Source organism: Heptranchias perlo, chromosome 28, assembly GCF_035084215.1.
Source record: "Heptranchias perlo isolate sHepPer1 chromosome 28, sHepPer1.hap1, whole genome shotgun sequence".
NCBI lineage: Eukaryota > Metazoa > Chordata > Chondrichthyes > Hexanchiformes > Hexanchidae > Heptranchias > Heptranchias perlo.
Window position 1 is genome coordinate 2655379 of NC_090352.1, and position 70759 is coordinate 2726137.

General features: G+C 52.9%; 1 protein-coding gene across 1 annotated transcript; it reads left to right on the plus strand.

Annotated features, from left to right (window-relative positions):
- Positions 1 to 18623: 18623 nt before the first annotated feature.
- prkrip1 (PRKR interacting protein 1) lies at positions 18624 to 30631 on the plus strand. Its single transcript, XM_068007914.1, has 6 exons — positions 18624 to 18773; positions 22118 to 22196; positions 23110 to 23210; positions 26353 to 26438; positions 27018 to 27085; positions 30261 to 30631. Exons 1-6 carry the CDS (start codon positions 18660 to 18662, stop codon positions 30362 to 30364), a joined length of 552 nt encoding a protein of 183 aa, XP_067864015.1. The 5' UTR covers positions 18624 to 18659; the 3' UTR covers positions 30365 to 30631.
- The last annotated feature ends 40128 nt before the right edge of the window (positions 30632 to 70759 follow it).

Here is a 70759-nt window from a genome sequence, read left to right on the forward strand (position 1 = left end):
GTCAAAAATGCCAAAAGGTGACACCAGGGTTGTGCATTGTCAGGTTTACCCTGATCGAGTATCTGGGATTGGAGAAGGAATCATCAGCAGAGGCACAGAGTTTGTGGTGGGAGTCGAGGTCTCGGTTCTGGCAATGTTGCTAACACTCTCTCATCCTCCATCAGATGTTCGGCAGCCAGTCCCCAACAGGACAGCAGGAGAGTTATAAAACATGGGCACCTGATCTACACCACTGATTATCATTTACACTTCCACTGGATATCCTGTGAAACACCAACCCTCAAGGTTAAAGAGACAGTTTCTCAATCTTTCCTCATAAGTCAGTCCTTGGACACCACGGATAAGCCCAGTGAATCTTCTCCGCATCACCTCCATGGTTTAAACATTTCCCTTAGAGATAGCGACCAAATCTGATCAGAGTCCTGTAGAGTTTTAAGAGGACGTTATCTGCTGAGCAATATAATTCAGTGTTCTGTTTGCATCGTTTGTTGCTGGTCCACATGATGATTTGGGTGAGAAGAAAGTTAAAGCAGATGCTGCAAATCTGAAATAAAAACAGAAAACACCGGAAATCCTCAGCAGGTCAGGCAGCATCTGTGGAGAGAGAAAGAGAGTTAATGTTTCAGGTCGATGATCTTTCTTCAAAACAGGTTTGTTAAGTGTTAAGGGCCGACTATGTGATTGCCACTTTCAAATTCACCGGTAGCTGTTCCTGCACCATCCACAGTACCTGTACGACACCCAGTTTCTCATCCAAAAGCAAAATACTGCAGATGCTGGAAATCTGAAATAAAAACAGAAAATGCTGGAGAAGCTCAGCAAGTGAGGCAGCACCTGTGGAGAGAGAAGCAGAGTTAACGTTTCAGGTCAATGACCCTTCATCAGAACTGGAAGATGTTAAAATTTTTAAGCAAGTTCAGAGCCAGGGAAAGGTGGGGAGGGAGGAAAGAATAAAAGGCAAGGTCTGTGATAGGGTGGGGGGCAGGAGTGATTAAATGACAAAAGGGATGACGGTGCGAGGCGAGGAGGGTGGGAATGGGACAAGTAAAGAATCAAAAGATGGGTCTAGAGGAGCTGTAAATGGCAACAGCAGAACCATTACCAGCACCTGCTGACTGAAAGGTCTTTGACCTGAAACGTTAACTCTGTTTCTTTCTCCACAGTTCTGCCTCACTTGCTGAGCTTCTCCAGCATTTTCTGTTTTTAATTACCCAGTTTCTTACAATGTGCAATACCTTGTACTTATCTATGTTGAATTTCATCTGTCACTGTTCAGTATATTTACAAATAACTATTTTGTGAACACAAGACTGCTTTCGCTGGCTCAGTCGCTGCACCCCTCCCCCTCCCCTGCACCCCTCCCCCTCCCCTGCACCCCTCCCCCTCCCCTGCACCCCTCCCCCTGCCTCTGCAGTTTATCATCTGCAAATTTATAAAATTGTGCTTGATGTAAATTTAGAAATTGTCGGGGCTCAGACACTAACCCCTCCCATAACCTGACATCACTCCATTGGCCACCAATCACTGCTTCAGCCAATTCCTTATTCACATCCTGGTTTCAATTTGAATGACATCCACTTTCAACTTCAGTAGTAGCTGATTGGAGGGCGAGTCTCCCCAGGGTCAGTGTCCCCACCCCCCGGGGGACGGGAGGCCGAGTCTTCCCCAGGGTCAGTGTCCCCCACCCCCCGGGGGACGGGAGGCCGAGTCTCCCCAGGGTCAGTGTCCCCACCCCCGGGGACGGGAGGCCGAGTCTCCCCCAGGGTCAGTGTCCCCACCCCCCAGTTGACGGGAGGCCGAGTCTCCCCCAGGGTCAGTGTCCCCACCCCCCGGGGGATGGGAGGCCGAGTCTCCCCCAGGGTCAGTGTCCCCACCCCCGGGGACGGGAGGCCGAGTCTCCCCCAGGGTCAGTGTCCCCACCCCCGGGAGATGGGAGGCAGAGTCTCCCCCAGGGTCAGTGTCCCCACCCCCGGGGGATGGGAGGCAGAGTCTCCCCCAGGGTCAGTGTCCCCACCCCCTGGGAATGGGAGGCAGCGTCTCCCCCAGGGTCAGTGTCCCCTCCCCCAGAGTCAGTGTCCCCACCCCTCGGGGGATGGGAGGCAGAGTCTCCCCCAGGGTCAGTGTCCCCACCCCCCGGGGGATGGGAGACAGACTCTCCCCCAGGGTCAGTGTCCCCACCCCCCGGGGGATGGAAAGCAGAGTCTCCCCCGGGGTCAGTGTCCTCACCCCCCGGGGGATGGGAGGCAGAGTCTCCCCCAGGGTCAGTGTCCCCACCCCCCGGGGGATGGAAAGCAGATTCTCCCCCAGGGTCAGTGTCCTCACCCCCCGGGGGATGGGAGGCAGCGTCTCCCCCAGGGTCAGTGTCCCCACCCCCCAGGGGGATGGGAGGCAGAGTCTCCCCCAGGGTCAGTGTCCCCACCCCCGGGGGACAGGAGGCAGAGTCTCCCCCAGGGTCAGTGTCCCCACCCCCGGGGGACGGGAGGCAGAGTCTCCCCCAGGGTCAGTGTCCCCACCCCCGGGGATTGGGAGGCAGAGTCTCCCCCAGGGTCAGTGTCCCCACCCCCGGGGGACAGAAGGCAGAGTCTCCCCCAGGGTCAGTGTCCCCACCCCCGGGGGACGGGAGGCAGAGTCTCCCCCAGGGTCAGTGTCCCCACCCCCCAGGGGACGGGAGGCAGAGTCTCCCCAGGGTCAGTGTCCCCACCCCCCAGGGGACGGGAGGCAGAGTCTCCCCCAGGGTCAGTGTCCCCACCACCCCGGGGGACGGAAGGCAGAGTCTCCCCCAGGGTCAGTGTCCCCACCCCCCAGGGGACGGGAGGCAGAGTCTCCCCTGGGTCAGTGACCCAACCCCCCCGGGGGACGGGTGGCAGAGTCTACCCCAGGGTCAGTGTCCCCACCCCCCCGGGGGACGGGAGGCAGAGTCTCCCCCAGGGTCAGTGTCCCCACCCCCAAGTTGACGGGAGGCCGAGTCTCCCCCAGGGTCAGTGTCCCCACCCCCCGGGGGATGGGAGGCCGAGTCTCCCCCAGGGTCAGTGTCCCCACCCCCCGGGGGATGGGAGGCCGAGTCTCCCCCAGGGTCAGTGTCCCCACCCCCGGGAGATGGGAGGCAGAGTCTCCCCCAGGGTCAGTGTCCCCACCCCCGGGGGACAGGAGGCAGAGTCTCCCCCAGGGTCAGTGTCCCCACCCCTGGGGATTGGGAGGCAGAGTCTCCCCCAGGGTCAGTGTCCCCACCCCCGGGGGACGGGAGGCAGAGTCTCCCCCAGGGTCAGCGTCCCCTCCCCCGGGGGACGGGAGGCAGAGTCTCCCCCAGGGTCAGTGTCCCCACCCCCCAGGGGACGGGAGGCAGAGTCTCCCCAGGGTCAGTGTCCCCACCCCCCCGGGGGACGGGAGGCAGAGTCTCCCCCAGGGTCAGTGTCCCCACCCCCGGGGACGGGAGGCCGAGTCTCCCCCAGGGTCAGTGTCCCCACCCCCGGGAGATGGGAGGCAGAGTCTCCCCCAGCGTCAGTGTCCCCACCCCTCGGGGGATGGGAGGCAGAGTCTACCCCAGGGTCAGTGTCCCCACCCCCCGGGGGATGGGAGACAGACTCTCCCCCAGGGTCAGTGTCCTCACCCCCCGGGGGATGGGAGGCAGAGTCTCCCCCAGGGTCAGTGTCCCCACCCCCCGGGGGATGGAAAGCAGATTCTCCCCCAGGGTCAGTGTCCTCACCCCCCGGGGGATGGGAGGCAGCGCCTCCCCCAGGGTCAGTGTCCCCACCCCCGGGGGACGGGAGGCAGCGTCTCCCCCAGGGCCAGTGACCCCACCCCCGGGGGATGGGAGGCAGAGTCTCCCCCAGGGTCAGTGTCCCCACCCCCGGGGATTGGGAGGCAGAGTCTCCCCCAGGGTCAGTGTCCCCACCCACCGGGGGATGGAAAGCAGATTCTCCCCCAGGGTCAGTGTCCCCTCCCCCGGGGGACAGGAGGCAGAGTCTCCCCCAGGGTCAGTGTCCCCACCCCCCAGGGGATGGGAGGCAGAGTCTCCCCAGGGTCAGTGTCCCCACCCCCCCCCCGGGGAAAGGGAGGCAGAGTCTCCCCCAGGGTCAGTGTCCCCACCCCCGGGGACGGGAGGCCGAGTCTCCCCCAGGGTCAGTGTCCCCACCCCCTGGGGAAGGGAGGCAGCGTCTCCCCCAGGGTCAGTGTCCCCTCCCCCAGCGTCAGTGTCCCCACCCCTCGGGGGATGGGAGGGAGAGTCTCCCCCAGGGTCAGTGTCCCCACCCCCCGGGGGATGGGAGACAGACTCTCCCCCAGGGTCAGTGTCCTCACCCCCCGGGGGATGGGAGGCAGAGTCTCCCCCAGGGTCAGTGTCCCCACACCCCGGGGGATGGAAAGCAGATTCTCCCCCAGGGTCAGTGCCCCACCCCCGGGGGACGGGAGGCAGCGTCTCCCCCAGGGTCAGTGTCCCCACCCCCGGGGGATGGGAGGCAGAGTCTCCCCCAGGGTCAGTGTCCCCACCCCAGGGGATTGGGAGGCAGAGTCTCCCCCAGGGTCAGTGTCCCCACCCCCAAGTTGACGGGAGGCCGAGTCTCCCCCAGGGTCAGTGTCCCCACCCCCCGGGGGATGGGAGGCCGAATCTCCCCCAGGGTCAGTGTCCCCACCCCCCGGGGGATGGGAGGCCGAGTCTCCCCCAGGGTCAGTGTCCCCACCCCCGGGAGATGGGAGGCAGAGTCTCCCCCAGGGTCAGTGTCCCCACCCCAGGGGGACAGGAGGCAGAGTCTCCCCCAGGGTCAGTGTCCCCACCCCCGGGGATTGGGAGGCAGAGTCTCCCCCAGGGTCAGTGTCCCCACCCCCGGGGGACGGGAGGCAGAGTCTCCCCCAGGGTCAGTGTCCCCTACCCCGGGGGACGGGAGGCAGAGTCTCCCCCAGGGTCAGTGTCCCCACCCCCCAGGGGACAGGAGGCAGAGTCTCCCCAGGGTCAGTGTCCCCACCCCCCCGGGGGACGGGAGGCAGAGTCTCCCCCAGGGTCAGTGTCCCCACCCCCGGGGATTGGGAGGCAGAGTCTCCCCCAGGGTCAGTGTCCCCACCCCCGGGGGACGGGAGGCAGAGTCTCCCCCAGGGTCAGTGTCCCCTACCCCGGGGGACGGGAGGCAGAGTCTCCCCCAGGGTCAGTGTCCCCACCCCCGGGGACGGGAGGCCGAGTCTCCCCCAGGGTCAGTGTCCCCACCCCCGGGAGATGGGAGGCAGAGTCTCCCCCAGGGTCAGTGTCCCCACCCCCGGGGGATGGGAGGCAGAGTCTCCCCCAGGGTCAGTGTCGCCACCCCCTGGGGATGGGAGGCAGCGTCTCCCCCAGGGTCAATGTCCACTCCCCCAGCGTCAGTGTCCCCACCCCTCGGGGGATGGGAGGCAGAGTCTCCCCCAGGGTCAGTGTCCCCACCCCCCGGGGGATGGGAGACAGACTCTCCCCCAGGGTCAGTGTCCTCACCCCCCGGGGGATGGGAGGCAGAGTCTCCACCAGGGTCAGTGTCCCCACCCCCCGGGGGATGGAAAGCAGATTCTCCCCCAGGGTCAGTGTCCTCACCCCCTGGGGGATGGGAGGCAGAGTCTCCCCCAGGGTCAGTGTGCCCACCCCCGGGGGACAGGAGGCAGAGTCTCCCCCAGGGTCAGTGTCCCCACCCCCGGGGATTGGGAGGCAGAGTCTCCCCCAGGGTCAGTGTCCCCTCCCCCGGGGGATGGGAGGCAGAGTCTCCCCAGGGTCAGTGTCCCCACCCCCCAGGGGACGGGAGGCAGAGTCTCCCCCAGGGTCAGTGTCCCCACCCCCCCGGGGGACGGAAGGCAGAGTCTCCCCCAGGGTCAGTGTCCCCACCCCCCAGGGGACGGGAGGCAGAGTCTCCCCTGGGTCAGTGACCCAAGCCCCCCGGGGGACGGGTGGCAGAGTCTACCCCAGGGTCAGTGTCCCCACCCCCCCGGGGGACGGGAGGCAGAGTCTCCCCCAGGGTCAGTGTCCCCACCCCCAAGTTGACGGGAGGCCGAGTCTCCCCCAGGGTCAGTGTCCCCACCCCCCGGGGGATGGGAGGCCGAGTCTCCCCCAGGGTCAGTGTCCCCACCCCCCGGGGGATGGGAGGCCGAGTCTCCCCCAGGGTCAGTGTCCCCACCCCCGGGAGATGGGAGGCAGAGTCTCCCCCAGGGTCAGTGACCCCACCCCCGGGGGACAGGAGGCAGAGTCTCCCCCAGGGTCAGTGTCCCCTCCCCCGGGGGACGGGAGGCAGAGTCTCCCCCAGGGTCAGTGTCTCCACCCCCCAGGGGACGGGAGGCAGAGTCTCCCCAGTGTCAGTGTCCCCACCCCCCCGGGGGACGGGAGGCAGAGTCTCCCCCAGGGTCAGTGTCCCCACCCCCGGGGACGGGAGGCCGAGTCTCCCCCAGGGTCAGTGTCCCCACCCCTCGGGGGATGGGAGGCAGAGTCTCCCCCAGGGTCAGTGTCCCCACCCCCCGGGGGATGGGAGACAGACTCTCCCCCAGGGTCAGTGTCCTCACCCCCCGGGGGATGGGAGGCAGAGTCTCCCCCAGGGTCAGTGTCCCCACCCCCCGGGGGATGGAAAGCAGATTCTCCCCCAGGGTCAGTGTCCTCACCCCCCGGGGGATGGGAGGCAGCGCCTCCCCCAGGGTCAGTGTCCCCACCCCCCAGGGGACGGGAGGCAGAGTCTCCCCTGGGTCAGTGACCCAACCCCCCCGGGGGACGGGTGGCAGAGTCTACCCCAGGGTCAGTGTCCCCACCCCCCCGGGGGACGGGAGGCAGAGTCTCCCCCAGGGTCAGTGTCCCCACCCCCAAGTTGACGGGAGGCCGAGTCTCCCCCAGGGTCAGTGTCCCCACCCCCCGGGGGATGGGAGGCCGAGTCTCCCCCAGGGTCAGTGTCCCCACCCCCCGGGGGATGGGAGGCCGAGTCTCCCCCAGGGTCAGTGTCCCCACCCCCGGGAGATGGGAGGCAGAGTCTCCCCCAGGGTCAGTGTCCCCACCCCCGGGGGACAGGAGGCAGAGTCTCCCCCAGGGTCAGTGTCCCCTCCCCCGGGGGACGGGAGGCAGAGTCTCCCCCAGGGTCAGTGTCCCCACCCCCCAGGGGACGGAAGGCAGAGTCTCCCCAGGGTCAGTGTCCCCACCCCCGGGGACGGGAGGCCGAGTCTCCCCCAGGGTCAGTGTCCCCACCCCCGGGAGATGGGAGGCAGAGTCTCCCCCAGCGTCAGTGTCCCCACCCCTCGGGGGATGGGAGGCAGAGTCTCCCCCAGGGTCAGTGTCCCCACCCCCCGGGGGATAGGAGACAGACTCTCCCCCAGGGTCAGTGTCCTCACCCCCCGGGGGATGGGAGGCAGAATCTCCCCCAGGGTCAGTGTCCCCACCCCCCGGGGGATGGAAAGCAGATTCTCCCCCAGGGTCAGTGTCCTCACCCCCCGGGGGATGGGAGGCAGAATCTCCCCCAGGGTCAGTGTCCCCACCCCCCGGGGGATGGAAAGCAGAATCTCCCCCAGGGTCAGTGTCCCCACCCCCCGGGGGATGGAAAGCAGATTCTCCCCCAGGGTCAGTGTCCCCACCCCCCCGGGGGACGGGAGGCAGAGTCTCCCCCAGGGTCAGTGTCCCCACCCCCAAGTTGACGGGAGGCCGAGTCTCCCCCAGGGTCAGTGTCCCCACCCCCCGGGGGATGGGAGGCCGAGTCTCCCCCAGGGTCAGTGTCCCCACCCCCCCGGGGGACGGGAGGCAGAGTCTCCCCCAGGGTCAGTGTCCCCACCCCCCGGGGGATGGAAAGCAGATTCTCCCCCAGGGTCAGTGTCCCCACCCCCCGGGGGATGGGAGGCCGAATCTCCCCCAGGGTCAGTGTCCCCACCCCCTGGGGGATGGGAGGCCGAGTCTCCCCCAGGGTCAGTGTCCCCACCCCCGGGAGATGGGAGGCAGAGTCTCCCCCAGGGTCAGTGTCCCCACCCCCGGGGGACAGGAGGCAGAGTCTCCCCCAGGGTCAGTGTCCCCACCCCCGGGGATTGGGAGGCAGAGTCTCCCCCAGGGTCAGTGTCCCCACCCCCGGGGGACGGGAGGCAGAGTCTCCCCCAGGGTCAGTGTCCCCTCCCCCGGGGGACGGGAGGCAGAGTCTCCCCCAGGGTCAGTGTCCCCACCCCCCAGGGGACGGGAGGCAGAGTCTCCCCAGGGTCAGTGTCCCCACCCCCCCGGGGAAAGGGAGGCAGAGTCTCCCCCAGTGTCAGTGTCCCCACCCCCGGGGACGGGAGGCCGAGTCTCCCCCAGGGTCAGTGTCCCCACCCCCTGGGGATGGGAGGCAGCGTCTCCCCCAGGGTCAGTGTCCCCTCCCCCAGCGTCAGTGTCCCCACCCCTCGGGGGATGGGAGGCAGAGTCTCCCCCAGGGTCAGTGTCCCCACCCCCCGGGGGATGGGAGACAGACTCTCCCCCAGGGTCAGTGTCCTCACCCCCCGGGGGATGGGAGGCAGAGTCTCCCCCAGGGTCAGTGTCCCCACCCCCGGGGATTGGGAGGCAGAGTCTCCCCCAGGGTCAGTGTCCCCACCCCCAAGTTGACGGGAGGCCGAGTCTCCCCCAGGGTCTGTGTCCCCACCCCCCGGGGGATGGGAGGCCGAATCTCCCCCAGGGTCAGTGTCCCCACCCCCCAGGGGATGGGAGGCCGAGTCTCCCCCAGGGTCAGTGTCCCCACCCCCGGGAGATGGGAGGCAGAGTCTCCCCCAGGGTCAGTGTCCCCACCCCCGGGGGACAGGAGGCAGAGTCTCCCCCAGGGTCAGTGTCCCCACCCCCGGGGATTGGGTGGCAGAGTCTCCCCCAGGGTCAGTGTCCCCACCCCCGGGGGACGGGAGGCAGAGTCTCCCCCAGGGTCAGTGTCCCCTCCCCCGGGGGACGGGAGGCAGAGTCTCCCCCAGGGTCAGTGTCCCCACCCTCCAGGGGACAGGAGGCAGAGTCTCCCCAGGGTCAGTGTCCCCACCCCCCCCAGGGAAAGGGAGGCAGAGTCTCCCCCAGGGTCAGTGTCCCCACCCCCGGGGACGGGAGGCCGAGTCTCCCCCAGGGTCAGTGTCCCCACCCCCGGGAGATGGGAGGCAGAGTCTCCCCCAGGGTCAGTGTCCCCACCCCCGGGGGATGGGAGGCAGAGTCTCCCCCAGGGTCAGTGTCCCCACCCCCTGGGGATGGGAGGCAGCGTCTCCCCCAGGGTCAATGTCCCCTCCCCCAGCGTCAGTGTCCCCACCCCTCGGGGGATGGGAGGCAGAGTCTCCCCCAGGGTCAGTGTCCCCACCCCCCGGGGGATGGGAGACAGACTCTCCCCCAGGGTCAGTGTCCTCACCCCCCGGGGGATGGGAGGCAGAGTCTCCCCCAGGGTCAGTGTCCCCACCCCCCGGGGGATGGAAAGCAGATTCTCCCCCAGGGTCAGTGTCCTCACCCCCCGGGGGATGGGAGGCAGAGTCTCCCCCAGGGTCAGTGTGCCCACCCCCGGGGGACAGGAGGCAGAGTCTCCCCCAGGGTCAGTGTCCCCACCCCCGGGGATTGGGAGGCAGAGTCTCCCCCAGGGTCAGTGTCCCCTCCCCCGGGGGATGGGAGGCAGAGTCTCCCCAGGGTCAGTGTCCCCACCCCCCAGGGGACGGGAGGCAGAGTCTCCCCCAGGGTCAGTGTCCCCACCCCCCAGGGGACGGGAGGCAGAGTCTCCCCTGGGTCAGTGACCCAACCCCCCCGGGGGACGGGTGGCAGAGTCTACCCCAGGGTCAGTGTCCCCACCCCCCCGGGGGACGGGAGGCAGAGTCTCCCCTGCGTCAGTGTCCCCACCCCCAAGTTGACGGGAGGCCGAGTCTCCCCCAGGGTCAGTGTCCCCACCCCCCGGGGGATGGGAGGCCGAGTCTCCCCCAGGGTCAGTGTCCCCACCCCCCGGGGGATGGGAGGCCGAGTCTCCCCCAGGGTCAGTGTCCCCACCCCCGGGAGATGGGAGGCAGAGTCTCCCCCAGGGTCAGTGTCCCCACCCCCGGGGGACAGGAGGCAGAGTCTCCCCCAGGGTCAGTGTCCCCACCCCTGGGGATTGGGAGGCAGAGTCTCCCCCAGGGTCAGTGTCCCCACCCCCGGGGGACGGGAGGCAGAGTCTCCCCCAGGGTCAGTGTCCCCTCCCCCGGGGGACGGGAGGCAGAGTCTCCCCCAGGGTCAGTGTCCCCACCCCCCAGGGGACAGGAGGCAGAGTCTCCCCAGGGTCAGTGTCCCCACCCCCCCGGGGGACGGGAGGCAGAGTCTCCCCCAGGGTCAGTGTCCCCACCCCCGGGGACGGGAGGCCGAGTCTCCCCCAGGGTCAGTGTCCCCACCCCCGGGAGATGGGAGGCAGAGTCTCCCCCAGCGTCAGTGTCCCCACCCCTCGGGGGATGGGAGGCAGAGTCTCCCCCAGGGTCAGTGTCCCCACCCCCCGGGGGATGGGAGACAGACTCTCCCCCAGGGTCAGTGTCCTCACCCCCCGGGGGATGGGAGGCAGAGTCTCCCCCAGGGTCAGTGTCCCCACCCCCCGGGGGATGGAAAGCAGATTCTCCCCCAGGGTCAGTGTCCTCACCCCCCAGGGGATGGGAGGCAGCGCCTCCCCCAGGGTCAGTGTCCCCACCCCCGGGGGACGGGAGGCAGCATCTCCCCCAGGGTCAGTGTCCCCACCCCCGGGGGATGGGAGGCAGAGTCTCCCCCAGGGTCAGTGTCCCCACCCCCGGGGATTGGGAGGCAGAGTCTCCCCCAGGGTCAGTGTCCCCTCCCCCGGGGGACGGGAGGCAGAGTCTCCCCCAGGGTCAGTGTCCCCACCCCCCAGGGGACGGGAGGCAGAGTCTCCCCAGGGTCAGTGTCCCCACCCCCCCGGGGGACGGGAGGCAGAGTCTCCCCAGGGTCAGTGTCCCCACCCCCGGGGACGGGAGGCCGAGTCTCCCCCAGGGTCAGTGTCCCCACCCCCGGGAGATGGGAGGCAGAGTCTCCCCCAGCGTCAGTGTCCCCACCCCTCGGGGGATGGGAGGCAGAGTCTCCCCCAGGGTCAGTGTCCCCACCCCCCGGGGGATGGGAGACAGACTCTCCCCCAGGGTCAGTGTCCTCACCCCCCGGGGGATGGGAGGCAGAGTCTCCCCCAGGGTCAGTGTCCCCACCCCCCGGGGGATGGAAAGCAGATTCTCCCCCAGGGTCAGTATCCTCACCCCCCGGGGGATGGGAGGCAGCGCCTCCCCCAGGGTCAGTGTCCCCACCCCCCAGGGGACGGGAGGCAGAGTCTCCCCTGGGTCAGTGACCCAACCCCCCCGGGGGACGGGTGGCAGAGTCTACCCCAGGGTCAGTGTCCCCACCCCCCCGGGGGACGGGAGGCAGAGTCTCCCCCAGGGTCAGTGTCCCCACCCCCAAGTTGACGGGAGGCCGAGTCTCCCCCAGGGTCAGTGTCCCCACCCCCTGGGGGATTGGAGGCCGAGTCTCCCCCAGGGTCAGTGTCCCCACCCCCGGGAGATGGGAGGCAGAGTCTCCCCCAGGGTCAGTGTCCCCACCCCCGGGGGACAGGAGGCAGAGTCTCCCCCAGGGTCAGTGTCCCCACCCCCGGGAGATGGGAGGCAGAGTCTCCCCCAGGGTCAGTGTCCCCACCCCCGGGGGACAGGAGGCAGAGTCTCCCCCAGGGTCAGTGTCCCCTCCCCCGGGGGACGGGAGGCAGAGTCTCCCCCAGGGTCAGTGTCCCCACCCCCCAGGGGACGGAAGGCAGAGTCTCCCCAGGGTCAGTGTCCCCACCCCCGGGGACGGGAGGCCGAGTCTCCCCCAGGGTCAGTGTCCCCACCCCCGGGAGATGGGAGGCAGAGTCTCCCCCAGCGTCAGTGTCCCCACCCCTCGGGGGATGGGAGGCAGAGTCTCCCCCAGGGTCAGTGTCCCCACCCCCCGGGGGATGGGAGACAGACTCTCCCCCAGGGTCAGTGTCCTCACCCCCCGGGGGATGGGAGGCAGAGTCTCCCCCAGGGTCAGTGTCCCCACCCCCCGGGGGATGGAAAGCAGATTCTCCCCCAGGGTCAGTGTCCTCACCCCCCGGGGGATGGGAGGCAGCGCCTCCCCCAGGGTCAGTGTCCCCACCCCCCAGGGGACGGGAGGCAGAGTCTCCCCTGGGTCAGTGACCCAACCCCCCCGGGGGACGGGTGGCAGAGTCTACCCCAGGGTCAGTGTCCCCACCCCCCCGGAGGACGGGAGGCAGAGTCTCCCCCAGGGTCAGTGACCCCACCCCCCGGGGGATGGAAAGCAGATTCTCCCCCAGGGTCAGTGTCCCCACCCCCAAGTTGACGGGAGGCCGAGTCTCCCCCAGGGTCAGTGTCCCCACCCCCCGGGGGATGGGAGGCCGAATCTCCCCCAGGGTCAGTGTCCCCACCCCCTGGGGGATGGGAGGCCGAGTCTCGCCCAGGGTCAGTGTCCCCACCCCCGGGAGATGGGAGGCAGAGTCTCCCCCAGGGTCAGTGTCCCCACCCCCGGGGGACAGGAGGCAGAGTCTCCCCCAGGGTCAGTGTCCCCACCCCCGGGGATTGGGAGGCAGAGTCTCCCCCAGGGTCAGTGTCCCCACCCCCGGGGGACGGGAGGCAGAGTCTCCCCCAGGGTCAGTGTCCCCTCCCCCGGGGGACGGGAGGCAGAGTCTCCCCCAGGGTCAGTGTCTCCACCCCCAGGGGACGGGAGGCAGAGTCTCCCCAGGGTCAGTGTCCCCACCCCCCCGGGGAAAGGGAGGCAGAGTCTCCCCCAGGGTCAGTGTCCCCACCCCCGGGGACGGGAGGCCGAGTCTCCCCCAGGGTCAGTGTCCCCACCCCCTGGGGATGGGAGGCAGCGTCTCCCCCAGGGTCAGTGTCCCCTCCCCCAGCGTCAGTGTCCCCACCCCTCGGGGGATGGGAGGCAGAGTCTCCCCCAGGGTCAGTGTCCCCACCCCCCGGGGGATGGGAGACAGACTCTCCCCCAGGGTCAGTGTCCTCACCCCCCGGGGGATGGGAGGCAGAGTCTCCCCCAGGGTCAGTGTCCCCACCCCCCGGGGGATGGAAAGCAGATTCTCCCCCAGGGTCAGTGCCCCACCCCCGGGGGACGGGAGGCAGCGTCTCCCCCAGGGTCAGTGTCCCCACCCCCGGGGGATGGGAGGCAGAGTCTCCCCCAGGGTCAGTGTCCCCACCCCCGGGGATTGGGAGGCAGAGTCTCCCCCAGGGTCAGTGTCCCCACCCCCAAGTTGACGGGAGGCCGAGTCTCCCCCAGGGTCAGTGTCCCCACCCCCCGGGGGATGGGAGGCCGAATCTCCCCCAGGGTCAGTGTCCCCACCCCCCGGGGGATGGGAGGCCGAGTCTCCCCCAGGGTCAGTGTCCCCACCCCCGGGAGATGGGAGGCAGAGTCTCCCCCAGGGTCAGTGTCCCCACCCCCGGGGGACAGGAGGCAGAGTCTCCCCCAGGGTCAGTGTCCCCACCCCCGGGGATTGGGTGGCAGAGTCTCCCCCAGGGTCAGTGTCCCCACCCCCGGGGGACGGGAGGCAGAGTCTCCCCCAGGGTCAGTGTCCCCTCCCCCGGGGGACGGGAGGCAGAGTCTCCCCCAGGGTCAGTGTCCCCACCCCCCAGGGGACAGGAGGCAGAGTCTCCCCAGGGTCAGTGTCCCCACCCCCCCCAGGGAAAGGGAGGCAGAGTCTCCCCCAGGGTCAGTGTCCCCACCCCCGGGGACGGGAGGCCGAGTCTCCCCCAGGGTCAGTGTCCCCACCCCCGGGAGATGGGAGGCAGAGTCTCCCCCAGGGTCAGTGTCCCCACCCCCGGGGGATGGGAGGCAGAGTCTCCCCCAGGGTCAGTGTCCCCACCCCCTGGGGATGGGAGGCAGCGTCTCCCCCAGGGTCAATGTCCCCTCCCCCAGCGTCAGTGTCCCCACCCCTCGGGGGATGGGAGGCAGAGTCTCCCCCAGGGTCAGTGTCCCCACCCCCCGGGGGATGGGAGACAGACTCTCCCCCAGGGTCAGTGTCCTCACCCCCCGGGGGATGGGAGGCAGAGTCTCCCCCAGGGTCAGTGTCCCCACCCCCCGGGGGATGGAAAGCAGATTCTCCCCCAGGGTCAGTGTCCTCACCCCCCGGGGGATGGGAGGCAGAGTCTCCCCCAGGGTCAGTGTGCCCACCCCCGGGGGACAGGAGGCAGAGTCTCCCCCAGGGTCAGTGTCCCCACCCCCGGGGATTGGGAGGCAGAGTCTCCCCCAGGGTCAGTGTCCCCTCCCCCGGGGGATGGGAGGCAGAGTCTCCCCAGGGTCAGTGTCCCCACCCCCCAGGGGACGGGAGGCAGAGTCTCCCCCAGGGTCAGTGTCCCCACCCCCCAGGGGACGGGAGGCAGAGTCTCCCCTGGGTCAGTGTCCCCACCCCCCCGGGGGACGGGAGGCAGAGTCTCCCCCAGGGTCAGTGTCCCCACCCCCAAGTTGACGGGAGGCCGAGTCTCCCCCAGGGTCAGTGTCCCCACCCCCCGGGGGATGGGAGGCCGAGTCTCCCCCAGGGTCAGTGTCCCCACCCCCCGGGGGATGGGAGGCCGAGTCTCCCCCAGGGTCAGTGTCCCCACCCCCGGGAGATGGGAGGCAGAGTCTCCCCCAGGGTCAGTGTCCCCACCCCCGGGGGACAGGAGGCAGAGTCTCCCCCAGGGTCAGTGTCCCCACCCCTGGGGATTGGGAGGCAGAGTCTCCCCCAGGGTCAGTGTCCCCACCCCCGGGGGACGGGAGGCAGAGTCTCCCCCAGGGTCAGTGTCCCCTCCCCCGGGGGACGGGAGGCAGAGTCTCCCCCAGGGTCAGTGTCCCCACCCCCCAGGGGACAGGAGGCAGAGTCTCCCCAGGGTCAGTGTCCCCACCCCCCCGGGGGACGGGAGGCAGAGTCTCCCCCAGGGTCAGTGTCCCCACCCCCGGGGACGGGAGGCCGAGTCTCCCCCAGGGTCAGTGTCCCCACCCCCGGGAGATGGGAGGCAGAGTCTCCCCCAGCGTCAGTGTCCCCACCCCTCGGGGGATGGGAGGCAGAGTCTCCCCCAGGGTCAGTGTCCCCACCCCCCGGGGGATGGGAGACAGACTCTCCCCCAGGGTCAGTGTCCTCACCCCCCGGGGGATGGGAGGCAGAGTCTCCCCCAGGGTCAGTGTCCCCACCCCCCGGGGGATGGAAAGCAGATTCTCCCCCAGGGTCAGTGTCCTCACCCCCCAGGGGATGGGAGGCAGCGCCTCCCCCAGGGTCAGTGTCCCCACCCCCGGGGGACGGGAGGCAGCGTCTCCCCCAGGGTCAGTGTCCCCACCCCCGGGGGATGGGAGGCAGAGTCTCCCCCAGGGTCAGTGTCCCCACCCCCGGGGATTGGGAGGCAGAGTCTCCCCCAGGGTCAGTGTCCCCACCCCCCGGGGGATGGAAAGCAGATTCTCCCCCAGGGTCAGTGTCCCCACCCCCAAGTTGACGGGAGGCCGAGTCTCCCCCAGGGTCAGTGTCCCCACCCCCCGGGGGATGGGAGGCCGAATCTCCCCCAGGGTCAGTGTCCCCACACCCCGGGGGATGGGAGGCCGAGTCTCCCCCAGGGTCAGTGTCCCCACCCCCGGGAGATGGGAGGCAGAGTCTCCCCCAGGGTCAGTGTCCCCACCCCCGGGGGACAGGAGGCAGAGTCTCCCCCAGGGTCAGTGTCCCCACCCCCGGGGATTGGGAGGCAGAGTCTCCCCCAGGGTCAGTGTCCCCACCCCCGGGGGACTGGAGGCAGAGTCTCCCCCAGGGTCAGTGTCCCCACCCCCCAGGGGACGGGAGGCAGAGTCTCCCCAGGGTCAGTGTCCCCACCCCCCCGGGGAAAGGGAGGCAGAGTCTCCCCCAGGGTCAGTGTCCCCACCCCCGGGGACGGGAGGCCGAGTCTCCCCCAGGGTCAGTGTCCCCACCCCCTGGGGATGGGAGGCAGCGTCTCCCCCAGGGTCAGTGTCCCCTCCCCCAGCGTCAGTGTCCCCACCCCTCGGGGGATGGGAGGCAGAGTCTCCCCCAGGGTCAGTGTCCCCACCCCCCGGGGGATGGGAGACAGACTCTCCCCCAGGGTCAGTGTCCTCACCCCCCGGGGGATGGGAGGCAGAGTCTCCCCCAGGGTCAGTGTCCCCACCCCCCGGGGGATGGAAAGCAGATTCTCCCCCAGGGTCAGTGCCCCACCCCCGGGGGACGGGAGGCAGCGTCTCCCCCAGGGTCAGTGTCCCCACCCCCGGGGGATGGGAGGCAGAGTCTCCCCCAGGGTCAGTGTCCCCACCCCCGGGGATTGGGAGGCAGAGTCTCCCCCAGGGTCAGTGTCCCCACCCCCAAGTTGACGGGAGGCCGAGTCTCCCCCAGGGTCAGTGTCCCCACCCCCCGGGGGATGGGAGGCCGAATCTCCCCCAGGGTCAGTGTCCCCACCCCCCGGGGGATGGGAGGCCGAGTCTCCCCCAGGGTCAGTGTCCCCACCCCCGGGAGATGGGAGGCAGAGTCTCCCCCAGGGTCAGTGTCCCCTCCCCCGGGGGACGGGAGGCAGAGTCTCCCCCAGGGTCAGTGTCCCCACCCCCCAGGGGACGGGAGGCAGAGTCTCCCCAGGGTCAGTGTCCCCACCCCCCCCAGGGAAAGGGAGGCAGAGTCTCCCCCAGGGTCAGTGTCCCCACCCCCGGGGACGGGAGGCCGAGTCTCCCCCAGGGTCAGTGGCCCCACCCCCGGGAGATGGGAGGCAGAGTCTCCCCCAGGGTCAGTGTCCCCACCCCCGGGGGATGGGAGGCAGAGTCTCCCCCAGGGTCAGTGTCCCCACCCCTGGGGATGGGAGGCAGCGTCTCCCCCAGGGTCAGTGTCCCCTCCCCCAGCGTCAGTGTCCCCACCCCTCGGGGGATGGGAGGCAGAGTCTCCCCCAGGGTCAGTGTCCCCACCCCCCGGGGGATGGGAGACAGACTCTCCCCCAGGGTCAGTGTCCTCACCCCCCGGGGGATGGGAGGCAGAGTCTCCCCCAGGGTCAGTGTCCTCACCTCCCGGGGGATGGGAGGCAGAGTCTCCCCCAGGGTCAGTGTGCCCACCCCCGGGGGACAGGAGGCAGAGTCTCCCCCAGGGTCAGTGTCCCCACCCCCGGGGATTGGGAGGCAGAGTCTCCCCCAGGGTCAGTGTCCCCACCCCCGGGGGATGGGAGGCAGCGTCTCCCCCAGGGTCAGTGTCCCCTCCCCCAGCGTCAGTGTCCCCACCCCTCGGGGGATGGGAGGCAGAGTCTCCCCCAGGGTCAGTGTCCCCACCCCCCGGGGGATGGGAGACAGACTCTCCCCCAGGGTCAGTGTCCTCACCCCCCGGGGGATGGGAGGCAGAGTCTCCCCCAGGGTCAGTGTCCTCACCCCCCGGGGGATGGGAGGCAGAGTCTCCCCCAGGGTCAGTGTCCCCACCCCCGGGGATTGGGAGGCAGAGTCTCCCCCAGGGTCAGTGTCCCCACCCCCGGGGGACGGGAGGCAGAGTCTCCCCCAGGGTCAGTGTCCCCACCCCCCAGGGGGATGGGAGGCAGCGTCTCCCCCAGGGTCAGTGTCCCCACCCCCCAGGGTCAGTGTCCCCACCCCCGGGGGACGGGAGGCAGAGTCTCCCCCAGGGTCAGTGTCCCCACCCCCCAGGGGGATGGGAGGCAGCGTCTCCCCCAGGGTCAGTGTCCCCACCCCCCAGGGTCAGTGTCCCCACCCCCGGGGGACGGGAGGCAGAGTCTCCCCCAGGGTCAGTGTCCCCACCCCCGGGGGACGGGAGGCAGAGTCTCCCCCAGGGTCAGTGTCCCCACCCCCGGGGGATGGGAGGCAGCGTCTCCCCCAGGGTCAGTGTCCCCTCCCCCAGCGTCAGTGTCCCCACCCCTCGGGGGATGGGAGGCAGAGTCTCCCCCAGGGTCAGTGTCCCCACCCCCCGGGGGATGGGAGACAGACTCTCCCCCAGGGTCAGTGTCCTCACCCCCCGGGGGATGGGAGGCAGAGTCTCCCCCAGGGTCAGTGTCCTCACCCCCCGGGGGATGGGAGGCAGAGTCTCCCCCAGGGTCAGTGTCCCCACCCCCGGGGATTGGGAGGCAGAGTCTCCCCCAGGGTCAGTGTCCCCACCCCCGGGGGACGGGAGGCAGAGTCTCCCCCAGGGTCAGTGTCCCCACCCCCCAGGGGGATGGGAGGCAGCGTCTCCCCCAGGGTCAGTGTCCCCACCCCCCAGGGTCAGTGTCCCCACCCCCGGGGGACGGGAGGCAGAGTCTCCCCCAGGGTCAGTGTCCCCACCCCCCAGGGGGATGGGAGGCAGCGTCTCCCCCAGGGTCAGTGTCCCCACCCCCCAGGGTCAGTGTCCCCACCCCCGGGGGACGGGAGGCAGAGTCTCCCCCAGGGTCAGTGTCCCCACCCCCGGGGGACGGGAGGCAGAGTCTCCCCCAGGGTCAGTGTCCCCACCCCCCAGGGTCAGTGTCCCCACCCCCGGGGGACGGGAGGCAGAGTCTCCCCCAGGGTCAGTGTCCCCACCCCCGGGGGACGGGAGGCAGAGTCTCCCCCAGGGTCAGTGTCCCCACCCCCGGGGGACGGGAGGCAGAGTCTCCCCCAGGGTCAGTGTCCCCACCCCCCGGGGGTTTTCTCTGTTGCCAAACAGGAATCCTCGGCCAGCGCATGCGCCCTCCGGTGTGCGTCGCACGCTGACGTCAGTGAACAGGCGCGGGGCGGCGGGCTGGTGACGTCATCTCGCTGCGACGGCGGATCCAAGATGGAGGAGGAGGTGAAGGGAGCGCGGCCGAGGAAAGCCGCCCAGCCGCTGGTCATCCCGCGGAGCGCGGCCGAGGAACAGCGTCTGAAGCTGGAGCGGTTAATGAGAAACCCCGTGAGTCAAAACAGCCGGGCCCCGGGAACAGGAGGCAGGAGACTGAATACCGGGGCAGCGGTCCGGTGCTGCAGCTGGCCTCAGTGCCCCAGGCTGGCCCTGGGGGGGTGGGAGTGGGAGGTGGGAGTGGGAGGTGTTCCCAGTCTCGGTTCCTATCCAGTGGACCCTGGTATAATCGTGCACAGGTGGTGAGGCCGGGATTGGGATTAGCTGTGATACACCCCATGGTCGAATAACTCGGTCAGGGGCAGGTATCCCTTTCACCCCAATTAGAGAGGGGGCAAAACTTGACCTCCTCTTGGGAAATAAGGAAGGGCAGGTGACAGAAGTGTTAGTGAGGGATCACTTTGGGACCAGTGATCATAATTCCATTAGTTTTAAGATAGCTATGGAGAAGGATAGGTCTGGCCCAAAAGTTAAAATTCTAAATTGGGGAAAGGCCAATTTTGATGGTATTAGACAGGAACTTTCAGAAGTTGATTGGGAGAGTCTGTTGGCAGGCAAAGGGACGTCTGGTATGTGGGAGGCCTTCAAAAATGTGTTAACCAGGGTTCAGGGTAAGCACATTCCTTATAAAGTGAAGGGCAAGGCTGGTAGAAGTAGGGAGCCTTGGATGACTCGGGAGATTGAGGCACTAGTCAAAAAGAAGAAGGAGGCATATGACATGCATAGACAGCTGGGATCAAGTGGATCCCTTGAAGAGTATAGAGATTGCCGGAGTAGAGTTAAGAGAGAAATCAGGAGGGCAAAAAGGGGATATGAGATTGCTTTGGCAGATAAGGCAAAGGTGAATCCAAAGAGCTTCTACAAATACATAAAGGGCAAAAGGGTAACTAGGGAGAGAGTAGGGCCTCTTAAGGATCAACAAGGTCATCTATGTGCGGAACCACAAGAAATGGGTGAGATCCTGAATGAATATTTCACATCGGTATTTACGGTTGAGAAAGGCATGGATGTTAGGGAACTTGGGGAAATAAATAGTGATGTCTTGAGGAGTGTACATATTACAGAGAGGGAGGTGCTGGAAGTCTTAACGCGCATCAAGGTAGATAAATCTCCGGGACCTGATGAAATGTATCCCAGGACGTTATGGGAGGTTAGGGAGGAAATTGCGGGTCCCCAAGCAGAGATATTTGAATCATCCACCGCTACAGGTGAGGTGCCTGAAGATTGGAGGGTAGCAAATGTTGTGCCTTTGTTTAAGAAGGGCGGCAGGGAAAAGCCTGGGAACTACAGACCAGTGAGCCTGACATCTGTAGTGGGTAAGTTGTTAGAGGGTATTCTGAGAGACAGGATCTACGCGCATTTGGAGAGGCAGGGACTAATTAGGAACAGTCAGCATGGTTTTGTGAGAGGAAAATCATGTCTCACAAATTTGATTGAGTTTTTTGAAGGGGTAACCAAGAAGATAGATGAGGGCTGTGCAGTAGACGTGGTCTACATGGACTTCAGCAAAGCATTTGACAAGGTACTGCATGGTAGGTTGTTACATAAGGTTAAATCTCATGGGATCCAAGGTGAGGTAGCCAATTGGATACAAAATTGGCTTGACGACAGAAGACAGAGGGTGGTTGTAGAGGGTTGTTTTTCAAACTGGATGCCTGTGTCCAGCGGTGTGCCTCAGGGATCGGTGCTGGGTCCGCTGTTATTTGTTATTTATATTAATGATTTGGATGAGAATTTAGGAGGCATGGTTAGTAAGTTTGCAGATGACACCAAGATTGGTGGCATTGTGGACAGTGAAGAAGGTTATCTAGGATTGCAACGGGATCTTGATCAATTGGGCCAGTGGGCCGATGAATGGCAGATGGAGTTTAATTTAGATAAATGTGAGGTGATGCATTTTGGTAGATCGAATCGGGCCAGGACCTACTCCGTTAATGGTAGGGCGTTGGGGAGAGTTATAGAACAAAGAGATCTAGGAGTACAGATTCATAGCTCCTTGAAAGTGGAGTCACAGGTGGATAGGGTGGTGAAGAAGGCATTCAGCATGCTTGGTTTCATTGGTCAGAACATTGAATGCAGGAGTTGGGATGTCTTGTTGAAGTTGTACAGGGCATTGGTGAGGCCACACTTGGAGTACTGTGTACAGTTCTGGTCACCCTATTATAGAAAGGATATTATTAAACTAGAAAGAGTGCAGAAAAGATTTACTAGGATGCTACCGGGACTTGATGGTTTGACTTACAGGGAGAGGTTAGACAGACTGGGACTTTTTTCCCTGGAGAGTAGGAGGTTAAGGGGTGATCTTATAGAAGTCTATAAAATAATGAGAGGCATAGATAAGGTCGATAGTCAAAATCTTTTCCCAAAGGTAGGGGAGTCTATAACGAGGGGGCATAGATTTAAGGTGAGAGGGGAGAGATACAAAAGGGTCCAGAGGGGCAATTTTTTCACTCAAAGGGTGGTGAGTGTCTGGAACGAGCTGCCAGAGGCAGTAGTAGAGGCGGGTACAATTTTGTCTTTTAAAAAGCATTTGGACAGTTACATGGGTAAGATGGGTATAGAGGGATATGGGCCAAGTGCAGGCAATTGGGACTAGCTTAGTGGTATAAACTGGGCGACATGGACATGTTGGGCCGAAGGGCCTGTTTCCATGTTGTAACTTCTATGATTCTCAGTATTGTTGCCTTAAATAAAATCACTATCTTACAATGTAACTTTTAAAGCCAGTCATCAATTGCAGACTAATCCACTGATGAGGTATTGATGGAGATCTGCCGTATCTGCGTGAAATTTGTAATTCAGGGTGAGATGTGGTAAAGGTGTGTATCCGGTTTTTCATCATTTTCAGACTCTTGTAACCCATTACTAACGAATAACTAAGCAGCAGGAGCCAGGAATGCTGATCAAATTAATAAACCCAGTGCCCATCACAGTAATATCACATCCATTTTGTGCTGACATTTGGCAGTTTAAAAACTAAGTGCTGTTACCTTCTACTCACTCCACTTTTCCCCAATATGTTGCTGAATTGATCACTGAACATTCTGATTCTAACTGTTATTTATGCCTATTTGTGCTTCACGTGGGTTTTCTGTGTGTTCGGTATGGTTCTCCAAGATGTGATTATGTAGAAAGGATTTCACATTAGCATTTGTTGTTCTGTATTTGTAAATTTTCAGTGGTTGTTTACTTCTGGATCATCCAGAATAACTTTATTTAAAAACTATCAAGCTTTAGTATAATTCTTTTGAAACCCCTTCCTTTTTAATATGCCAGTTGTAGATGGGATACTTTTTAGATTGGATAGACACACACCTATGTTTTATAGTATTGAGGCACTCTGGTCAATTTGGAATGTTCTGAATTTATTAAAGATTTCCCCCAATTTCTCCCTGTAGGAGAAACAAGTTCCAATCTCTGAGAAACCCAAGGAATGGGCTCCACGGCCTCCACCAGAATTTGTTCGCGATGTTATGGGTAAGTGTTATTTTTATGTTGGAAAACCTGCTACTAGAAGGGCAGATATGTATGTGATCTGAGGTGCCTCCCCCCATTTTCCTTCCCTTCCCCCCCCCCCCCCTTCCCCCCCATCGGTTATTGGTTACTGATGGTTATAAATTTGCCATCGTTCTTCTGATCCCAGCAGTGGAGACAATACTTTTTTTTCTGTGGTTGCTTCCAGTGAAAGAGAAATGAAATGTAAATGGAAAATTGGAGATTGGACTGACTAAAATCCTTGAGCTTCTTCCCTCATCCTATTTGAATACATAGCCGAACTTTTGTCCTCTGAACGCAGAACCCCTGTTGTGACAAGGAGGAGAGGAATCTTCTATTTTTTTTTGAATGGGGTGCAAAACCTAGGCAAGCATCTAACTGGCTTTATAGATGTGTTTCTAATAGCTAGGAATTCAGGAGGTTGCCACTGCCCTTCACCCATCTGCAATTAGATATTAGTAATGAGATTGAAATATTTCAGATTTATTCCATAACCTGTTTTCAGTAAATTCCTAAGCTGAGAGGCTGTGCATTTTATTTCCTGGAGGGGTCCAGCTGCAGCAAAATAGCTGAAACCATTTGGGACAGTATGAGCAGTTGCTATTTCAGTCCTTCCACCTGACAATCTGCCGTGCAGTCTGCTGAATGCATTGAGTGTAGCCAGGCCCTACTTCATCATTTTTTCTCTGGACGTTGCTACAAGTGACAGTGTGGTGCTGTTTGATATCTGGTTGACAGTCCATTACATCAGTCTTAAGTAGGAGTTCTTCAGCAAATCAGAAACTCAGCCCTCATAAGGCCCCCTTTTTCACACGCTGAATGCTAATCATTCTCCTCTTCACTGCACCTTTCCTTTCCCCCCACAATGAGTGTCATAATTGTGCTATGATAACAGGATCGAGTGCCGGTGCGGGCAGTGGAGAGTTCCACGTCTACAGACACTTACGCCGAAGGGAGTACATGAGGGAGGAATTCATGGAAAAGCATGCAGCGCAGGTGTGTATAGCTGCATGAATCACATGTTCCTTCTCAACACTTCAAGTAAAAGGATTGCAGGGAGCTCAAAATCCAAGCATGAGTGAAGCTCACAGTTGGTGCTCATGTGATCACAACTACCTGCACTTGATGCAATGTAACGGTTAACATGAACTGTGTGCTGCATTCTCTGCCAATAATGTATTTTCCGGCTTGGGTGATTCTGGATTGACTCTCAAACCCATCTGAAACTGCCCCCAGTGGAATCAGTGAGCCTCTTTGGGCCACAGAGTCACCTCCTGCCCCCCGATAGTGATGTCAGGATATTGTCAGGGAGACAGAGACACTTGGCCAATCTCCACTGGGTCAGGCATTTGTTTTTTTTTAATGTTCAGTGGATGAGTACTTGGGATTAATAAACTTCCCCTCCCCTTTCTAAAGGTGAATTTATCCTCCGAAGAATGAGTCGGTGCTGGTTTTGAGAAATGGACTTTGAAGAGGCATGATATTCTGTGAATTAGCAGGGTTTCTCACGCTGGGCTTGACAATACTGGCCCCCCCCCCCCCGGGCCCCCGCTGACCCCGTTATCTTCAGATGCTGAGGCTGGCACTGGGTTAATGGATGGGGTTTGGGGGTTGGTTCTCGCTCCAGTGGTGAAAGCCTCAGCAACGGTGAAGAACCGAAATGTAATTTTTAAACGGTGGAAACTGAGTTAGAGTATGAAAACGAGGCCTGACCCAAAATATCAGCTCATAAACTTTTGTCTTAATGCTGCTGACTATTAGCTTTAGCCTGAATGTTGTGGTCTGACTGTGTATTTGAAGTCGATGGGAAAACCTTGATGGGTATCCCAGTGGTATCCAGTGCATGATACCACGGAAAATGTATTTGTTGTTTCTGGTGTACGCTATTCTGTTCACGGCACGAATAGAGCTGCAAGTTTCTATTGGTTGGAAATGTGAGTCTGCATATGGAAGTTCCTTTCTACTGTGAACATGGGGACTGTTGGAGGGAGCCCGAATTGCAACAGCCGTACATGTGGGTTACAGAAGATTTTTAATAAGGTCCTGCACAAAGATGATTCTAAAATGAAGGCACATGCATAGGAAATTAATTGGGATAAAAGAGACATTTTTGGATTAGCGAGGAGTAATTAGTGTTGACCTTTGGATTGGTTTTGGGGCCTTAACTTACTCTATATACAAATGGGAATAGAGAGAGATGTACCTGTTTGAAAACAATACTAAGCTAGGAGGCATAGTGAATTATGAAGAGGACGATTGTAAAAGGGCATACATTAAGTGAATCAGCAGAACATTGGTAGAGGGAGTTTAACGGAACAGTGTGAGGTGGACATTTCGGATACAAGAAATTTGCAGGGCTATGGGGAAAGAGCGGGGGAATGGGGCTAACTGGATTGCTGCTGTGCTGTAACGGTTCTAAGAATGGGAATTCAGTCTAAAGGGGAAGTGAGACTGGAGCGGTTTAGAGGTTCCGACACGTAAGTAATTAAAAGCTGGCTTACGGGTGCAAAAAGTGATTTAAAAAGCTGATAGGATATGGGGCTGCATCAAAAGTGGTATGAAATGTAAAAGTAAGAGCATTATTGCAGGTGCACAGAGCTGGTCAGAGCTCATTTTGGGTATTGTGTTCGGTTTTGGGCACCTCATCTCAGGAAAGATATACTGGCCTTGGAGGGAGTCCAAAAACTATTCACAAGGATGACACTTGGGATGAAGGGAGTGAGCTGTGATAGTCCGGGTAACTTGATCTTGTATTCCTGGAGATGGGGAGGTTAATTGTGGTGTTTAAAATGACGAAGGGAATTAACAAACTCGATGGGGTGTAACTTTCTTACTGTAGAGGAGACAAAATCTTAAAATTAGAACTCAGCCAGTTAAAAGCAAACATAGGAATAGATTTCCACCCCAAGCTGTGTTAGGATGTGGACTGCACTGAGCCCAGTCATCGATACAAAATCAATTGAGGTGTTTAAAAGGGAGATTAGGGAAGTAAGGACAAGGAGTAGGGTAGGAAATTGCGATTCTAAACCGCTCCAGTCTCACTTCCCCTTTAGACTGAATTCCCATTCTTAGAATCATTACAGCACAGCAGCAATCCAGTTAGCCCCATTCCCCCGCTCTTTCCCCATAGCCCTGCAAATTTCTTGTATCCGAAATGTCCACCTCACACTGTTCCATTAAACTCCCTCTACCAATGTTCTGCTGATTCACTTAATGTATGCCCTTTTACAATCGTCCTCTTCATAATTCACTATGCCTCCTAGCTTAGTATTGTTTTCAAACAGGTACATCTCTCTCTATTCCCATTTGTATATAGAGTAAGTTAAGGCCCCAAAACCAATCCAAAGATCAACACTAATTACTCCTCGCTAATCCACCATGGCTAACAGAATGTGGAGTGTGATCAGTGGGCTGAGTGACCAACTCCTGTTCCTATTTAATACATTGAAGGCAATCCTGCTACTTAATGTGAAGAAATAACAGAAGAAAAGCTGAGTTACTTCCCTTTTCATGTGTGCAGCTTGTATAATGTGTATTCTGTTCAAATTTTAGAGAAAGTAGTCCCCACTGCTTGTAACACATTAGTGTTAACGTGATCTGTTGGACGGTGAAACCTAATAGGTATTTTCATACTGGGGCTGATTAACAAACTCAGTCGTAAGCAGCAAAGTAATCGCTCCGTAATAGAACCTGCTGAACAGCTGCTGGAAGAACTGGGTTTGCCTGAAATCAGCAGAGGTTTTAAATCGGTAAATTCAGGGGATTTAGTAATTAAGGTAATCACACCGTAGCGAGTTGGGAAGAGCTTATTGAACAGCCGATTCTGCTGGAAATAGTCGGCATGTTTAATGTGTTGTAAGTTTGTAATTGACTCCTACAGTGATGGAAAATATTTAGCGATGGTTGCCTGTCAGAAGTGTGGGCAGGATAAGTGGGCACTGTATTAACTCAGCAAGGATTGTAATTGTGACAGTCTGATGCTGTAATCTGATCTTTACAATAAAATGAAAAAGCCATTTAAAACATCGGTCTGTCTGCATTGACATTAAACGTCTCTGGAATATCTGGTGGGAGTGTGATATGTACAAGGCTGTGCTGTGAGGCTGCGTAATTCATCTGAGAATCCGTTACTTTACAGCAACGTCTGGGGGATGAATTCCAGAAGAAACTAGACATGAACCGGAGGGTGGCTGAAGAGAGGACGGAGAAACGCAGGAAGAAACGGTAAAAGCAGCGATACTGCTCCTGGGTCCAGAAGACCCTGCAAGTGATTGGACGTTACAGTTTGTAACAAATTCCCATTTTATCCCCACTGCACTCGCTGAAATCAGTGCAAAGTTATAATGAAGAGCAATATGGGGTGAGAATTGTCGTCCTGTCGTGGGTTTGTTATGGGTTTGGGGAAGGGGGGAATTTCTATTTGTAATTACAATGGATTAGCGAGTAGCCTTGTCACAGAGCAAAGTGGCTCCAGGGGTCAATTCCCTCTCTGTGGAGTTAGCTGATCTTAGCCAGGGTGGTCCTGTAGCTGCTACAATTTGTCTTGATGAGCCAACATTGCATCCTCATTATAAGTTTGGGAACACTAGGCACTGCAGACTGTACAGTTATTTATTTTAGGTGTCTGAATGGTGCCTGCTTGTCCAAGCAGGGATTCACTCACTCACAGCCCATTGCTGGCCAATCTAATCAATGACAAACTAGCTGTAAACACATTGTTACCCAGTGAGGTGAGAAGAATAAATTGGCAAGTGGCTGAGTTAGTAATTTGCTGCTTGTTCAAGTTTTCTTTTCTCATTACAGACAGAAGTTAAAGGAGAAGAAAATCTTGGCAAAGAAAGCCAAGAAGCAGCTGACGAAAGCAGCAGATGGTGAGTTACGCCCGGTATATTATTCAGCTTCCCTTCTAGTATGAGTCAAAATCACAAGACATTTATTATGTTTTCTCTTCCTTGGAATGATTTAATCGGCAGCGATTAATCCAAATCCTTGTCTGCTTTGTGGCTTAGATGCTGTTCCGAGACCTGTTTAAGAAATGTTGAGTTCTCTTTATTTTAAAGAGCGAAATCCTAATGTGACCTAGTGACAGACATCCTGTGTGGAGTTTGGTGTAGAGATATGGTATGGAAGATGATGCAATAAACTCCTGAACCTGTTAGTCCGATAACCTTCAAAAGGGTTCTCTTCAATGTGACTTACGTTCCTAATTTGGAACCTTTAATTTTATTTAGTAGCTTTGAGGAGTTAATGCCCCACAGTTGTTGCACTGAGAATGGTGCTGATATGTGAATATATTAATTTGAAAGCAGGGCACACACTTCCTAAGCATCAGGCTTCTATCACGTTGCAGGCTCCACATGTAGATATGCAAATTACTGTGTCCCTTTCACCTGATTGGTTGGAATTTGAGCCAGTCAAATCACTCGCATTTTCTAAAACCCTTTGTCCACCATTTTTCTTTCTCTCAAACTCCAATATCGAGGGTTGAAAATAAGGTTTGAACTTAGAATCTCACAGTAACGTGATTAAACTTAGTATCTTTGACTACCTTCATTAATGTTTATAACTCATAGGCCTCAGCCTCTCAAAAGCCTGGGCTTGGAGATGATCCTGTTCCCAGAGCTATCAGGGTGAGTTTAGGCCCACCTGTGCTGCTGGAGTCTGAGTGAATACAGTGTGGAAAATCTCCCAGCGTGTAAAGGGACAATTCTCTGCAACAACTGGAAGTGTCTCTTTTTTTTCTCAAGGCTGTATTAGTATTTAAATGTGTGTTTTTCCAAATGATTTCAAAACAAGCTTTTTCAAAGAACCTTTTTTGTGGTAACTATTTTAAATGTTTCTTTTTCTTGAGGGAGAGGCTGTAGTGAGAGATATGATTGGAGCACCTGTGCTTTATTTTGTTTGTACTAAGAATTCAAAAACCATCATTTACAGAAAGATTTGTTTATACAGCTACATTGGGAAGGGCAATACAACTTATACATTTTATAGGAGCCAATTGACACTTGCTTCACTTGGCCTTAAGACACTTCTTTCCAAATTCGATCCTTCCCCATATCTCTATCCCAGCACAACCTTCACCACTTGTAGCAGTGTAACCTCTTACTCACCAAAAGCAATGCCACAAGAAAATCTGCCCTACTGTATTAACGTCTAGCCTTTCCAGATGTTGCACTCAAGACATCGCACATGCAAAACAACCTTAACTTGCTGTGTGCTTTCTACTGCAGCCTGAAACTGACTAGTATACTCCATTTGTAAAGTTCCACCACCCAGTGATCACACTATAAAAGGGAAAGTCAAATACTTCCTCCTCAATTCTGACTTGCAGCTTGAAGAGCATTGAAACTCTGATCAACCTCGCCCTGTACACTGCCCCCTCGAAACATTTAGGCTGATTGACCTGAGGCTCTGTTTACTTAACAACAATTGGATTTTGTGGCCTTGAAGAGATCCAGCTGCACCATATCAGAATAATACATTAAACATTTCACAATATAACACTGCTGTCCTTAATATAAGCTGAATACGCTGTGTTATAACATGAGATGTGCTAGTATACTATCATATACAAATGGCATGTCAAGTATTCATTTCCTGTGTCTCACTTTTTAAAAAAAAAATGAAGAAACAAATGCATTCTTTTAGCACAAGAGCTGAAATTTCTGTAACCTCTGACTTTACAAATCACACTCTTTTAAAAGACAAATGCTGGGTTGTGACCTACAGTCTGAAGAGTACGGCAGTCTAGTACTAATGGCATTGGGCTGGAAACCCAGAGTTCAGGAGTTCAAATCAATAAAGCTAGTACTTTGTGGACTGGCAGCAGAAAGATGACAATGAAAGCTGCCATATGGGTTCACTCAGGTCCGTCAGGGAGAGGAACCTGCCAATTCTACCCAGTCTGGTCAACACGTGACCCCAGTCCCGCACTACAATGTTGACTCTTCATGTCCTCAGGCTAACTAGAGATGGGCAATAAATGTCACCCACATCCCAAGTACAAATAATAAAAATAATCTGACCTCGCCTAGTGTTTACTTAACAGCAGTTTGCCAGTGTCTTTGAAGGGATGCAGCTTCATCTTAGCAGCAGAATACTACATGGTATGATATGTTCCATATTGAGCAGTGCATCGTTTACCTGCCATGAGTAATGTGGGCGATCCACTTGTGTATTATAAAAATAGTACTTGTGTGCAGAATTCCTGTCCGGACTGTGTCACAACTCTGCGATCACACTTACGATGTAGTGCACCTGCGTCTCGGGCTCAAATTTCATATCCCTAAAAGAGCAATAAATCAGAAATCTTTATAAACAGCGCGGAAATTCTTGCAATGAACAAAAAAACAGAAACTCAACCAAAGTATATTTTCAGTCTCCTTTTTCTTTAGCCATGTAAAATGTTGAAAATAAAGTTTATAAGATAATAAAGACATCAAAAATTATATATTTCACAATTGTATGCTTAGACCTAGTTGCTTTTTGAGTATCTCTATTCACGTGTTAACTCCACCTCGGCCTCTCTGAAAAGCCTAGAGGGATATTTTCCCCAGACCTAACAATCAGTTAGAGAGAGATAACAGCTACAGCTGTCCCTGCAGTTCAGTCTGTACAGTTTGGAAAATCGCTGTCTGATTCTCTGAGCTAAACAGTGCAACAGCTTGGTGTATCTTTCCTTGGGCTATAACAGTTGGTTTTGCCAAATGATGTCAAAACAAGCTAGAGAGAGCATGAACTTTAGAAGCTTTTTGACAGGAGCTGGTTATTTCTTTACCTCAGAGGAAGAGCGGGGCTAAATGATGACAGCACTTGCCTTTTTTGTTTGTACTAAGAATTGGAATCCGATTGTTCTCACAGCAGATTTCGGTGCCCAGCCCTGTGCTATTATTTAGCTGCAGTGGGTGAGGAAAGCACTGATTTATTTTTCATTAACCAATATTCTGGGAGATTTTCACCTTGAATTGCTAGAAGGAAAAGGATTAAACTCAGAGTGCACTGTCCTTCCGTGAATCGGTGTGTAACCTTTTCTGACCTGTGCTCTAGGCGCTGATGAAATGTCCAGCAGTGAGGAAGAGGAAGAGACAAAAAGCCCAAAGCAGACAGTGGACGATTCAGAAGAGCCCAGCTTTATGATGGGTGGGCGGTGACCTGAGCCCCAGTGAAATGATGGAAATTATGGGCTGGATCTCGATTGGCATCAGGGATGTACAATTGTGGAAGATTTGCTGATCAGACACTTTGAACCCAAACTGCCTTTTCTACGCACAAGACAAGCAAAAGATCAGGCATCCACTTAGTGTTAAGTCATTTTTCTGGTACATTTGATATTCAAATGGAAATTGCATTGCTAAGTTCTGACTCTCTTGTACAGTGTATTTAAAATACAAAGTTAGTAAAACATTTTCTACAATGTCCTGCAGTTTTAATGAGTATATCTTGTGCCTGTTTCTAGGTCTTTTGTAAAAAGATTTATTTTGAAGTAAAATATGAGACTTGACATAACATCTGAACACTGCTGTAGTGAATTGGGCATCACAGGGGTAAACCATTCAACCCACTGATCCTGCTGTGTCTCTAATCCCATATCCCTGCCCTCTCTCCACCTTACTGCCCAAATAAACATTGTCTCCCTTTTAAACACCTCTGTCCATTTTGCATCTACTGGAGCAATACGCTCCATATTCTCAACCCTCTGAAGACATCTTGGTTTGTTTCTTTGTTCTGGCTCTGGGTTCCCTACCCGGCGAGAGAGACAATCGTTGCCCATTGATCTGGTTATTTCCCTTTGTTATTTTATGCACCCTTTGACCTGCTCATCTCCAGGGGCGATACAACAATTTTGAATTTAGCATAGAAGAGTGCAAAGCAATTCAGAGGAGAAAGAAAGTTGGGAGAGGGGACTGAAACCTTGGTCAAGAGAAGGCTTTTAAAGGAGAGCAGGGAGGTAAGAGTAAAAGAGTCTCCCCTCTAATCTCATTCATCCAAGTTGTCACCCTGGTGAATTGTCGCAGGATTCCCTCCAAGGCCAGTATATCCTTGCTGAGATGAGGTGCCCAAAACTGAACACAATACCCCAAATGAACTCTGACCAGCTCTGTGTAACTGCAGTAATGCTGTCTTACATTTTATAATCACTTAGGATATGGAGCTGCATCACATTAGCCCTCTAAATCACTTTTTGCACCTTTGAGACAGCTTTTAATGATTTGTGTATCTAAACCTCTCTGTTCATCTCTATCCCAGTCTCACTTCCCCATTTACGTTGTATTCCCATTCTTGTGTACAAAGTACCGCACAGTCACGTTAAACTGCATATGCCAACTTTCTGCCCTTTTGCTTAATTTAGTTCCTCTTGCAGTTCTCCGATACCCTCCTCACAATTCACTATGCCTCCTAGCTTAGTCTGACTGTTGTGTTCTAGGGCAGGTCCTAATTCAAGTCTCACACACGCGATACTTTTTTTTTTATTCGTTCATGGGATGTGGGCAGCCCTAATTGCCCTTGAGAAGGTGGTGGTGAGCCGCCTCCTTGAACCGCTGCAGTCCGTGTGGTGACGGTTCTCCCACAGTGCTGCTGGGAAGGGAGTTCCAGGATTTTGACCCAGCGACGATGAAGGAACGGCGATATATTTCCAAGTCGGGATGGTGTGTGACTTGGAGGGGAACGTGCAGGTGGTGTTGTTCCCATGTGCCTGCTGCTCTTGTCCTTCTAGGTGGTAGAGGTCGCGGGTTTGGGAGGTGCTGTTGAGCCACTTATTAGGGAGGAGTAGCTGAGGTGGTTTCCCGTTGCTATCCTCAGGGTTATTATCTTCGAAGGAGCTTCCAGGTGGGCTGCAACCAAGGCTAAAGAGCCCACCTACTCTTTACCGGGGGGGGGGGCGCCATCCACACCCATTGGACATAAGTCCCCCCACTGGACATCAGCCCGGTATTCACAGTCGGTGTTCTGGTCTCTGCTCACCAAGGGCTGTCTGAGTGGCAGCGGAGCCCGACACCACCTGACTCAGATGGGAATGCTACCAGTAAGCCAAAGGCGCACTCTCCCTAGCTTGGTATCATCTGCAAATTTGCAATATTCCCTCTATCTCCCAATCCAGGTCATGGAGTCATGGCACCGATCCTTGAGAGACAACACTGCCTGCCAATCTAAAAATGTCCCTTTTATCCCAACTCTCTACCTCCTACCTCCCAACCACCATCCCCCTGAAAATTTAAAGCTTCCTGAAGTTGGGGGAGGTGCCAGGCCAAGCCGTGGTAAAAGGGCTCATTGTTTTTTAGCAAAATAACATTGTTAATTACAGCCCCAGTTCTAATTAGAGTTAAGGAGTTAAAGCCTTCGGAGCTACAGCTGAAGCTGTTTTTATATTGTCCCTTTATGGGGAGCCAGCACCTCTAGTCCCAACATGCGTGTTCCACACTCTCAGCGGCATCCTCTCTACATTTGTGTCAGCCATGGCTCAATGTTAGCACTTCCTCCTGAGTCAGAAGGTTGTTGGTCCAAGTCCCACTCCTGAGACTTGTACACAGAATCCAGGCTGACACTCCGAGAGCAGTGCTGAGGGAGGTGGCATCTTTCAAATGAGACGTTAAACTGAGTCTCCATCTGCCCTCCGGTGGACGGAAAAGATCCCATGGCACTATTCGAAGAAGAGCTGGGGAGTTCTCCCCAATGTCCTGGCTAATATTTATCCCTCAACCAACATCGTTAAAAACAGATTATCTGGTCATTATCACATTGTTGTTTGTGGGATCTTGTGTGCAAATTCACTGCGGCATTTCCTACCTTACAACAGTGACCACAATTCAAAAGTACTTCATTAGCTGTAAAGTGTTTTGGGACGTCCTGAGGTCATAAAAGGTGCAATAGCAATGCAAGCCTTTCTTCTCTGCAGCATTTGACCGAGTGTGGCATTAAGGAGCCCCAGTAAAATTGAAGTCAATGGGAACCAGGGCGAAAACTCTCCAGTGGCTGGGGTCGTACCTAGCACAAAGGAAGATGGTAGTGGTTGTTGGAGGCCAATCATCTCAGCCCCAGGACATTGCTGCAGGAGTTCCTCAGGGCAGTGTCCTAGGCCCAACCATCTTCAGCTGCTTCATCAATGATCTTCCCTCCATCATAAGGTCAGAAGTGGGGATGTTCGCTGATGATTGCACAGTGTTCAGTTCCATTCGCAATCCCTCAGATAATGAAGCAGTCCGTTCCCGCATGCAGCAAGACCTGGACAACATTCAGACTTGGGCTGATAAGTGGCAAGTAACATTCACGCCAGACAAGTGCCAGGCAATGACCATCTCCAACAAGAGAGGGTCTAACCACCTCCACTTGATATTCAACGACATTACCATCGCCGAATCTCCCACCATCAACATCCTGGGGGTCACCATTGACCAGAAACTCAACTGGACCAGCTACATAAATACTGTGGCTACAAGAGCAGGCCAGAGGCTGGGTATTCTGCGGCGAGTGACTCACCTCCTGACTCCCAAAAGCCTTTCCACCATCTACAAGACACAAGTCAGGAGTGTGATGGAATACTCTCCACTTGCCTGGATGAGTGCAGCTCCAACAACAGTCAAGAAGCTCAACACCATCCAGGACAAAGCAGCCCGTTTGATTGGCACCCCATCCACCACCCTAAACATTCACTCCCTTCACCATCGCTGCACCTAAGAACATAAGAAATAGGAGCTGGAGTAGGCAATAAGGCCCCTCGAGCCTGCTCTGCCATTCAATCAGATCATGGCTGATCTTCGACCTCAACTCCACTTTCCTGCCCGATCCCCATATACCTTGATTCCTTTAGAGCCCAAAAATCTATCGATCTCAGCCTTGAATATACTCAACGACTGAGCATCCACAGCCCTCTGAGGTAGAGAATTCCAAAGATTCACAACCCTCTGAGTGAAGAAATTCCTCCTCATCTCAGTCTTGAATGGCCGACCCCTTATCCTGCGACTATGCCCCCTAGTTCTAGACTCTAGCCAGGGGAAACAATCTCTCAGCATCTACCCTGTCAAGCCCCCTCATAATCTTATATATTTTAATGAGATCACCCCTCATTCTTCTAAACTCCAGAGAGTATAGGCCCATTCTACTCAATCTCACTTCATAGGAAAACCTTCTCATCCCAGGAATTAATCTAGTGAACCTTCATTGCACCCCCTCTGAGGCAAGTATATCCTTCCTTAGATAAGGAGACCAGAACTGTACTCTGTACTCCGGGTGAGGTCTCACCAAAGCCCTGAACAATAGTAAGACTTCCTTACTCTTGTACTGCAACCCCCTTGCAATAAAGGCCAACATGCCATTTGCTTTCCTAATTGCTTGCTGGACCTGCATGGTAACTTTTTGTGTTTCTTTTACCGGACACTCAAGTCTCTCTGGACACCAACATTTAATAGTTTCTCACCGTTGGCTTTCTATTTCATTCACAGTAGCTGCAGTGTGTACCATCTATAAGATGCACTGCAGCAACTCGCCAAGGCTTCTTCGACAGCCCATGAATGAATAAAATGTCTTCTTCCTCTACATTTGCCGGGTTTGTTAGGATTGTGTGCTGGGAACAGCCGCAGGAAGGACAGGATCACACATTGGGGGGAGGGTAATGGTGCTTGGCAAAGCAGCCACGATGTAGAGGAGCGGTCATGGCCGTGTACGGGGTTGGAGGATATTCTCGTTTCGTGGGCTGTCTTGCAATGAAGATGTGTTGTGAGGTGGCCTGGAGGGTGAATTGGGAAGAGATGAGTGAAGAAGGAAAATGCCAGGGGGAAGGGATTCTGGAAGTCGGAGTGGAGGAAGAATGAAATGTATCGCAGAGGGAATTGTCCCTCCGGAAAATGGGGGAAGGGTGAGATCATTTAGATAAAAAATGTTCTTGTGAATTAGTGTGGTGGTGAGTGAGGATAAGAGGGACCCTGTCCTGAGAGGAGGGAGAGAGTGTGGAGACACTTGGCTTATTGTTTTGTTTCCAGTTCTAACAAAGGGGCCACACCAGAAACATTAACCTGTCTCTTCTCTGTATCGATGATGGCCTGTGTATTTCCAGCATTTGCGGTCTCTTGTCCAAAGTATAACCGATACACGACAGTTCCATTTATGCCAATACTTGAAGCATCTACTCAAAACTTTATAAGCTCTAGTAATCTGCTTTCAGACTACCCAAGGAGCAGTGAGAATTGCTCAGTCTGAGGCTGTACTTTGCTGCCAATGTAAACTGACCTCTTAAATTATTTTTTAAAACCTCATTCCATAAACCTGACTGTTCACTTTATGGACTTTGTGATTAAAACCTCTGCAGAATTGCAGTATTCTTGTCTATGGGAGCTGGACTGTGCTGTCAAAGAGGCAAAGGGCCTCATCTCCCCAACAACTTAAAGAAATACTTCTGTGAAATTTCAGATTCTGTTACATTTCCCGTGCAGGTGAATGCAGCGTAAAACCACCATCACTGCTCACATTGCAGAATAAAAATATATTTGCATCAGCTTGAATTCTTGTAATTGTATTGATCTTGCTAAAATGTTTAATTGGAATAAACTATCAACTGAGATAACAGAAAGTGAGCACATGGCTGGGCAGGTTTTGTGAATGATTCGTATTTTGCAGTGAGCAGTGTATTGTGGGCTAGTGCTGCTATTTAATGTTTGTCCACTAGGTGACGCACTGCACCATGTGTTCTGTGGGTGGAGCCGACCAAGGTCATTCCAAAGCTGAAGAACACAGAGAATTCAGCCCATCGCACGAGTGCCTTCACATGTCCCTTCATGCCCGCTAAATAAATTGGAGTCACTCATCCAAGTAGATTTTATAGTACAGTGGAATTTCATAGAATCTTACAGCACAGTGGAGGCCATTCAGCCCATCGGGCCTGTGCTGCCTCTTTGAAAGAGCTATCCAATTACTCCCACTCCCCCGCACTATCCCCATTGCCCTGCAAATTTCTCAAGTATTTATCCAATTCCCTTTCGAAAGTTATTATTGAATCTGCTTCCACCGCCCTTTCAGGCAGTGCATTCCAGATCATAACAACTCGCTGCGTAAAAAAATTCTCATCTCCCTCTGGTTCTTTTGCCGATTATCTTAAATCTGTGTCCTCTGGTTACCGACCCTCCTGCCAGTGGAAACAGTTTCTCCCTCTCTACTCTGACAAATCCTTCATAATTTTGAACTCCTCTATTAAATCCCCCCTTAACCTTCTCTGCTCTAAGGAGAAATAGGAGCAGGAGTAGGCCATACGGCCCCTCGAGCCTGCTCCGCCATTCAATAAGATCATGGCTGATCTTCGACCTCAACTCCACTTTCCTGCCTGATCCCCATCCCTTGATTCCCCTAGAGTCCAAAAATCTATCGATCTCAGCCTTGAATATACTCAACGACTGAGCATTCACAGCCCTCTGGGGTAGAGAATTCCAAAGATTCACAACCCTCTGAGTGAAGAAATTCCTCCTCATCTCAGTCTTAAATGGCCAACCCCTTATTCTGAGACTATGCCCCCTAGTTCTAGACTCTCCAGCCAGAGAAAACAACCTCCCAGCATCTACCCTGTCAACCCCCCTCAGAATCTTATATGATTCAATGAGATTACCTCTCATTCTTCTAAACTCCAGAGAGTAGAGGCCCATTCTACTCAATCTCTCCTCATAGGACAACCCTCTCATCCCAGGAATTAATCTAGTGAATCTTCGTTGCACCGCCTCTAAGGCAAGTATATCCTTCCTCAGATAAGGAGACCAAAACTGTACGCAGTACTCCAGGTGAGGTCTCACCAATGCCCTGTACAGTTGTAGTAAGATTCCTTATTCTTGTACTCCAGCCCCCTTGCAATAAAGGCCAACATGCCATTTGCCTTCCTTATTGCTTGCTGCACCTGTATGGTAACTTTTTGTGTTTCTTATACCAGGACACCCAAGTCTCTCTGGACGCCAACATTTAATAGTTTCTCACTATTTAAAAAATATTCTGTTTTTCTATTCTTCCTATCAAAGTGAATAACCTCACATTTCCCCACATTAGACTCCATCTGCCACCTTCTTGCCCACTCACTTAACCTGTCTATATCGCTTTGCAGACTCTTTGCATCCTCCTCACAGCTTACTTTCCCACCTAGGTTTGTATCGTCAGCAAACTTGGATACGTTACACTCGGTCCCTTCATCTAAGTCATTAATATAGATTGTAAATAGCTGAGGCCCAAGCACTGATCCTTGCGGCACCCCACTAGTTACAGCCTGCCAACCTGAAAATGACCCGTTTATCCCTACTCTCTGCTTTCTGTCCGTTAACCAATCCTCTATCAATGCTAATACATTACCCCCAGCCCCATGAGCCCTTATCTTAAACAACCTTTTATGTGGCACCTTATCGAATGCCTTTTGAAAATCCAAATATACAACATCCACTGGTTCCCCTTTATCTACACTGCTAGTTACATCCTCAAAAAACTCTAATAAATTTGTCAAACATGATTTCCCTTTCATAAAACCATGCTGACTCTGCCTAATCATATTATGATTTTCTAAGTGCCCTGTTACCACTTCCTTAATAATGGATTCCAGCATTTTCCCAATGACTGATGTCAGACTCACTGGCCTCTAGTTCCCTGTTTTCTCTGTCCCTCCTTTCTTGAATAGCGGGGTTACATTTGCTACCTTCCAATCCATGGGGATCATTCTAGAATCTAGGGGATGTTGGAAGATCATAACCAATGCATCCACTATCTCTGCAGCCACCTCTTTTAGAACCCTAGGATCAGATCCAGAGAATTTATCGGCTTTTAGTCCCACTAGTTTTTCCAGTACTTTTTCTCTACTGATATTAATTACTTTAAGTTCCTCACTCTCATTAGCTCCCTGGTTCCCCACTATTTCTAGTATGGTTTTTGTGTCTTCTACTGTGAAGACAGATACAAAATATTTGTTTAATGCATCTGCCATTTCCTGATTCCCCCATTATAATTTCTCCTGTCTCAGCCTCTAAGGGACCAACGTTTACTTTTGCTACTCTCTTCCTTTTTACATTCTGGTAGAAGCTCTTACAATCCGCTTTTATATTTCTTGCTAGTTTACTTTCATATTCTATTTTCTCCCTTTTTAATCTATTTTTTGGTCATCCGTTGCTGGTTTCTAAAATTCTCCCAATCCCCAGGCTTACTACTCTTCTTGGCAACATTATAGGCCTCTTCTTTCAATCTAATACTCTCCCCAACTTCTTCAGTTAGCCACGGGTGGATCACTTTTCCCGTGGAGTTTTTATTTCTCAATGGAATGTATATTTGTTGAGAATGTTGAAATATTTCTTTAAATGTTTGCCATTGCTTTTCAACTGTCAAACCCTTTAATTTAATTTCCCAATCTACCTTAGCCAACTCGCCCCTCATACCTATGTAATTGGCTTTATTTAACTTTAGGATTCTAATTTTGGAATTAAGTACGTCACTCTCAAATCAATGCGAAATTCTATCATATTATGATCGCTCTTCCCCAGAGGATCCTTTACTGCAAGATTACTAATTAACCCTGTCTCATTACATAATACAAGATCTAAAATAGCCTGTTCCCTGGTTGTTTCCATGACATATTGCTCTAGGAAACCAACTCGAATGCATTCCATGAACTCATCCTCCAAACTGCCTTTGCCAATTTGATTTGCCCAGTCTATATGTAGATTAAAGTTCCCCATGATTACTGCATTACCTTTGTTACAAGCTCCCATTATTTCATGATTAATACTCTGTCCAACGGTATTGCTACTATTATGGGCCCTATAAACTACTCCCACCAGTGTTTTCTGCCCCTTGTTATTTCTTATTCCCACCCAGACTGATTCTACTTCCTGATCTTCCGAGCCAAGATCCTTTCTCACCACTGTCCTTATGGCATCCTTTGTTATCAGGGCTACACCCCCTCCTTTTCCATTCTGCCTGTCTTTTCTAAATGTCCAGCTTCTCTAGTATCTCCACATAACTGAAGTCCCTCATCCCCGGTACCATTCTGGTAAATCTCTTCTGCACCCTCTCTAAGGCCTTGACATCCTTCCTACAGTTTGGTGCCCAGAATTGAATACAATCCTCCAGCTGAGGCTTAACCAGTGTTTTATAAAGGTTTAGCATAACTTCCTTGCTTTTGTACTCTATGCCTCTGTTAATAAAGCCCAGGCTCCCATATGCTTTTTTAACAGCCTGAGCAACTTGTCCTGCCACCGTCAAAGAGTTGTGTACGTACATCCCCGGATCTTTCTGTTCTTGCACCACCCTTTAAAATTGTACCATTTAATTTATATTGCCTCTCCTCATTTTTCCTTCCAAAATTCATCATTTCACACCTCTCTGCAGCAAATTCCATCTGCCATGTGTCTGCCCATTTCACCAGTCTGTCTATATTCTGAAGTCTGTTACTATCCTTCTCACTGTTTACTACATTTCAGAGATTTGTGTCATCTGTAAACTTTGAAATTATACGCTGTGTACCCGAGTGCAGGTCATTAATATTTATCAAAAAGAGCAGTGATCCTAATTTACATTCAGATCCAGTGATTCACTAATGTTTGTACGTGTATTGTTTAAAACTATAACTTCTGAATGTAGGAATGTCAAACTTTTAATCACCACTAGATGGAGTCTGTGGGTTTACAAAATGTACATGAAAGTTGTATCATAGAATCATAGAAAGTTACAGCACAGAAGGAGGCCATTCGGCCCATCATGTCTTTGCTGGCCGAAAAAGAACTATCCAGCTTAATCCCTCCTTCCAGCACTTGGTCCGTAGCCCTGTACGTTACGACACTTCAACTGCACATCCAGGTATTTTTTAAATGAGTTGAGGGTTTCTGCCTCTACCACCCTCTCAGGCAGTGAGTTCCAAACCCCCAGCTCCCTCGGGGTGAAAACGTTTCTCCTCAGCTCCCCTCTAATCTTTCTACCAATTACTTTAAATCTATGCCCCCTGGTCACTGACCCCTCTGGTAAGGGAAATTGGAGAAGTGCAGAGATCTCGGAGGGTTGTAGGGCTGGAGGGGTTACAGAGATAGGGAGGGGCGAGGCCATGGAGGGATTTGAAAACAAGGATGAGAATTTTAAAGTCAAGGTGTTCCCAGACCGGGAGCCAACGTAGGTCAGCGAGCACAGGGGGTGATGAGTGAACGGGACTTAATACGAGTTAGGATACGGGCAGCAGAGTTACGGATGAGCTCAAGTTTATGGAGAGTGGAAGATGGGAGACCGGCCAGGAGAGCATTGGAATAGTTAAGTCTAAAGGTAACAATGGCATGGATGAGGGTTTCAGCAGCAGATGAGCTGAGGGAGGGGATGGAGACGGGCAACATTACGGAGGTGGAAGTAGGCGGCCTTGGTGATGGAGAGGACATGTGGTTGGAAGCTCATCTCAGATCAAATAGGACGGCGAGGTTGTGAACGGTCTGGTTCAGCCTCAGACAGTGGCCACGGAGAGGGATGGAGTCAGTGGCCACGGAGAGGGATGGAGTCAGTGGCCAGGGAGAGGGATGGAGTCAGTGGCCAGGGAGAGGGATGGAGTCAGTGGCCAGGGAGAGGGATGGAGTCAGTGGCCAGGGAGAGGGATGGAGTCAGTGGCCAGGGAGAGGGATGGAGTCAGTGGCCAGGGAGAGGGATGGAGTCAGTGGCCAGGGAGAGGGATGGAGTCAGTAGCCAGGGAGAGGGATGGAGTCAGTGGCCAGGGAGAGGGATGGAGTCAGTGGCCAGGGAGAGGGATGGAGTCAGTGGCCAGGGAGAGGGATGGAGTCAGTAGCCAGGGAGAGGGATGGAGTCAGTGGCCAGGGAGAGGGATGGAGTCAGTGGCCAGGGAGAGGGATGGAGTCAGTGGCCAGGGAGAGGGATGGAGTCAGTAGCCAGGGAGAGGGATGGAGTCAGTGGCCAGGGAGAGGGATGGAGTCAGTAGCCAGGGAGAGGGATGGAGTCAGTGGCCAGGGAGAGGGATGGAGTCAGTGGCCAGGGAGAGGGATGGAGTCAGTGGCCAGGGAGAGGGATGGAGTCAGTAGCCAGGGAGAGGGATGGAGTCAGTGGCCAGGGAGAGGGATGGAGTCAGTGGCCAGGGAGAGGGATGGAGTCAGTAGCCAGGGAGAGGGATGGAGTCAGTGGCCAGGGAGAGGGATGGAGTCAGTGGCCAGGGAGAGGGATGGAGTCAGTGGCCAGGGAGAGGGATGGAGTCAGTGGCCAGGGAGAGGGATGGAGTCAGTGGCCAGGGAGAGGGATGGAGTCAGTGGCCAGGGAGAGGGATGGAGACAGTGGCCAGGGAGAGGGATGGAGTCAGTGGCCAGGGAGAGGGATGGAGACAGTGGCCAGGGAGAGCGATGGAGACAGTGGCCAGGGAGAGGGATGGAGTCAGTGGCCAGGGAGAGGGATGGAGACAGTGGTCAGGGAGAGGGATGGAGTCAGTGGCCAGGGAGAGGGATGGAGTCAGTGGCCAGGGAGAGGGATGGAGTCAGTGGCCAGGGAGAGGGATGGAGTCAGTGGCCAGGGAGAGGGATGGAGTCAGTGGCCAGGGAGAGGGATGGAGTCAGTGGCCAGGGAGAGGGATGGAGTCAGTGGCCAGGGAGAGGGATGGAGTCAGTGGCCAGGGAGAGGGATGGAGTCAGTGGCCAGGGAGAGGGATGGAGTCAGTGGCCAGGGAGAGGGATGGAGTCAGTGGCCAGGGAGAGGGATGGAGTCAGTGGCCAGGGAGAGGGATGGAGACAGTGGCCAGGGAGAGCGATGGAGACAGTGGCCAGGGAGAGGGATGGAGTCAGTGGCCAGGGAGAGGGATGGAGACAGTGGTCAGGGAGAGGGATGGAGTCAGTGGCCAGGGAGAGGGATGGAGTCAGTGGCCAGGGAGAGGGATGGAGACAGTGGTCAGGGAGAGGGATGGAGTCAGTGGCCAGGGAGAGGGATGGAGTCAGTGGCCAGGGAGAGGGATGGAGTCAGTGGCCAGGGAGAGGGATGGAGACAGTGGCCAGGGAGAGGGATGGAGTCAGTGGTCAGGGAGAGGGATGGAGACAGTGGCCAGGGAGAGGGATGGAGTCAGTGGCCAGGGAGAGGGATGGAGTCAGTGGTTAGGGAACGGAGTTTGTGGCGGGGACTGAAGACAATGGCCTCGGTCTTCCCAATGTGTAGTTGGGGGAAATTTTTGCTCATCCAGTGGTGGATGTAGGACAAGCAGTGTGACAAATCAGATACTGTGAAGGGGTCGAGGGAGGTGGTGGTGAGGTAGAGCTGGGTGTCATCAGCGTACATGTGGAACCTGACGCTGTGTTTTCAGATGATGTCGCCGAGGGACAGCCTGTAGATGAGAAATAGGAAGGGGGCCAAGGATAGATCCTCGGGGGACTCCAGAGGGAACGGTGCGGGAGTGGGAAGAGAAGCCATTGCAGGAGATTCTCTGTCTACGACTGGATCGATAAGAATGGAACCAGGCGAGCGCAGTCCCACCCAGCCGGACAATGGAGGAGAGGTGTTGGAGGAGGATGGTGTGGTCAACCGTGTCAAAGGCTACAGACAGGTGGAGAAGGATGAGGAGGGATAGTTTACCACGGTCACAGTCACATAGGATGTCATTTGTGACTTTGATAAAGGCCGTTTCAGTACAGTGGCAGGGGCGGAAACCTGATTGGAGGGATTCAAACATGGAGTTGCGGGAAAGATGGGCACAGTTTTGGGAGGCGACAACACGGTCAAGGGCCTTGGAGAGGAAAGGGAGGCTGGAGATGGGGCGGTAGTTTGCAAGGACAGAGGGGTCAAGGGTGAGAAGTTGGGTGGTCAGCAGTTTAGTGGGAATAGGGTCGAGGAGCAGGAGGTGGGTCCCATGGTCAAGATGAGCTTGGAGAGGGCATGAGGGAGTTAGGAGAGAAACTAGAGAAAGATGCATGTTCAGGGCTAGAGCAGGGGGGAAACTGTAGGGGAAGTTTGGCTCGGTGGGCGAGGGGAAGGGAGGGAAGCGGCAGCTGAACCAATGGTCCCAATCTTAGTGCCAAAGAAGTCCATGAGCTCCTCGCACTTGTTGTTGGAGGTGAGGGTGGAGGGGACGGAGGAGAGGGTTTTAAGAAGACAGTTTGTAGTGCAGAAGAGAAGCCGGGGGTTATCTTTGCATTCAATGGTGAGGCAGACAGTGAGATGCCGTTTTTGCGAAGCTAACTCAGACAGCAACTTCCAGATTTCCGCATTTAATGCGCATGAAGTTGCTGTGTGATTTGCGCATAATTAATGGCGAGCACCGTTATCCTCACTGATATTTTGACAGCAAATTCTGGGCCGTTACCTTTCGAATGTGTGAAAAGCCCATCAAGCTTGTCTCATCCACTGGATGGTGAACTCACACACTCTCTGCCCCCAGTTACACTGTCTCCTGGGAGAGGCAGAAAATAAAACAGAAGAAAATAGCTACGGTCAATTCAGGAAATTCCTCTCCGACTCCCTAAGGCAATCAAGCAAGGCTCCAAGATCTTACAATTGCCTGCGATTCTTTCCAATCTAAAACCAATAACTTACTCCCTGTCACCGACTGTGTCTCCGGACATTGTCCTGTTTTGCTTTCAATTTTTTATGTGCTCATCAAGGTGAGGGATGTTAGTGCATGGGAATGGAAATCTTCCCACTTCAGGCACACAGTGTCAGCATGGAACACTCCAGGATCAAATGGAGGGCAGCCGTTTGCAGAGTAAAACTCTGCCTCAGACGAGCAGCCACTTTTTGGAGCAGTGAGAGATTTTTGCTATTTCCCACACCAGCCGCCCTGTGAAATTGCCAATTAGTGCTGAAGTAGGGACAGCTGAACTGGACCGAGACTCTCCAAACTCATCTCACGCTGGATCCGTACAGCCAGCAGACACAGCAGACTGTCACCCCATCAGTCTCAGCTGGATTTGAACCCTGGCACCAGATGTGAAAGGTCAAGGCTTTGATATTGACCCCCACAAAATGAAAATGTGAAATCCCGGGAACAGTTTTGAGATGTTCACACAGAGAACATCAGAATGGGTGGAGCCATGGCTGCTCTCGATTGGACTGAGGAAGAGGATGAGAATGAGGATCCACAACAGGAAGGGCGGCTGTGGAGGGACCTGTAGGTGGCCAGAGAGAAGGAACTACAGAGGGGACGAGGCGCCAGGAGGCCCTACCCACCTAACAAGGTCTACAGGCAGAGGCTCAGCTTCCTTGATCTGTCGGAAGAGCAGGGCTTCCGAAGGCTGAGACTGTCACGTCAGGTGGTCGCAGACACCTGCAGCCTGCTAGAAGAAGAGCTGTTCCCTGCTGGACCTGGTGGCCACTCATTACCAGTGGCAGTGAAAGTCACCACCCCTCTCAATTTATTTGCCTCTGGTTCTTTCCAGGGCGCTACTGGAGGCATATCGAGGGCATCACTGTCGGCTGCACATAAATGCATAAGACGGATGGATTGTTTGCCAGGGCTGGGAGTTATATAAACTTCCCCTGTGATGACATTGCCCAGAATGAGCGGGCACTCGGAGTTGCGTCTCTGGCTGACTTCCCACAGGTGCAGGGTGACATCGATTGCTCACACCTGGCAATCCGAGGACCCCCTGACCAATCAAGAGTGTTCGTCAACTGCAAGGGACTTCATTCCATCAATGTTCAGCTGGTGTTCAACCATAAGGAAAAGTTCCTACAGGTCTGCACCAGATTCCCTGGGAGCTGTCGTGATGGTTTCATCCTGTGGGAGTCCAACATCCCCGACTGTTCATACCTGGAATCACCCTTAAGGGGTAGCTAGTAGGCGACAAAAGATATCCCCTTCAAACCTGGCTGATGACACCTCTGAGGAACCCACCGATGAGCATCTGGAATGGTACAACACGAGCCATATGACAACTAGATGTGTCATCGAGCAAGCCCTCAGCATGCTCAAGAGACCCTTCATGTGCCTGGACAGGTTTGGAGGAGCATTTCAGCGAGGGTAATTGTGGTGTGTTGTGTTCTGCACAACGTAGCCCAGCAGCGAGGACTAGAGGTGAAGGAGGAACAAACGCTCAGGGCTCCTCATCTGATGAGGGTTCCAATGGTGAAGAGGAAGATGGGGCGCCCAACGCCAGACCAGCCAATCACATCGCGGCTCAGGACGCCAGGGATGCCCTGATAGCTCGAAGGTTCAGTTAGTCACTCAAACTGGACCAAAGTCACGATAAAATCCACCCCCCACCCCCGCCTTACACAAGCAATCCTGTAACCGTCCATCCATTGGATCCTCATCCACCAATTGGTGTCAGTCAGTTCATCTCTCCACATTTAGCACCAAACAAATGAAAAGCAGAATGGGCCGTCGCGATTCAAGAATGGGCAATACAGGAAAGTGGTGCGAATTAATACATTTAATGCGATTAAATAAATTAATTGGAATAACAAATGTCAAGAAACACCTGTGTGCTCACCCTTGGTGAATGATAAAGCCTATCTCCTCCTACCTATGGCACTTCAACATGGTGCATCCCCTGTGATAGAGGCAGGCTGCTCAGATCCCTGCTCTGACTGCTGAGATGCTCGCGGCCAATGACCTCTGGGTTTTGGAGCCCGTGAGGGCCCCGCCGAAGACTGCTCCACCTGCACCTTTGCAGGGGCTGACTCGGCCATCGGGAGAGGAGGGGATATGGTGGGTACTGGTTGAGGGGAGGGGCAATGGGTGAGACGTGGGAGCACTTTGAGAGGAGTACGCACTTTTATCTCTCTTATCACCATCTTCCCTCACCTGGGTCAGCGGCACATCATTCCTGCCTCTCTGCGGGAGAGCAGCTTGGAGGAGATCAGTGATGCCTTGTAAGCCCATGCCGAGACCATCTGCCAGCATGTGGAAGCCAGGAGACATGTTGGTGTTTAGAGCAGGGACTCATTTATAATTCAAGTTCCATAGAGGAGGCCAGACTCTCAATAGAAGGTTGCATCTCCACAAGGACCTGCGACATCACTCCACAAATGTTCAAGCTGGACTCCTCCATCCTCTGGGACGTCGTGGGGAGTTTGCCAGGCGGAACTGCCAATTCCTCGCATAGTTCATTGATGCCCCCCGGGTTCAGCATCTCTGCCGAGCCGAGCAAAGCTTGGAGACGACAGCGCCCTCCTGCGTGGACTCTCCATTGACTCTCCATTGCTGTCCCTGACACCACTCTCTGCTCGTGATTCACCAGGTGACATCCCACCTAACTAACAGGACCCACTGAAGTGCGAGTATCTGCGCTGGTGTCTGGTTTGCATTTGTCCTGTGACGGTGTGCCCTCAGCAGGAATGAGCACCACTGAAGAGTCTTCATCCTCTCCAGGCAGGGGGTCCTGTTCTTTGTGTGATGGCCCTGGAGGAGAGAAGGGACAGATAATGAAGTTTACAAATGTTGGGATACACATGATTAAAATGATCAGATTTGATAAAGTGTTGAAGTCAACTCAAGATGACTTTGTCTTGTCTTGTGGGTCTGAGAGATTAATTCTGTTGCCCTGCTGCAATGGGCCACCAATCTCACCATCTCTGATGCTAAGGGAGACAGAGATACCGCTAATTTCCAAAGCCTCCTCCACCGCCGGGCAAAGCTCCACAATCTGTGGGGGTCCGCCTCCTTGGCATTCTATGCTTTCTCCTCCTGCAAGGGCGGCACGACAGACCTATGAGTGGCTCTGAGGCATGTCTGCATCCAATGGATGCAGTATATTCGGAGCGGGTGACAATCAGGCAGATGGGTGGCACTGACACGTATTTGAGGAACGTGTGCTGAGAATGAGGGGAGCTGAATGAGGTGGGATCACATTACAGGAGGATTGGGGTGAGTGGCATGTGGTGGATGGAGGAAGGGGGAGGTGAGGATGTGAGGGGAGTGAGGGTGAGATGATGTGCATGTAAATGTAATGATTGGTGCTGTTGAAAGTGAAGTGAGTGCGAGGAGTATTGTGAATGGAATACGTTTGACAAGACAGAGTGAGAGGGGGTGCACTACAGGATGTAGTTGCATCTTTAACTTTGCTCACCTTTTGTGACCTGGTCAGGTCATTGAAATGTTTCTGGCACTGGATCCAGGTCCTCGTGGTGATGCTTCTGCTACACACCTCTGGCACCTCCAGCACCTCCAGCCACACCTTCTTAGTTTCTTTTTCCCATTGGTGGGACACAGCACCTCCCTCCTGGTCCTTCCTGCATCTAGCAGAAGATCCAGGTACCCCTCGCTGGACCTGGGCGCGGCCTTTGGCTCTCCTTCCAGAGAATATCAATCACTTTTCTCCTTCAAACACTAACGATGCAATTTCTAAACATCCTTCTTCATTTCACTTCTGAACTGGGTCTTTAAATAGTCGAGGTGAAATCACGTCACGCAGGTCTGCGTCACGCCCACTCACACGCAGCGGAGGCACGAAACACAGAGGCAAAATGATAAACATCCCCGTTGAAATTGGTCATTATTACCCGCCCCACGATGTTGCGCATTCGTTGCCCGCTATTTCTCCCCCTCCCCCCCCGCCACCGTTGCCGTCTCCACGTTAATATTGGGGCCTAGTTTCTGACCCCCGTTAAAGGCCTGTAATAATCACATACTCCTGACATTACAGAAATTTGCTTCACAGCTGAAATTTCGAATCAGAAATCTCCAACAGATAGCAACGTTTTGGATTTGTGTCTCTTGACCATAAAACTGTCATTCCCACGTGCAGCTTTAAACAGGATGATGCGTCTGTCAGAACATTTCTAATATCGTTCCCTTGAACTTTGACCTTCGTATTTTTCCGTACAGCCCTGCTAATCCTTTTGGAAAGAAAACAAAACCATTCATACTAATCATTCTCTCCCTAACTCTGTGCTCACTGACACTTCAATGTCTCAGAATTCCGGGTCATTTATATGATAGTCGCCCGTCTTATTTTAATGCTTCATGTCATGGACTAGCTGATCCTTTCTACACCTGCTGGGGCAATGGTGGAAAGCAAAATATGGACACAAGGCCTTTCTCTACTTGTTCCATGAGTCAATGGCCCAGGCCCATTCTTGCTTTTGAGTCAGATGGTCATGGGTTCACTCCAGAGATAATATAATCTAGGCTGGCATTTCAGTGCAGTACTGAGGGAGTGCTGCACTGTTGAAGGAGCTGTCTTTTGGATGAGATGTTAAACTGAGAGCCCATGTGCCTGTTCAGGTGGATGTAAAAGATCCCATGGCACTACTTGAAGAGCTTAAATAGTTATTTGCCTCATTGTTGTTGTGGGATCTTGCTGTGCGTAAATTGGCTGCCACTTTTGCCTACACAACGGTGACTACAATTCAAAAGTACTTCATTGCCTGCGAAGCACTTTGGGATGTCCTGAGGTCATGAAAGGCCCTATATAAATGCAACTTCTTTCTTTTCCTATAATTCAGAGATTTGGCATTTTGATTAACCCTTAGGCTGCCAGCATTTGAACAATATTTCTCACCCCTGGGCTGGCTTTTTAAAACAGACTTCACCTCACCTGCTTTAAGACAATCCCATGCAGTAAGTCTTGAGATGAACTGTCTGCACCCTGTGTTTTGGAATGGTACCTGGTGGAAATCCAGCAGTAAAATGTATTTACAACATGAGGCTTTTGGAAAACTTCAACATTTTTGTGTAGAATTGTGAAACTGCATCAATAAACTCATCAATAAACTCAATTTGTTTTTTATGTGCCACTTGGTATGTTGGTGTTGTAGAAGAGACATCCCCTCAGTAGCGACAGACAACAGGCAGTTAGCAGGTCTTATCCCAGAGTGCTCCTCACTCTCCCTCCACATTCACCCCAGTGTCTCACCATAGAGCGATGTGGAATAAAGGGGGCCGATCGGAGGGGGCCGATCAGGAGGGAGGGCAACCGGGAGAGGGAGCCGATCCGGGGAGGGGGCGATTGCGGGGGAGGGCTGATCGGGGGAGAGGCTGATCAGGGCGGAGGCTGATCGGGGGATGGGGCGATCGGAGGATGAAGTGGGTGATTGGATGGGAGGACTGATCGGGGAGGGGGGAGGGCGACTGGGGGATGGGCCGATTAGGGAGAAGGGAGACTGGGGGAGGGGGCCGATCGGTGCGGGGAGGGCGACCAGGGGAAGGGGGCCAATCGGTAGGGGGAGGGCGACCAGGGGAAGGGAGGCTGGGGGAGACGGGCAACTGGGAGGCCATTATCGGGGGGGGGGGGTCCCAGTCTTGATTGGGGGGTCGCGGTCTCGGGGTGGAGGGGGGGGGGCGGAGGGAGCGATTGCTGACAGCGGACTGTGGTTTTAATGTGGGGTCAGGAGGAGCTCCTGCTTTTCCTGGCTCCACATTGAGGTAAGTATATTTTAAACACTTACCTTTTGGTGGCGGCCTGCAGATGCCCCTTCAGGGACCGCTGGTTAGGCCGCATGTAGACCTGGTTTTCCTGAATGCAGCCAGCCCGCACTGGCTATATTCAGGGCAAACCAATTCTTGCACAGGGGGCCTCAAACAGGTGTCATTTCCATATGTTCTATAGGCTTGTTTCAGGAGTGGGACCTGGCAGATGCTGCACTCCCGACTCGTAATAAGCGTGCGCTTCCTGCCCGTAATATTGGAGGCTTAGGTGCTCGTTTAGCACCCGGATTTCTAGGCCCTAGTCTCTGATGTGACTATGACTGGCGACATTTTATTATTTCACAGTGATGTGCCGACAACGGTTGCACAATGTACTTTGTCTTCAGGCAGATAGTGATTTGTTTGTCTATGATCACCAAGGATGAAAGTTTTGGACTTTTGGAAGATAAAACATGGCCTAAAGTTCTGACAATTTTTAGATCTTCTGTTAGAACTATAGATTGCAGTATTTTCTTGTAATGTTTGTTCCCACTGATAGATTTTGAGCTGGATTTTGTACGGGTTCCCTTTTATGGAATAATAAAAGGGTGAAGGTAATTGCAGGTAACTCACAGGATATTTTCTGGTGAATTGCCTATAAATAGGAGCCTGGTACTAATGCAGCCAGAAATACCTTTTCTCAATGAGATGGAATGTGCGATGGTGAGCTCCGAGAGCTGCTGTGACTGGTTTCAAAGACACCAATCCATATAGTTCCAAGAAAAGCAATGAGGGGTTAAAACTCCCATGTGTCTGAATCAGATTATTGTTAGGTGATATTTTAGAGTCATTAAGCCATTTAAAATAATGGGTTAATGACTTAGTTAAAGTGACACATCTAGGAGGTTAACACTATAGGGAGACTTCACTGGAATCTCTTACTTTCCTCACTTAGCCTTTGTACTGAGCGAATCCTCATCCTTGATGATTGACTCCAACCCATGTCGAAGTTTCCCTTCCCCTCCTCTTGCCAACTTCTCCACCTCCAGTCCTCACTCAGGCTCACCTTTCACTTCAGTGCTTCATCCCATCAGACTTGCCACATCCAAAGTTTCGCTAACAAAGCCCATCTCTGGCCATTTTGTTGTCTCTCTCACTACCTCTGATCCTAACCCCCCATCCCTCATACTCCACTCCTGGAACAAATAACCCCTGAGTTCTCTCATTTAGCATCCTTTCTGACTCCAGCTCTCCTTTCTCTGGTCCTCTACTCACCATGACACTCTTTCAACCCCCTTGACAATCCCCCTGCTTCTAATGGTCATATCCCAACAAATCCCTCAGGAATCCCACCGCTCAGTTCCCCTTGAACAACTCCCAAATCTGAGGCTCACAAAGGCCTAACCGGCCACCACCAGATCTGGGTTGACCATCTGAAGCAATATCACCTCTCCTTGTCCATGGCCAAATCCTGTTATTACTGCAGGGTCATCCAAGAGGATAAGGACAATCCCAAACAATGTTCAAACAGGACTAATGTCACTATAGTAGTGAGCAGTTCAGTAGAGCACATAGGTTAACCAAAGATCACTTCAGGAAAACATTGAATGATAAACAGCTCAGTCTACATCAGATGGTAAACATAAACACAGGGTAAGGGTGACACTGGTCAGAACCAAAATAACAGTGAACTCTTTCCCCGAGAAATGAACTGGAGAGCAGTGATGCTCATTTTCAGTTACCTGACAACTTTACTGGGTAAAGTTTATCATTAAATCTGATTTTCAAGTAATGTCAGTTCTCAAGAGAGTGGAGAGTTGATATTTGTTTTATGTTTCCAATCTGTGCTACGACCACAAAATATGATTGCTTCATCCATGAAACCTAGCAAATATCCTTCAATTACATGGTGTGCACCCTTTGACTTTTATAGAAATTCACTGGCAGATAATGGTTTTATTGGTTTAAAACTTAAACGTGTTTGGTAATAATCCCACTGCATAATCCAAAGCATGCCTCGAAATACAAAGTGGGAAAAGCTCGGTGAACCCTGCCAATCCCAGGTATCTGTAATCACCAGGTATTGTTCTATGATTTATAAATGCGAAAGGTTCGAGGATTTCTTGACATTCACCTGAGGAAGGAGGAAGCCTCCGAAAGCTTGTGATTTTCAAATAAAATTGTTGGACTATAACTTGGTGTTGTAAAATTGTTTACAAATCCCAGGTATAACAGAGAACTACTAACAGTACCGGCTATATCTGGGGCCATCGTACTGAAAACAAAACTCACCAAAACACTGTCAGAAGTACAACAGAACATTGATCCTTATACCTCATAGCTTGTTTATATTGGGTTGCATGTGATGTAGACAATCTCATTATTTGTTTGGCTTATTTATAAAGAACGTACACTCATCATGTCCATTACTTTTAACACACTTTTAGTGACTATCAGTGGGGTAGGAAGTTGCTTTTGAGCTGTTTTGAAAGAAAATGTTTCTTTTACTTTAGTAAACAAAGGAGCAGAACCACCAGTGAATGAGAGTTGGACTGAAATGTCCCTCTCTCTGACTGTGTGGGTAACTTCACATTTAACTCTGGTGCCCTTATTCTTTCAACCTGTTGTTTTCTGTTCCTGGGAATCAGAGTATTTCTGGGGTTAAATTGGTGTTATGTCGAATTTGCTTTCTCCTTTCTTGTGTGGAATGACTTTTAGCACAGTCTAACATCCAAAACAGCAAAATAATTCCAGTCCAATGCGTTACAATTTTGGCTGAATTTTAATTGAGGTGAGGGATTTCAGTGAAGGGGAAAGGGATACTTTTTCATATCTTTTCTACTGCACTCAGTGCGATCTATGGAAGATCTCACTTTTGTGGACTGACAGCTGAGAGTTGAGAGTTTTGTGATTTGAATTTTCTTTGCTCCCTGGAAAAATAAATTTAAAAATGTAAATTTCCTACATTACAACAGTGACTACACTTCAAAAGTGCTTCTTTGGCTGTAAAGAGCTTTGGGTCCTGAGGTTGTGAACGACTCTATATAAATGCAAGCTCTTTCTTAAATTGGTTTTATTGACCTGCACTCTCTGTTCTAGAATCTATTTAAACTGTCTTTAGTATATGAAAAATCTTACATCTGAATGCACTTCCTGCCAACTTTTCCATTAGAAATTACTTTGTCCACATTGCCAATGGGGAGCAGGGTGTCATTATTTATAAATTTGTTTCTGTATTGTGGGAGAGGCTGGCAGGGCCGCGGTTATTGACCATCCTCCAGCTGCCCTGAGAAGGTGGTGATGGTGGTGATGGTGGTGGGCCTTCTCCTTGAACCACTCCAGTCCATGTGGTGATAGTGCTCCCACTTTGGTGTCCAATTTGTTTCTTGTATTTTTGAATTTTGTAGTGATTGTTTGCAACTATGTGGCTTGCTGGGCCACTTCAGAGGACATTAAAAGTCACCCACATAGCGTGGAATTGGAGTCACGTGTAGGCCCAGACCGGGTGGGGGTGGGACTGGAGTCACGTGTAGGCCCAGACCGGGTGGGGGTGGGCCTGGAGTCACGTGTAGGCCCAGACCGGGTGGGGGTGGGACTGGAGTCACATGTAGGCCCAGACCGGGTGGGGGTTGCAGGTTCCATTCTCTGAAGGCCATTAGTGAACCAGTTGGGTTTTTATGGCAATTGGCAGCTTTCATGGTTATTTTTCCAGCAATAGCCCACAGATCACCACATCTATTAAATTCCAGTTTCAAAGTTTGCCACAGTGGGATTTGAGCTCAGGACAGTCGGCTTGCCTAGTCCAGTCCCATAACTACTCTCCTTTATAATTATAGAATGACAAATTTACATTGACACTTCCCATTATAAAATTGAACAGAGGAGTTTATAATGGAAACATATAAAAATAAGGGCAGACTGTTTGCACTAAAGGAGGGACTGAATGACATCAGCTTGCCCTATTCTAAATATCCCCTCCCCTCTAACCCTTCACCTGAAGACTACACCTGGTCCTGACACTGTGCTGTGCAATGGGACTTGACTCGTGATATAGTAAAAGGGTAACATAGAATATAGAAAGTAGGAGCAGGAGGAGGCCATTCAACCGTTCAATATGATCATGGCTGATCCACTATCTCAATACCATATTCCCGCTCTCTCCCCATACCCCTTGATGCCTTTTGTGTCTAGAAATCTATCCAGCTCCTTCTTAAATATATTCAGTGACTTGGCCTCCACAGCCTTCTGTGGTAGAGAATTCCACAGGTTCACCACCCTCTGAGTGAAGAAATGTCTCCTCATCTCAGTCCTAAATGTCCTACCCAATATCCTGAGACTGTGACCCCTCGTTCTGGACCCCCCAGCCAGGGGAAACATCCTCCCTGCATCCAGTCTGTCGAGCCCTGTCAGAATTTTATATGTTTCAATGAGATCACCTCTCATTCTTCTAAACTCGAGTGAGTACAGGCCGAGTCGACCCAATCTCTCCTCATACGACAGTCCTGCCATCCCAGGAATCAGTCTGGTGAACCTTCGCTGTACTCCCTCTATGGCAAGTATATCCTTTCTTAGGTAAGGAGACCAAAACTGCTCACAATACTCCAGGTGTGGTCTCACCAAGGCCCTGTATAACTGCAGTAAGACATCCTTTCTCCTGTACTAAAATCCTCTTGCAATGAAGGCCAACTTACCATTTGTCTTCCTAACTGCTTGCTGCACCTGCATGTTTGCTTTCAGTGACTGGTGTACAAGGACCCCCAGGTCCTTTTGTACATCAACATTTCCCAATCTATCACCATTTAAATAATACTCTGCCTTTCTGTTTTTCCTTCCGAAGTGGATAACTTCCCATTTATCCGCGTTATACTGCATCTGCCATGTATTTGCCCACTCACTCACTAACTAGATCTGTTTGCGTCAAAATGGGTGCTGCTTCAAGTCTGAGATTTGAAAATGTAGAATTTATCCTATCCTGTGCCTCACCACAGCCTTCCAGCGTATTGACTTTTTCTACATCCCAGAAAGAACTTGGTTGAAGCCGACATTAATACAGATGAGCATTCCCTTTAAACCCTTCATCTATTGAATACGATTATTAAAAACATTAAATGGTGGGAATTCACAGTAAGTCAGGCAGCATCTGAAAGGAAAGAAAGGTTTTACATTCCAGTCATTAGCTGGTTGATGTGCTGTGTTCTAGTTAGTTTTTCCCCTCACCATCACTGAGATGACAGCCCAGGGTGCCGCCCTGGTGCCAGTGGTAATGCTACTCATGACCTGGAGACTCCGAGATTCCCCACCTCTCCTTATGGGGCAGCACCAGGCTTGCAGTTAGATTCATAGAATGGTTACAGCACAGAAAGAGGCCATTCAGCCCATCGCGCCTGTGCTGGCCCTTTTTGTACGAGCAATCCAGTTCGTCCCATTCCCCTGCTACTTCCCCATAGCCCTGCAAATTTTCTTCCCTTCAAGTATTTATTCAATTCCTTTTTGAAAGCCAGGATTGAATCTGCTTCCATCGCCCTTTTAGGCAATACATTCCGGATCATAATTACTCGCTGTGTAAAAAAGTTTTCCCTCATGTTGCCTTTGCTTCTTTTGCCAATCACCTTAAACCTGTGTCCTCTGGTTCTCGAACCTCCGCTAATGGGAACAGTTTCTCTTTATTGACATTAGCTAAACCCTTCATGATTTTGAATACCTCTATCAAATATCCTCTCAACCTTCTCTGCTCCAAGGAGAGTAACCCCAGCTTCTCCAGTCTATCCACATAACTAAAGTCCCTCATCCCTGGAACCATTCTAGTAAATCTTTTCTGCACCCTCTCTAAGGCCTTCACATCCTTCCTAAAGTGCGGTGCCCAGAATTGGACACAATACTCCAGTTGTGGCTGAACCAGTGTTTTATAAAAGTTCATCATAATTTCCTTGCTTTTGTACTCTATGCCTCTATAAAGCCCAGGATCTCATGTGCTTTTTTAAATGCTTTCTCAACTTGTCCTGCCACCTTCAAAGATTTGTGCACATATACCCCCAGGTCTCTCTGTTCCTGCACCCCCTTTAGAATTGTACCATTTAGTTTATATTGCCTCTCCTCATTCTTCCTACCAAAATGTATCACTTTGCACTTCTCGGCATTAAATTTCATCTGCCACGTGTCTGCCCATTTCACCAGCCTGTCTATATCCTCTTGAAGTCTATCACTATCCTCCTCACTACACTTCCAAGTTTTATGTCATCTGCAAATTTTGAAATTGTGCACAGTATACCCAAGTCCAAGTCATTAATATATATCAAGAAAAGCAGTGGTCCCAGCACCGACCCCTGGGGAACATCACTGTACACCTCCCTCCAGCTTGAAAAATAACCGTTCACCACTACTCTCTGTTTCCTGTCACTTAGCCAATTTCGTATCCATGCTGCCACTGCCCCTTTTATTCCATGGGCTTCAATTTTGTTGACAAGCTTATTATGTGGCACTTTATCAAACGCCTTTTTAAAATCCATATACACCACTTCAACCGCATTGCCCTCATCGACCCTCTCTGTTACCTCATCAAAAAACTCAATCAAGTTAGTTAAACACGATTTGCCTTTAACAATCCCGTGCTGGCTTTCCTTTATTAATCCGCACTTGTCCAAGTGACTATTAATTTTGTCCCAGATTATCGTTTCTAAAAGTTTCCCCACCACCGAGGTTAAACTGACTGGCCTGTAGTTGCTGGGTTTATCCTTACACCCTTTTTTGAACAAGGGTGTAACATTTGCAATTCTCCAGTCCTCTGGCACCACCCCCGTATCTAAGGATGATTGGAAGATTTTGGCCAGTAGCTCTGCAATTTCGACCTTTACTTCCCTCAGCAACCTAGGATGCATCCCATCCGGACCGGGTGACTTATCTACTTTATGTATAGCCAGCCTTTCTAGTACCTCCACTTTATAAATTTTTAGCCCATCCAGCATCTCAACTACTTCCACTTTTACTGTGGCTTTGGCAGCATCTTCTTCCTTGGTAAAGACAGATGCAAAGTATTCATTTAGGACCTCAGTCACGCCCTCTGCCTCCATGAGTAAATCTTCTTTATCATCCCTAATCGACCCACCCCTCCTCTTACTACCCATTTACTGTTTATATGCCTATAGAAGACTTTTGGATTCCCTTTTATGTTGGCCGCCAGTCTATTCTCATACTCTCTCTTTGCCCCTCTTATTTCCCTTTTCACTTCCCCTCTGTACTTTCTGTATTCAGTCTGCTTCTCACTTGCATTGTTAACCTGACATCTGTCATACGCCCTCTTTTTCTGCTTCATCTTGCTTTCTATCTCTTTCGTCATCCAGGAAGCTCTGGTTGCCCTACCTTTCCCTCGTGGGAATGTACCTAGACTATACCCGAACCATCTCGTCTTTAAAGGCCGCCCATTGTTCGATTACAGTTTTGCCTGCCAATCTTTGACTCCAATTTACCCAGGCCAGATCCATTCTCAACCCACTGTTTCTCCTTTCTAATTTAGAAACTCAGTGGAAACTGGTCAAATTCACATCATCCCAAACTAGCACGAGGCAACTCAGGGAATTACATAATGAGTTAGACAAAATATAAATCAGTATAACAATTACATTTAATACAGACCAGTGTAAAATATTGCACATGGGAAGAAAAATTGTTGGTATAAGTGGTCCATGAATGGTGTTGAAATAGTTAAGGATTCATTGACAAAGAGCTGGGAATCATCATGGACTAGTCAATCAACTAAGCAAATAGAATGCTAGATTACAAGTCAAAGGAAATTGTGTTGAAAGTCTATAGTGTTGTGGTCAGACCACATGTCGAATACTGCATCCCATTTACAAGAGAAACATTACATGGAACACAACTCAAATCAATTGAGAGAGGAAAGAATTTTGGAGTTATGGTCCATCATTCTCTAAAGGTTCACGATCAATGCTGAGAAACTGTAGCCAAAGCAAATAGGGTATTGGGTTGTATTAATAGGACTATTCAAATTAAAATGAGGCACATCATTTTGTCCTTGTACAAGACCTTGGTTAGACTGTATTTAGAACACTGCGTCCAATTTTAGTCCCGTCGTATGTAGAAGCTAAGGAATTCAGAGGAGAGCTACAAGAATGATTCCCAGTTTAACCCTTAGTTACTCAGGGAGGCTTAAAAATATGGATCTATTCACTTTAGAGATGCATAGATTTAGAGGTGATTTGATTGAGGTATGTAACAAAGTTAACATAGTAGATTATTGAATAGAATGGGCCTATATTCTCTGGAGTTTAGAAGAATTAGAGGTGATCTCATTGAAATATATAAGATTCTGAGAGGGCTTGATAGGGTAGACGCTGAGAAGTTGTTTCCCCTGGCTGGAGAGTCTAGAACTAGGGGGCATAGTCGCAGGATAAGGGGTCGGCCATTTAAGACTGATATGAGGAGGAATTTCTTCACTCAGAGGGTTATGAATCTTGGGAATCTACCTCAAAGGGCTGGGGATGCCGAGTCGTTGAGTATATTCAAGGCTGAGATCGATAGATTTTTGGACTCTAGGGGAATCAAGGGATATGGGGATCGGGCAGGAAAGTGGAGTTGAGGTCAAAGATCAGCCATGATCTTATTGAATGGCGGAGCAGGCTCGAGGGACGTATGGCCTACTCCAGCTCCTATTTTTTATATTCTTATTATGTTCCTATTTATAGATTATTTCAATTTGATAAATTGGGGAAAACCAAGGACCATGTGCATTATTCCACAAGGGTAGGGTTAGGTTAGATGTTAGGAAGCTCTTTTCCCAGAGTGTAGTAAACCGTTGGAACAAGTTGCCAGTTCATGCGGTGAATGCTGACTCCCTGCAAATCTTCAAAAGAGAGCTGGACCAGTTCCTGACTGGGGTGGAGATCACATCTTATAAAAGTTAGGTGATTTACCAGGCAATATAATCATGGTCAATGTGGTCTCCTGGACTAGTTTTTGACTGCCTAAGGAGGGGGGGGGGGCGGTGGAAAGGATGTTTCCAGATTTTTCTCCCCTTATTGGCCTTGGTTTTTAAAATCTGGTTTTGTTGCCTCTGCAAGGGTGTTAACATGGCTGCTAGTGGGTGGGGGGTGTCCAATGATGTGCTTCAGGCATCACGACCGTGTGGGTAAAGCTCAATGGATCAGATGGCCTTTTCCTGCCTATCATTTTCACATGTTTGTATGTTCACATTCCCCTTGACATTCAACGGCATTACCATCGCCGAATCCCCCACCATCAACATCCTAGGGGTCACCATTGACCAGAAACTTAACTGGACCAGCCATATAAATACTGTGGCTACAAGAGCAGGTCAGAGGCTGGGTATTCTGCAGCGAGTGACTCACCTCCTGACTCCCCAAAGCCTTTCTACCATCTACAAGGCACAAGTCAGGAGTGTGATGGAATACTCTCCACTTGCCTGGATGAGTGCAGCTCCAACAACACTCAAGAAGCTCGACACCATCCAGGACAAAGCAGCCCGTTTGATTGGCACCTCATCCACCACCCTAAACATTCACTCCCTTCACCACTGGCGCACTGTGGCTGCAGTGTGTACCATCCACAGGATGTACTGCAGCAACTCGCCAAGGCTTCTTCGACAGCACCTCCCAACCCGCGACCTCTACCACCTAGAAGGACAAGAGCAGCAGGCACATGGGAACAACATCACCTGCACGTTCCCCTCCAAGTCACACACCATCCCGACTTGGAAATATATCGCCGTTCCTTCATCGTCGCTGGGTCAAAATCCTGGAACTCCCTTCCTAACAGCACTGTGGGAGAACCTTCACCACACGGACTGCAACGGTTCAAGAAGGCAGCTCACCACCACCTTCTCAAGGGCAATTAGGAATGGACAATAAATGCCGGCCTTGCCAGCGACGCCCACATCCCATGAATAAATAAAAATAAAGCGATGGTTCAGAGAAGAGTCACGAGACTAATCCCTAGTGCCAGGAGGTTGAGTTATGAGGAAAGACTGGAAAAACTTTTCAGCCTTGAAAGGAGGTCACAGAGAGATAACCTTATAGAGGCATATAAGATAATAAATGACGTAGAAAAACTGGTTTTGAAACATTACGAACTAAATCATGATAGTAGGACAAGAGCGTACAGATTAAAACAGCAAGAAAAAAAGGTTAAGGCTGACGTCAGAGCGTTTTTCAGATAAAGAGTGATCAATGCTTTACAGAGGGTGCAGAAAATAGTGCTCTGGTACAAAAAATAATTTAAAAGGCCAATGGAATGTTGGCCTTTATTTCAAGGGGGCTGGAATACAAAGGGGTGGAAGATATGTTACAGCTGTACAGAGCTCTGGATAGACTTCACCTGGAGTATTGCATTCAGTTCTGGGGACTGAACCTCAGGAAGGATATATTGGCCTTGGAGGGGATGCAGTGCAGATTCACCAGAATGACACCAGGGTTAAAAGGGTTAAATTATGGGGACACAATGCATAGACTAGGCTTGTATTCCTTTGAGTATAGAAGATTAAGAGTTGATCTAATTGAGGTGTTTAAGATGATTAAAGGATGGGATGCATCCTAGGTTACTGAGGGAAGTTTAAGGGTGGAAATTGCAGAGGCTCTGGCCACAATCTTCCAATCCTCCTTAGACATGGGGATGGTGCCAGAGGACTGGAGGATTGTAAATGTTACACCCTGTTCAAAAAAGGGGAGAGGGATAAACCCGGCGACTACAGGCCAGTCAGTCTAACGTACTGCAGTGATGGGGAAACTTAGAGACAATAATCCGAGACAAAATTAATTGGCATTTGGAAAAGTATGGGCTAATAAATGAAAGTTAGCACGGATTTGTTGAAGAAAAATCGTGTTTGACTAACTTGATTGCGTTCTTTGATGAAGTAACGGAGAGGGTTGATGAAGGTAGTGTGGTTAATGTTGTGTATATGGACTTTCAAAAGGCATTGGATAAAGTACCACATAATAGACTTGTTAGCAAAATTAAAGCCCATGGGTTTAAAGGGACAGTGGCAGCGTGGATATAAAATTGGTTAGGGGACAGAAAGCAGCAAGTAATGTGAATGGTTGTTTTTCAGACTGGAGGGAAGTATACAGTGGTGTTCCCCAGGGTCCAGTATTAGGATCACTGCTCTTTTTGATATATATTAATGACCTGGACTTGGGTATAGAGGGTATAATTTCAAAATTTGCAGATAACACGAAACTCAGAAATGTAGTAAACAATGTGGAGGATAGTAACAGACTTCAGGAGGACATAGACAGACTGGTGAAATGGGCAGACACATGGCAGATGAAATTTAACACAGAGAAGTGTGAAGTGATGCATTTTGGTAGGAAGAATGAGGAGAGTCGCTGGGTCAAAATCCTGGAACTCCCTCCCTAACAGCACTGTGGGAGAACCTTCACCACACGGACTGCAGCAGTTCAAGAAGGTGGCTCACCACCACCTTCTCAAGGGCAATTAGGGATGGGCAATAAATGCTGGCCTTGCCAGTGACGTCCACATCCCATGAACGAATACAAAATAAATAAAATAAATTGTACAATTTTAAAGGGGGTGCATGAACAGAGAGACCTGGGGATTCACATACACAAATCTTTGAAGGTGGCAGGACAACTTGAAAAGGCTGTTAAAAAGCATATGGGATCCTGGGCTTTATTAATAGAGGCATAGAGTACGAAAGCAAGGAAGTTATGCTAAACCTTTATAAAACACTGGTTAGGTTGCAGCTGGAGTATCGTGTTCAATTCTGGGCACCAAACTTTAGGAAGGATGTCAAGACCTTAGAGAGGTTGCAGAAGAGATTTACCAGAATGGTACCAGTGATGAGGAACTTCAGTTATGTGGAGAGACTGGAGAAGCTGGGGTTGTTCTCCTTAGATCAGAGAAGGTTAAGGGGAGATTTGATAGAGGTGTTCAAAATCATGAATGGTTTTGACAGAGTAAACAAGGAGAAACTGTTTCCAGTGGCAGATGGGTCAGTAACCAAAGGACACAGATTTAAGGTGATCGGCAAAAGAGCCAGAGGCGACATGAGGAAACATTTTTTTACACAGCGAGTTGTAATGATCTGGAATGCACTGCCTGAAAGGGTGATGGAAGCAGATTCAATAGTAACTTTCAAAAGGGAATTGGATAAATACATGAAGGAAAAAAAATTAGGGGGCTATGAGAAAAGAGCAGGGGAATGGAACTAATTGGATAGGCCTGTTAACGAGCTGGCACAGGCACAATGGGCCAAATGGTCTCCTTCTGTGATGCTATGATAGGGTAGAGGGGAACTATTTCCTCTGGTGGGGGAGTCCAGAACAAGGGGGCATAACTTTAAAATGAGAGCTTGGCCATTCAGAGATGATGTCAGGAAGCACTTTTTCATGCAGAGGGCAGTGGAAACCTGAAACACTCTCCCCCAAAAAGCAGTTGAGGCTGGGGGTCAATTGAAAATTTCAAAAATGAGATAGATTTTTGTTAGGCAAGGGGTAGTAAGGGTCACCACCACCTTCACAAGGGCAACTCGGGATGGGCAATAAATGCCGGGCTTGCCAGCAACGCCCACATCATGACATTGAATAAAAAAATTCAACTGTAGCTTGGAAAAGGATTGTATTGCAATGGAAAGCGACACTGAATAAAAACACAATGGTTCTGCACAGTGGATTTCATCCAATATTGTTTCTCTTCACAATAATGTTGAATTCACGTTGACCGATTCAGAAGTTTAAATTTAAGATTTGCCAGAAACTTTTTATTGGACACTTGTACATTGTATAAAATGTCCCGCCCTAAATCTCTGCTCGTCGGAGCTCTGATTGGTCACTTGGTGCACCGATTTGACTTGTGATTTGCTGGTGAGTGCCGCCCCTCCGCGGTCTGATTGGCTGAGGGTGCTGTCACTCACCGACGTCCCTGCCGTTGGGCGGCTACTGTCCCGCCTCCCCGGTGGCGCTGATTGGTTGAGTTGTTTCAGGGCGCGGATCTTGAATGGCTGCTGGAGGTGTCAATCAGCGCGGCGGCGGCGGCGGGAGTGAGGGAGAGGGCGAGCGGCGAGCGAGCGAGCGGGCCGCCGGGCGGGATGTGCGACGGCCGGACCGAGGACCGGAGTGCGGCGTGTGAGCGCGGGTAGGCGGGGCCGCCCGGGACCGGAGGATGCAGTCGGTGCTGGCCTATGGCCGGCTGGTGACTCGGGCGCTGCTGAAAGGCGGACTCAAGCACTCGGAGAGGCGGGAGTACCGGCTCATCACCGTCGGCTGCGGCTTCGGCAAGGACCTCCGCAAGGGCATCGCCGGCAAGGGCAAGGGCATGGGCTACGGGGACGACGCCTGCTTCGTGGCCAGTCACAGGCTGGCGGATGTGCTGGGTAAGGGCCGGGGAACCGGGCCGTCCGCTCCCGGCCTGGGGACCCCCACTCATCGCCCCCTCCCCTCACCCCCTCCCCCCCTCAAATCCCTCTCCAAACTCCCCCTCTCCAAACTCCCCCTCTCCAAACTCCCCCTCTCCAAACTCCCCCTCTCCAAACTCCCCCTCTCCAAACTCCCCCTCACCATTCCCCCTCACCACCCCCTCACCATTCCCCCTCACCATTCCCCCTCACCACCCTCTCTTCCCCCCTCCCCATTCCCCCTCACCACCCTCACCATCCCCTCACCACCCTCTCTTCCCCCCTCACTATTCCCCCTCCCCATTCCCCCTCACCACCCCCCCTCACCACCCTCTCTTCCCCCCTCCCCATTCCCCCTCACCACCCCCCCTCACCACCCTCTCTTCCCCCCTCCCCATTCCCCCTCACCACCCTCTCTTCCCCCCTCCCCATTCCCCCTCACCACCCCCTCACCATCCCCTCACCACCCTCACCATCCCCTCACCATCCCCTCTCCCCCCTCACCACCCTCTCTCCCCCCTCACCACCCTCTCTCCCCCCTCCCCTCTCCCCCCTCCCCCTTTTTGCTGGTAAAGTGCCGACAGCGGCCCGCGCACCGCGGCCTGGCCCGGTCCGGACCGATCCCGAATCCGGCTTGACCCCTTGTATCGGGGCGGAGACCCGGGGCCGGGCCGGGCTGTGTTTATGCCTGTGGTCCGAGTGACCTTCAGGCAGTCAGTCACCTTAGAGCGGAGCCAAGGTGAGGCTCAGGTTGCGCTTTACACCGTAGCTTGTCCGATAGCTGAGTTAGTGAATCATTGATCAGCACGGGGAGGGGGGAGACCTGGTTTGTTGATCCCACCCCCCCGGGCAGCAGGTTATTTAGTTGGGTGATTTTGGGGAGTTGATTTCTGGTGAGGTTCGGATGCTCTGGGTTCAGTTGTGTGACTGTTAGACGCTGGATTCCTGGTGCCTTCTATTTGAATGTCCGCTAATGTTTTATAGCAAACCTTTCCAGTCACTCCATCAGAACAGGGTGAAAGTACTGTACTTTATTGGAGTCCTGTGCAACAAACCGTAAACTGCTCTTCCTGTACCTGCTTTTACTTTATTGTTCTTATGTTTTGTCTGCTTAAGATAGGGACTATAGAACCTTTCTGGATGTTTCCCCACATGCTGTCAGATTCAGCTTGAGGTACAATGCAGGAGACGTTCACCACCTGCGAGATCAGCCCTATGGTTTTCTTTAAATGAAACCACTTAGTAGCAAGGGATTGGCAGTTTTGTGGAATGAAAGTGTGCAAGGGTAAAGATTGTCTGAATTTCAGAATATACTGCATCTTTCCTCTGAAACTATGTACAGATATGCATACACGCCTACACAACGATTTTATAACCTGCCCAACATACATGTCTACCTACTGGTGCTTAGTTCACTGCTCCAGGATTAGAATTCCATTGGTAAGTAACTATAAACTCTAATCAGGACCTTTTGGAGAAGAGACGCTTGTATCCTTGACCTGGCTGAAATGCTGTTGGCAGGGGTGAAAGTGCTATTTTGACCCCATGTGCTAGCCTGTTACAGCTGTTTGTGGTCTGTAAGCACTATCTGTGTAGTTGATGGCTTTACCTGATATTAGGAGGGGGAGATGTACATTGTGATTTCTAGCTTGAGAAAAAGAATGTTAACAGATAGGGACCTTATTAAAGGGCCACTGTCATTTGATGAAGCGTTTAACTAAAAACACTGGCTGGTCTATAAGAAGGAAAGACTTACATTTACATAGTGCCTTTCACGACTACAGGACATCCAAAAGTACTTTGCAGCCAAAGATGTACTTCTGAAATGTAGCTACTGTTGTAATGTAGGCAATGCGGCAGCCAATTTTGTGCACAACAAGGTCCCACAAACAGCAATGTGATAATGTCCAGATAATCTGTTTTCGTGATGTTGGCTGAGGGATAAATATTGGCCAGGACACCGGGGAGAACGCCTCTGCTCTTCAAATAGTGCCATGGGATCTTTTATGAGCGGGCAGGCGAGCCCTTGGTTTAACGTCTCATCCAAAAGACAGCACCTGCAGCAGTGGAGCGCTCCCTCAGTACTGCACCAGAGTGTCAGCCTTGATTTTGTGCTTAATTGTTATGGAGTGGGACTTGAACCCACAACCTTCTGACTCCAAGGTGAGTGTGCTACCAACGGAGCTACAACTGACACCTAGGAAGTCAGAGTGATGTGACATGCTGCCATAGTCTTGTGACTGATCTGCTATGAATTTACATTTCATTCAGAGCAGTATGAAAATCATCAAGTACTCCTGCTGCAGTAGATATAGCATTGGAAGCATGAGCATACATTGGGAAACAGTCGCTCTGAGCAGGATTCGCAGAGCAGGCTGTTTCTAGCTGAACAAGCTTAAAAATTCTGTAGAGTGGTGGCGATGCTGCTTCTGTCTTTAACACAGGACCTTTGCACCACATTGAATCATTGCACTACAGCTCTGGTGTGAAATTCTACTTCTAGAGCCACTTAAAAAAAAACAGCTCTGACCACATTAGCTCCACTGAGACCCATCCCAAGTAAAGTCAGCGCAATGCCTTGTAAATCAATCATTGCATCTGATTTCATGCAGTGCATTAGAATACATTTTAGTAAGAAGAACAAGGAGAGGCAATATATCTAAATGGTACAATTTTAATGGAAGCACGGGAGCAGAGGAACCTGGGGATGTATGTACACAAATCTTTGAAAGTGGCAGGACAAATTGAGACGGCTGTTAAAGCATTTGGAAACCATAGCTTTATAAACAGAGGCATAGAGTGCAAAAGCAAGGAAGTTATGTTAAACTTTTATAAAACATTGGTTAGGCCTCAGCTTGGAGTATTGTGTTCAATTCTGGGCACCACACTTCAGGAAGGATGTCAAAGCCTTAGAGAGGGTGCAGAGGAGATTTACTAGAATGGTGCCAGGGATGAGTGACTTCAGTTATGTGGAGAGACTGGAGAAGCTGGGGTTGTTCTCCTTAGAGCAGAGAAAGTTAAGAGGAGATTTGATTGATAGAGGTGTTCAAAAATCATAAACGGTTTTGATAGAGTAAATAAGGCGCAACTCCAGTGGCCGAAGGATCGGTTACCAGAGGACACAGATTTAAGTTGATCGGCAAAAGAAACAGAGGCGACATGAAGAATTTTATTTTTATGCATGGAGTTTTGTAATGATCTGGAGTGCACTGCCGGAAAGGTGGAAGCAGATTCAATAGTAACTTTCAAAAGGGAATTGGATAAATACTTGAAGGGGGGAAAAAAATTACAGGGCTATGGGGAAAGAGCAGGGGAATGCAACTAATTGGATAGCTCTTTCAAAGAGCCAGCCCAGGCACGTGGGCCGAACGGCCTCCTCCTGTGTTGTATCATTCTATGATTCTACAATAACTACCTGCTAATGTAATTCTAGCTCCTAGGTCAATGAACAAAGGACCATGTATGTTGGGCAGGCTATACCTCCAAAATACAGAAAATCGCTGTGTAGGGATGTATGCATGTCTATACTGAGTGTGCTGAGATCGAGGAAAGATGCAGTATATTCTGGCTATGCTTCCATTTATTCCGGAGAAATTGGAACTAATAGCCAAAAAAATGCATGCAATGCATATAAAAATGACCCCTCCATTCACTTGTTTTGACATCTGAATGTCTTTTTATTTTGTGAATTTTTGTATTCAAGGTGATTGATGTAGGTACTGGAACGCTCTCCTGTTTCATCCACATAGTGTTGGCATCTATCACTTCAGGTATGAGGAGAGACTAAGGATCTCTTCATTAGAGCAAAGAAGGTTAAGAAGCGATCTGATAAAGGTGCTCCAATTGAGCAGTTTTGATAAAGGTAAATTCAGACATTATTTTCACTGATTGATGAGTCAGTAATTAAAGGGCATGAGTTTAAGATAATCAACAAAAAAATGAAAGGAGAAGGTAGAATTTTTTTACACAGTGAGTTATTGGGATCTATCAGAAGCAGAATCCACAGTAGCTTTTAAAAAGGAAGTGGATAAATATTTGAAGAAGAATTTAAAAGGCTATAGGGAAAGAGTGGAGAAATGGAACTTTGGTTAGCTCCTACTGAGAGTTGGCACAGGTGCAGTGGTACGAATGGCCTCCCGTATTGTGAAATTCCATGCAAAGATTTTTTAGCATAGGGTAGTTGCTATATATGATTTATCATAGACTGCTTCCCTTTGCCCCACTTTTGGCCGTGCCTTCAGTTGCCTAGGTTCCATGCTCTGGAATTCCCTCCCCAAACCCATCTGCCTCTCCAACTCCCTCTCCTTCTAAGAACTTCCTTAAAGCTCACCTCTTTAACCAAACTTTTGATCATTATCTCCTATCATCATCTAATATCTCATTTGGCTTGGTGCCCATTTTTGTCTGGTTACGCCTCTGTAAAGTGGCTTGGGGTGTTTTTCTAAGTTAAAGGTCATGTATAAATGTAAGTTGTTGATGCAGAGTGAAGCTGCCTCTACTGTGGCTCAACCTCAGAATCACTCCCTACTGTATTAGTGACATTTTTCATTTCCCACACCAGTCATCCCCGTTCTCCCTCTTGCCCATTTGGAACTGGGTTGAGACGACCTGAATGCATTAGTGCCTGTGTGACTGGAGGGGGTGAGATGGTGCCCGTGTGACTGGAGGGCGTGAGATGGTGCCCGTGTGACTGGAGGGGGTGAGATGGTGCCTGTGTGACTGGAGGGGGTGAGATGGTGCCCGTGTGACTGGAGGGGGTGAGATGGTGCCTGTGTGACTGGAGGGGGTGAGATGGTGCCCGTGTGACTGGAGGGGGTGAGATGGTGCCTGTGTGACTGGAGGGGGTGAGATGGTGCCTGTGTGACTGGAGGGGGTGAGATGGTGCCTGTGTGACTGGAGGGGGTGAGATGGTGCCTGTGTGACTGGAGGGGGTGAGATGGTGCCTGTGTGACTGGGTTGGAGGGGGTGAGATGGTGCCCGTGTGACTGGGTTGGAGGGGGTGAGATGGTGCCTGTGTGACTGGGTTGGAGGGGGTGAGATGGTGCCCGTGTGACTGGGTTGGAGGGGAGGAGATGGTGCCCGTGTGACTGGAGGGGGTGAGATGGTGCCCGTGTGACTGGGTTGGAGGGGAGGAGATGGTGCCCGTGTGACTGGGTTGGAGGGGGTGAGATGGTGCCCGTGTGACTGGGTTGGAGGGGGTGAGATGGTGCCTGTGTGACTGGGTTGGAGGGGAGGAGATGGTGCCCGTGTGACTGGGTTGGAGGGGCTGAGATGGTGCCCATGTGACTGGGTTGGAGGGGAGGAGATGGTGCCCGTGTGACTGGGTTGGAGGGGAGGAGATGGTGCCCGTGTGACTGGGTTGGAGGGGGTGAGATGGTGCCCGTGTGACTGGGTTGGAGGGGGTGAGATGGTGCCTGTGTGACTGGGTTGGAGGGGGTGAGATGGTGCCTGTGTGACTGGGTTGGAGGGGAGGAGATGGTGCCTGTGTGACTGGGTTGGAGGGGAGGAGATGGTGCCTGTGTGACTGGGTTGGAGGGGAGGAGATGGTGCCCGTGTGACTGGGTTGGAGGGGAGGAGATGGTGCCTGTGTGACTGGGTTGGAGGGGAGGAGATGGTGCCCGTGTGACTGGGTTGGAGGGGGTGAGATGGTGCCTGTGTGACTGGGTTGGAGGGGAGGAGATGGTGCCCGTGTGACTGGGTTGGAGGGGGTGAGATGGTGCCTGTGTGACTGGGTTGGAGGGGAGGAGATGGTGCCTGTGTGACTGGGTTGGAGGGGAGGAGATGGTGCCCGTGTGACTGGGTTGGAGGGGGTGAGATGGTGCCTGTGTGACTGGGTTGGAGGGGCTGAGATGGTGCCCGTGTGACTGGGTTGGAGGGGAGGAGATGGTGCCCGTGTGACTGGGTTGGAGGGGCTGAGATGGTGCCCGTGTGACTGGGTTGGAGGGGAGGAGATGGTGCCCGTGTGACTGGGTTGGAGGGGGTGAGATGGTGCCTGTGTGACTGGGTTGGAGGGGAGGAGATGGTGCCCGTGTGACTGGGTTGGAGGGGAGGAGATGGTGCCTGTGTGACTGGGTTGGAGGGCGTGAGATGGTGCCCGTGTGACTGGGTTGGAGGGGAGGAGATGGTGCCCGTGTGACTGGGTTGGAGGGGGTGAGATGGTGCCCGTGTGACTGGGTTGGAGGGGGTGAGATGGTGCCTGTGTGACTGGGTTGGAGGGGGTGAGATGGTGCCCGTGTGACTGGGTTGGAGGGGGTGAGATGGTGCCTGTGTGACTGGGTTGGAGGGGGTGAGATGGTGCCTGTGTGACTGGGTTGGAGGGGAGGAGATGGTGCCCGTGTGACTGGGTTGGAGGGGGTGAGATGGTGCCTGTGTGACTGGGTGGGTTGGAGGGGAGGAGATGGTGCCTGTGTGACTGGGTTGGAGGGGAGGAGATGGTGCCTGTGTGACTGGGTTGGAGGGGAGGAGATGGTGCCCGTGTGACTGGGTTGGAGGGGGTGAGATGGTGCCTGTGTGACTGGGTTGGAGGGGAGGAGATGGTGCCCGTGTGACTGGGTTGGAGGGGAGGAGATGGTGCCCGTGTGACTGGGTTGGAGGGGGTGAGATGGTGCCTGTGTGACTGGGTTGGAGGGGGTGAGATGGTGCCTGTGTGACTGGGTTGGAGGGGGTGAGATGGTGCCCGTGTGACTGGGTTGGAGGGGAGGAGATGGTGCCCGTGTGACTGGGTTGGAGGGGGTGAGATGGTGCCTGTGTGACTGGGTTGGAGGGGAGGAGATGGTGCCCGTGTGACTGGGTTGGAGGGGGTGAGATGGTGCCTGTGTGACTGGGTTGGAGGGGGTGAGATGGTGCCTGTGTGACTGGGTTGGAGGGGGTGAGATGGTGCCTGTGTGACTGGGTTGGAGGGGAGGAGATGGTGCCCGTGTGACTGGGTTGGAGGGGAGGAGATGGTGCCCGTGTGACTGGGTTGGAGGGGGTGAGATGGTGCCTGTGTGACTGGGTTGGAGGGGAGGAGATGGTGCCCGTGTGACTGGGTTGGAGGGGGTGAGATGGTGCCTGTGTGACTGGGTTGGAGGGGGTGAGATGGTGCCCGTGTGACTGGGTTGGAGGGGGTGAGATGGTGCCTGTGTGACTGGGTTGGAGGGGGTGAGATGGTGCCCGTGTGACTGGGTTGGAGGGGGTGAGATGGTGCCTGTGTGACTGGGTTGGAGGGGAGGAGATGGTGCCCGTGTGACTGGGTTGGAGGGGGTGAGATGGTGCCTGTGTGACTGGGTTGGAGGGGGTGAGATGGTGCCTGTGTGACTGGGTTGGAGGGGGTGAGATGGTGCCTGTGTGACTGGGTTGGAGGGGGTGAGATGGTGCCTGTGTGACTGGGTTGGAGGGGGTGAGATGGTGCCTGTGTGACTGGGTTGGAGGGGAGGAGATGGTGCCCGTGTGACTGGGTTGGAGGGGAGGAGATGGTGCCCGTGTGACTGGGTTGGAGGGGAGGAGAGTACTCTGTTGAATTGCAGTGGTGGGCAGGGAAAGAATGCTGTTTTGTTTTTCCTTATTTATATTAAAAGTACATCAATTGAGACATGTAAAAATGTTTTAAATTAACCAGCATGCATCAATTTAAATGTAAAGATTCAAATCTTTCCAGGGGAACATGCCCCTCGATAATCTTTAGAAATGCACCAACGTTTGGATTACTCCCTTCATGAATTATTTTTTTTTCTCTGTTTCGTGTGCAGTAAGGTTAGGTGAATCTCTAGTGTTAATTGTTGCACAGGCCTTGCAACTTGTTGCACAGGCTTATAACCAGGCCTGAGAGTTGTCAGTTTTTTGTTTAAGCTGCCAGTCAGCTGCTAGTTTTCAAGATCGATATGTGTGCTTCTTGGGATTGGCAACTTCAAAATGAGGAAGGAGAGATAGAGACCTTGT

What these genes read in the sequence shown, in the direction of transcription:
- prkrip1 (XM_068007914.1), top strand. Translation starts at nt 18,660, where the DNA reads ATGGAGGAGGAGGTGAAGGGAGCGCGGCCGAGGAAAGCCGCCCAGCCG. An exon ending in GAGAAACGCAGGAAGAAACG is followed by an intron (nt 26,439 to 27,017) that starts GTAAAAGCAGCG and finishes TTCTCATTACAG; the next exon opens with ACAGAAGTTAAAGGAGAAGA. An exon ending in GCTGACGAAAGCAGCAGATG is followed by an intron (nt 27,086 to 30,260) that starts GTGAGTTACGCC and finishes CCTGTGCTCTAG; the next exon opens with GCGCTGATGAAATGTCCAGC.